Genomic DNA, 65,670 nt, shown 5'->3' on the forward strand with positions numbered 1-65,670 from the left:
TCAGTTATTTATTCGGATTACCTGATAGATATCAGAAACCATTCAAGACGTCAGATCCTGTCTTTTTCATTGTTACATATGGAAGCGATAATTACTAGTTTCAACTGTAATATTATCTATAGTTGATGCCGGTTTACGGCTGTAGTCTTGTTCTAATCTTCATATGTTAATGCACAGAAAATTCTAAGATTTTCCCTTTTGACTAGAATTTCTTGGTGTATTCATAATATCATTCTCCCCCACACTTCCATTTTCTGATAACATTTTTTTGACCTTCCCAAGTAAAATGTCCTCAAAAGACCTGTACACCAAAACAAAAACAAAAAGAAAATCAAGAATATTATTATTAGCTAATAGTAAAGTGTTTAGCTTGTAATTTAAGAGGTCAGGATTTCAACTTCTGACTCCATATTCTTCTAAAAATCTCCCTAGTAGAATCTTTTTATGATAAAACGAAATCATGATTACCGTTGATATGCAAAGAATAAAGAAATTAGATTCAACCCCAAATTAGATTCGATATTGAATTTTAAACCAGCCTCCAGCTAGCTGTAGTGCGAGGAATTAATAATGACAAGTACAAGGAACAAGTGAAAAAACTAAGTGCTGCATAACTTTGCACTGGTTTTCCTCATAACTTAAAGGGATAAGGGTGATTTCTCATAACCCTTTTTTCTGTTTTTTGGTGGATTAACATCAGAAGGTTCTAAATATTTTTCCGGTTTAATAAAATCAACAAAAGAGAAACGAAATGGCATAGATCCATATGACACAGGGCTGCATAACTTCGTACTGGTTTTTCTGATAGATACTCCAGCCTACTAGCAGTTTGGGGAAAAAAGAAAAACCATTTTCAACTTGTCAGTTTAAATAATGAGGTTAGACTACAAGGTGGGAGGTAATCTTTTTCCTGGAAAATTTTCTAGTTTTGATGAGAATAATCCTTGATAAGGTTTTGAAATGAATTTAGTAATTGCAAGAGAACTGATATGTATTAAAAAAAACCCTAATTGTCTCTTGAACAGAAAGTACACAAATGAAACAGAGTACAATTTGGAGGCAAGAAAAATTCCAAAAATTGTACGTATTGTGATATATAGGACTTGGGGGGAAGTCACATATGCAGGTATCAGGGTTGAGCACATTTGGGCTTCTGTATACTCTTGTACCTTCTGTTTATTATGCATATGGCAAGAATGACAGCATGAGAAGCCTGAATATTTAGAATTTTGCAATTCGAAAGGTATCTGCGAATATTAAGCCGAATTTATATATATTTTTAGTCAAACTTTACTGATTAATGTCTGACACCTTTTAGTTAGTATTTTAATGTTTATAAAGTTGAGAAATTTAGAATTTAAAAAAATTAAGAGTTAGAACTATATAAGTATATATATATATATATATATATATTAATCATAAAAATTATATTTCAAAAGAATATAGGCGGTGAATAAACATATTGATAGGGCATGCTTGATAGACCAATGTTATGATCTTAGTTGGCAAGGTATGAAACTTGAATTGAAAATATAGAATTTTAATTAAAAAATTACATTTAAAAAAAAAAAAAAAAGTCTCAAATTCGAGGCTTTAACCGGGAAAAAAAGTTTCAAATTGGAGACTTTAACCGGCATTAAATGGTACAGCATTAAATGTATGAATACCAAACCAGAGCATGGCGGTTGATAATTGAGATTTCATATTTTTCAAGGTATGGATTTTGAAAATATTAAATTCCACCTCAATGCCTGACTTTTAAAAATGTGATTCTCCTAAGGTTCATAACAGCATTTTAAGGTGTGGTTCTCCAAGCTTTTAAAGTGTGATTCTCCTGAATTCCATCATAACCAACTGCCAATATGCCATTAAATTTAGGCCGATGAAAAAGGAAAGAAAAAAAAACTTCTTTTTATCTATTTTCCCATTACAGTTCATCAAATAAAAACACAAATACATGCTATGTAATCAATCATTCTGTGATAAGAAATACCCGAAACTAGAGCTGATGACAGCGCAAGAGCTGGAGATATTACCATAAAATAGGATTAATTTTTTTTTGAAAAGAAAAGGCCCTTTCTTTTTTCAAAATCATCAATGATATAGTGTGACAAGGTGCAATGCAGTTTTTAACAATGGCATTTAAGAGGGGAAAAAAGTTGACATCGTGAAATCTTACAAGGAAAAGGGACTGGCAGGAAGAAGAAACACATGTTCATCACAAACTCAAATGTCCTAAGATCCCCAAGGATATAAAGATAACTAATTCGAACTTATTTTTATCATCAGTTCGATTCCCTGTTCTTGTTTCAGCGCTTATGCTTCAGCTGATTTGGTGTAGAAGCGGATACCAACAGCCAAACCTAAGATTAGCAGTGGAACTACGAATTGGAGGAGCTTGATAATGAACTCAGGTGTCTTGTCTTGGTTGTAGTGAGGCTGCTTAGGAGGAGTATATGCCTTCTTCGTAGGAATAGTTGATGTATCAATCTCGCCGACATAGAATTCATCCATCATTGCTCTTGCACTGCTACTGTGTCCAACATCCTCAAAATCATCGGTTGCATCCTTCCCTGTAAACCATACAAGCATCAATGATATTTGCAAACATCTATCTATGATTCTATAAAAAATTGGCATGTACAAGCATATATCTTCATACCTGTGGCGGACAATAAAACCTCATCACCACCAGGATGGTCTTCCAAGAATTTTGTCACATCATATACCTGGTCCCCGAAATTATTTATTAGAATTCAAGGGCACTAAAATGCAAGACACAGCATGGTGGATATCATATTGAATTTGCTTAGTGAAAAACAGAGAACCCTACAGGTCATGGCTCTATACATACATAGCCCAAAAAGCATTTCCTCAATCATAAGCACAAACCAACTAGCATAGTGAAAATACAGTCTCATTTAACTCTTCATTTTATCCTGAAGTACCCATGTTGCCAAGACACTTGGACATGAGTTTGCCACATTAAAGATTAAAATTAGTGGGAAAAATCTTTGAATTATAGGAAAGTAAGCAAGCTCCACAGACCAACCATACCTAAGATTCATCCTTGCTAATCAACTTTTACTAACTTTTCAAAGATTACTGTTCGATGTATTAAAAGAACAAAAGAATCAAAAGACCCTATCTAGCAGCATCTTCAAGGAAAATATTGCACAAGTTACAAACATATCCTCAGAGATAACCAAGTACAGAGGAGAAGTCACTCCTTAAAAACAAGTTGTAAATCTCATAGAAGGCACTTGATGTTGGCAACTTTAGTTTTCCAGCAACCTAAAGTTACTGAAACGAAGGGTAGTATCTCAATTGTTTTCTTTCCTGGAATTTATATTATACTAATAGCGGTCCCAAAACCCAGCTTCATGAATCTGGAATAAAGTAAGTGCCTAATAGATGTGATCTAGAGATAATAACTAACTTTTCAACAAGAATCATTCATATGCAGAAAAAAAACCAACAAAAAGAGAACCATCTGCTAATCACAAGTCAATTCAACCACATAAAAGTCATATTATCTATGTTGACCATATTACCATAGTGTTAAGCATTTCAGATCTCTACTGTCAGAGTCAAATCAATACGTGTTTTAATCCACCAAAAAAGAAAAAAAAGAACATGTTATAGAACCAATTTAGCAATTGATTGATAGGTCTGCATTTGTTAAGATATGCAGCGTGTCATCATGATCAAAAGAAAGTAATCTACTGATGCTGCTCTGGCCATTAAAATGAAGATTCTGAGAGTCATTCCTCATGCAATCTCTATCTCCAAAAATCAAGGGCGTCTTATGTATACTTATAAAATCCAATTCAGAGACGTTGTAGTGTGTATGATAATGCAAATAAGGGAGTGGTGTCTATTAAAAACTATATCATTCGCGAACAATCAGAGTCCTAAATTTCTACATGCAAGGTAGATGTGCATTTTAAAGGCTTATAAAGAGATCTATAAACTAACACAAGACCAAACCAATTAGAAAACAATATAAACAAGAAATCAAAAGCCAATCTGAGAAAACCAGAAAATCAAACTTAGTTAACCAAATAGCATTAACTCAATTAAAAGTGTCATCTTGTTGTCCTAAGAACTAAATCTTGCATCCAAAATTATTCACAGATCCAGCTAGCAGAAATGCATCCATCAGCAAAGAAAATGGGGCATGACCAAAACGGATCGTAAGACTGAATATCTATTAGTAATATAAGAATCCATACCTTTCCCTCAATAACAAGCCAGCAGTCTTTAGGACTGTTGTGTTCAGAGACATCAGCCAAAGTATAAACCTTTCCTTGACCACCCATTTCTTGTTTTGGTTTGTGAAAGAAAATAAGAAAAGGAAGAGCTTTTTCAGCTTTCGGAATGGAAACTAAACTGTGGGCTCTGCACACAAGAAACCGGTTGAGTGGATTTGAACACAACAACAACAACAACAACAACAATAAGAAAGAGAGAAAGAGGTGAAGTGGGTTGGTGGCAGTAAGAGTCAATTAAGCTTTTTCTTTAAAACTGGCTATGGGGGTTGGTAGGGGGTGAGATGACTCTATCACCAACCAAACTGGAATTTTGGTTTTTTGCGTTTTTGGTCCTTCTGTTTTACGTTATTTTTTATTTATTCTTTTAACGGTTAATTCCTATTCACTCCATGAGATGTAATCTGATTTACAAATTGATTCTTATACTTTTTAATTATATTAAAATCTTTTCAAATTTATATAAAATTAACTAATATCTCTTTCTCCTTCTAAATTCAATATACTCAAAATAAATTAATTAATAATTTAAAATTATAATTTCATCCTAAAATTAAATTAATCTTAAATTTTTTTATACAAATAAGATAAAATCTTAATTTCACCAGAAATTATTATTTTCAATATCTAATAAAAATAATAAATAATTAATACATTTCCTTACTTATTTTAATATTTTATTTTTAGCACAATTTATAATTTAAAAAAAAAGAAGATATATTATATATGTAGAGAGATAATCTGGCTAGTGTCATGAAGAACTATAAAGAAATGAGTAACAATTTAAAATGGATTAATGTTATAACTCTTTAATCTAATAAAATTTGTATGTGTATATATATGTATTTTGTGGAAGAGGTTCGATATTGACAGTTTCCGGTAGAGCTAGAAATTGGATGTTAGGGTTGAACGTTGGATGGTGGGACCAATATAATTAAATGTGGTGGGTGAGAAATAAACGTGCCAGTAACACTGCTATTTTGAATTCCTACATAATCGGAAAGATTTGCATTTATAGCCTGCAACCGAATTCTTCAAAATTTAAATAATGTTGCATGCGATACATTTGTTTTAATTTAGATATTTTCAACAATTAAAAAATATATCATCTTAATTATATCATAATATATACAAAAATATAAAGAATAGAGACATAGCCTTACTAATTATTTAATTATTTAAATTAATTAAAATTGATAAATAATATTTAATAATCCATTAGTTATTTATCCAATTTAGAATTCTAACTCATCTAGAATTTTTCAATGTTGGTTATAAAATAAAATTCAAAAAGAGAACAAATTTGTACCATGCAAATTTACTAGAAAACCTTATATATGAACAAATTTAAATTTCTTTAAAAAAAAAAAAAAAAAAAAAAATTGTTACAAAAAGATGTGGCGTTGGAAAGAGAAATGTGAGAGGCAAACAATTCAAAATAAAGAATTAAGAATATCTACACCTTTTAGTAAATTAGGAGTATTTTGTAGAGTAAAATAGAAATCTAGCTATTTAAATAAAATTATATAATTAATTTCAACCGTAATTTTTTCTATAAATATGAAATCTAATTATCAAGAATAATTATAAAATATAAACAAATACTATAAATTATTTTATACCTAATTTTAATTTAGAAAGACCTGTACCTTAAAATAAAAAAATAATATTAACTTAATAGATAAGAAAATATTAATATAATATTAGATTTAAATAAATTATTTTATTATTAATCACTAAAGAGTTAATATGAAATTATTAACATATTATAATTTAATTATCAATCCTATAATATAACAAACTAAAATTATATTTGGCTAGAAAAACTTGTAAATGAGATAAAAATATATTTTTTATTTGTTGATTTCACTTACGTTATATGCAAAAATGTAAATGAGATATTTATTATATATATATATAATTAGATATCATATTATTTAATTATATTGTAAACTCTTTCGATTCATTTTATTAAAGTCATAGATAAATATAAATACTTTTCTTTTAGTTAAAATGAGATTAAACAATTAATTATAATAAATATATATTTTAAAAAATAATGGTTAATAACTATGACAACAATAATAATAATAATAAATTTTAAAGACATTTTTAAAATTATTACTAATAAAATCTATTGGCAATTATTATTAAAAATTATTTATTGTGAACTTTTTTAACTAATCTTCAATTTCTGTATCAAAATTCTAATTAGTTTTAAAAATAATTTATTATTTACTGAATATTTATTGTTTAAAAATATTTATATAATTTTCAATCTTTTAGTTTAAATTTTATATAAATTTAATAGAATTTACTAATAAAATATTTCCTTAAAAATAAGAATATATATTTTCTGGAGTAGAATTTCAATTATATATGAAAATTATGATATGTATTATCTTTAATTGGATCATGAATTGAAATAAAATATAATATCTACTGGAATTAGACTAATAAAAGAATGCATTAATGAACGCAATTATTAATATTCACGTGCACGAACGTTTATAAAAAGTTATTCATTTTTTATTTAATTTTATAATAATAAATAACGAAATAAAACATTTGAAGAAAAAAATCACAATTAAGATTTATTTATTTAGTAGTGCCATAAGCAATGCATGTTATCTAAAATAATAAATTACTAACTCATCATTGAGCTTTAACATCAATTTTGAAGTAATCAATATAGTTTAAACATATTATAAATTTTTTTAATAATTTAGATAATTTATTTACATTTTAAATATTCTTAAAAAGTAAATTGATAAGTTTTCATTTAATTATACTTATCATAAACAGTGATAACAACTTAAATATAATTTAGATATCTATATCTAAATATAATATTAGAACTAAGAAATCTAATTTTATAATTTCATAGAACTAAGAAATTTTAATTTAATTTTATATTTTAGATATCATAAAAAGTGTTTGCCATATTCTACTTTACTAAAATAAAGTATTATTATTATTATTATATTATTATTATTTAATTATATTAAAATACTTTTACAATATATGTGAGTCTTAATTTTTCTTTAACAGTATATTACATTTATTTAATGATAGCTATATAAATAATCAGTTTAAATCTTATAAATCATAAAAAAAATTATAAAAATATATATACTTTTTATTTTTTAAGTGGTAACGAATCATATAATTAATATTAATTTACTAAATGAAAATAATTACATGTATATAAATAAATTTTTTATGACTAATAATTTTCATAGGACTAATAATTTCTTTTTTAAGAAAAATATTGATGATTTCATGTCTATTTTCTTTAGTCCTTATTGTCAATAAAAAAATTAAAAATAATTCGATAAAAGATGAAACAAATTATAGTTTGTTTAACTTTTAGGCTGTAGTATAATTAGTACCTACTTTGGTAAATACTGAGTCAGTGTCATATGAATTTTATAATTATTATCCTCCAATAATATATTATAGATAACCATTAAATAAGTTCTTACAGTGTTTTTAGCTCTGATATTAATTAAAGTTGTATTTGAACTTGGATTTCTTTACTTACAATTGAAAAGTCGAAGACTCTTTTTAAGTCTATTTGAATAAATCTCTTAGCTTGAGTAGCTACTTTTAATTATAAATATTTTTATTAATTTATAAAAATTTATTTATCAAAATGAGAAAGAAGATGAATTTAATTATAATAAATAAATAATTTAATATTTTATTTATTAGGATAATTCAAATAACTATTAAAAATTATTAGTACTAAGATTTGAATCAATTAACTAATTAATTGCACGTATATTTATAACTGACATAAAAATTTTAAAATAAGTTACCAACTTGCAAATTAACATCCTTTATGAAAAATCAATTTTTTTAAATATTAAATAAAAAAAATAAAAGAATAGGAAATAACTTATAATAAAATTCAAAATATATTAATACTTCTACAATATTATTATCTAAAATAAATATTATGGATAATTGACATATTCTATTATAATTTTATGTTATGGTAGAAAATATACGAATTTTATAATAATAATAATAACAACTAATTTTATAAGAATATAAATCAAATAAAAATATTAAAAAATAGAAAAAAAGATTAAAAGAAAAAGTGATAAGTCAAGGTTTAACATATATTAGTGCTAGATTAAAGTTTTAATAAAAGAAATATTTAATAAAAAAATTCAAATAGAATTAGTCCTATTACATTATCCTTATTAGTAATGTTAGTTTCAATACTAACATACTATTTTATTGAATTAATATATTTTTATAATATATGTAAATCTTCAGTTCTATTTAATAATATATTAAATTTATTTATTACTAGCTATAAAATTATTTAGTATAAATTTTATAAGTTATACAATATTTTATTTGTAAATCAATTTATTATGATAAAAGAATTTTATTCTTATTTTAACATAAAATGTTTATAATACTAAATTTAAATATACATATTATTTTATTTGTAAGTAATAACGAGTAGTAGTCATTCTCTTACACTTATTATAAAAGAAAAAACACATTCAGTATAGAGAAATTGACTTGAACCGATCTTTTATTTACAACAGAAAAATACTTTTGCCACTTAAGCAAGGCATCAAATATACTGATCAATAATAAAAAATAAATAAATATATATATTAAACTTTAATGAGATGGCCACTCTAAATATTTTTGAATTTAGGAAAACATAAAATTATATTTGTAATGATCTCATATCAATATATGAATTAATTTCAATAGACTCAAACTCGACTATATATTTCACTAAACTGACAAGTCGAATGTATAATAATTAATTGGAGAAGTTCATAGTCCTAAGGTCATTTTCATAAATTACTATTTTAATTTTTATTACTCAAGCTAATTGAGCTGAAATCAACATTTTTTATATTTATTTTTAAAATTGTTTATTTATTTTATCAAAATGATTAAAATAAACTCAAGTAATTAAACATCGTGCTCAATTGCTTAAGTATGAGCATGACATTAATTATATCACTAATAGAGATAACTGAGAGTGAGAATTTTAAAATTAGTATTTCCGAGACTACTTTTTAATTTTTTTTAATATTTTTATAATTTAAAATTATTTTGGTAAAATATATAATTTTTTTTTTAAAACAAAATAATTTAATGTATTAAATAAAAATTTAAAACCTGCCTTTTTAAATGCTTAACTAACACTAATTCATTGTCAAAAAAGAAACACTAATTCAGACAGGCTTGTAATAGGCAGCAGATATGCACTTTTCAAGCCTTGAACTTCTTCTATTAAGAGGCCTGCACTAGGTTGGATCAAGCTCAGAGCCCATATTATTTATAGAATGGGCCATAGTCATTGGACAAAGCCCACATTATTTCAGTAATCACTCACTCTTATAACCCTAACTGAAAACCCTAGCAAGCAACCCTGCTTTTATATTGCCTCAAAGCAGCTTAGGAGAGAGAGAGAGAGAGAGAGAGAGAGAGAGAGCAAAAATGGTGTCGGGATCAGGAATATGCGCGAAGAAGGTAGTGGTGGACGCGAGGCACCACATGCTAGGGCGGCTAGCATCAATCGTGGCAAAGGAGCTGCTGAATGGGCAAAAAGTAGTGGTGGTGCGATGCGAAGAAATATGCATGTCAGGAGGACTTGTAAGGCAGAAAATGAAGTACATGAGATTCCTTCGCAAGCGAATGAACACTAAACCTTCTCACGGTCCCATTCACTTTCGTGCCCCTGCCAAGATCTTCTGGCGCACTGTCCGCGGGTCTCTCTCTTAACTTACTCGTCTTGTTTGGAATAGTTCATTCTCAAGACTTGAATCGAATTCGTAGATTTCATTTCTTTCAAATTGAATTGAATTTATTGAGTAAATCGAATTCAAACTTGTTGCAATTCTTAGACTGATGATTTTGGTTTTGGTATATTTGGGGCAGAATGATTCCACACAAGACAAAGCGTGGGGAAGCGGCACTTGCCCGATTGAAGGTTTATGAGGGTATCCCACCACCATATGACAAGATCAAAAGGATGGTCATCCCTGACGCTCTTAAGTGAGTGTTCTTTTAGGTTTTTTTTTTTTAAATTAATTGTGTTCGGATTTGTACTGTTCCATTTTCCTCTGATGATATTTACTATCATTTTCTTTTCAATTATATTCAGGGTGTTGAGACTTCAGAGTGGACACAAGTACTGCCTGTTAGGTCGTCTATCATCTGAGGTTGGGTGGAACCACTATGACACCATCAGGGTTAGTGCTTTTTCACATATTGTTCACTTACATTTCCAATATACATATGCTCATATTTTTCTTAATTTAAGTTGTATTTCAACTTTGCTATGTGTTGGAATTTGGATTTGGTGTAATATCATCGACTCTGCTCGAACTATTTTGTTCTTTACTGTTGAATTATGAAAATTGTCAAGTTTATTCTATACTGTATTTCATGATTGGTGTTAATCATAAATTAACGATAGTTAGACTCAAGTAACGGCTTCAAAGCTCAGGTTTATGAAATTTGAGGCAGACAGTTGTCATTTTGCAAAGGAAAATTTTAAAAGCTTACAATATATTAGTACTAAAATGAAACTTTTTCCGAAAAATGAGAGGGGCAATTTCCCCTTCTCTATATTGTGGCTTCGCCACTGGTGTTAGTCTTCTAAATTTCTAGTGCCTTTCAGGTTATTAGGTCGATGTTTTTATCAAACTGTTGCTTTGCTTTTTTTTTTTTTTTTTTTTTTTTTTTTTTTATGTTCGAAGGGGGGTTAATTTCTTGCTGTTCTGATTTTATTATGGCTGCACTCCTTTTTACAATATTGTTAAACATCATTATAGATGTAATGAGCCTTTGCATTTTCAAAAATAGAAAAAGAAAAAAAGAAAATCTATTAATGGCTGGTTATTACCTATCCACTGTATCTTCATTGTGTTGTGTGTGATTACTTGATTTAGTACCCTTGAGTTTCATTGGGAAAGCCCTGAATCATATAATACGCAATGGTTGTAAAATTGCCCACAGGAGCTGGAGAAGAAGAGAAAGGAAAGGGCTCAGGTTATGTATGAGAGGAAGAAGCAGTTGAACAAACTCAGGGTCAAGGCCCAGAAGTCTGCAGAGGAGAAGCTTGGTTCCCAACTAGATATACTAGCTCCTGTTACATACTGACGAGTTAGTAGCTTACAATTTTGTTGAGGATTTGTATCTTGATGGATATTTTCAAGGCTTTATTTTAGTTGAAAAATTAGAATTTGAATCTCCGGTAAAACTCTTGGGGTTGTCTAGTGTTTACTTATTTTGGTTTTTAAGGGGGTTTATATATCAGACTTGTGGTTCATCAGTGTCATTCTTTTTAAGGTGTTACAGGTTTGAACATAAAGTCATCAACTTAATTGGTTTCGTGTTTGTTACAGCATAATCTTTTATGGATTTCATTTGGGAACAAAGTTCCAAGTGTGATTAACTTGGCTAACTTGTTTTCTCATCCTGATATAATTTACGACTTAAAATATGTCCAATTCTAACCCAATATCTAATTATGACTATATGTTGGCTATAAAAGAATTAATTGGACATACGTACAACACGATTAAAATTGGGACTTGTGCTAAGAAGAAAGACAATTTACAAGTAAATTCAGGTTCAAACTTCGCTAATCTAAAAAAAAAAAAAGAAAGCAGGAAAGAAAACTGGGCACTGTAAATTCAATTCTATGATATTTCAGTAAATGATTGAAATTGTACAAAAATAATCTAAAACGTTTACTAAAATATTAAAGGATTGTAATTCTTGTTTATAAAACTTAAGAATTTTAATTCTAACGGGAGACTGTTTTTAATTTTTTTAATATTGAATTTCTTAAAATTTAAGTTTTTTTTTTTTTTTTTATCTTAAATAGTTTAAAGAATAATTTTTTATTAAATTCTGATAATTTATTGTTCCAACGTTATTTTTCTATAAAACTAACAGATCCTAAGTTTCATTAATCATGTAAAAAGGAATATGTTAGGATGACAAGCTTATGAATTTATTTTTTTTAAAGGGTAATATATATTATTCTTCTAAAAAGGGTGTTTGTATTGTTTAATAGCATTTATGTTTATAATGTGTGTGCTATGAATAATCAATTATATCGATTTTATTTTGAATTTTTTAAAATAGAAACAATAACGATGTAATGCCCAAACAAAACCTAAGTAAGATATACAAAGAATGTAGGAGCATTAAGAAAATACTAAAGCAAAACTAGAAGAGATTAATTCTCACTAAGATTAATGTTACTTGAGAAAACTAAAAGAATGGACAAACTTATTTCCAACATAACCATAAAAACATGTAAATCTAAGGACAAATTTAGGCCTTGGAAGACTTGATGAGCGCTTGCGCATCAGAAGTTGATGGAAGTGCTGGAATTGCTCCTTTCTGAGTTGTACAAATTGCCCCACATGCATTTGCAAATGTCAATGCTTCTTTCAATTTCCCTTCATTCTGCAATTTCCATGTTTGTAATTCACAAAATTAGTATCACTAAGATCACTATAATTCCTAAGTACATTTCGAAAAAAGAGCCATTACCGTACCTCAAAAATTGAAGCATCTTTGGCAACAGAAACCAGAAGTGCACCAACAAAAGCATCACCTGCACCAGTTGTGTCTACTGTTTTCACTGAATACCCAGAAACCTTTCCTTTAAAACTCTGCACATAGATTGTTCAACAATTTGAGTGTCATTCGTAAGCACTTAATTTTTTTTTTTCATAAATATATAAAAGGCTATTGTGGTATATAAATGAGAAAAAGAATTACCTTAGTGAAGTATCTGCAACCCTTTTCTCCATCAGTGACAATAAGCAACTTGAGGCGATCATGGTACAGTGAAAGAACAACTTCTTCTTTTGTAGGATCTCCTTGTGTCAGGAAGGCTACTTCATCATCACTTACCTTTATGAAATCAGCTTCATTCCATATACTCTTAATTCCATCTCTAGCAGCCTCATGAGAGGGCCAAAGTGGCAATCTTACATTTGGATCATAAGAAAGCAAAATCCCAGCTGCCTTTGCAGCTTTCATTGCTGCCATGTGAGCAGATCTGCATGGCTCTGATATCAAACTTATTGATCCGTAATGGAATATCTTTGCCTGCTTAATCAAACCCATGTTCAATTCTGATTCCTTCAGCAGCATATCAGCACTAGGATTCCTGTAGAACATGAATTCTCTTTCTCCATTCTTTTTCAGTGTCACAAAAGCCAATGCCGTTCTTGCTTCCTGATCAAAGGATACTCCTTCGCAATTCACACCATTCTTCTTCAAGATGTTCACAAGCATGTGTCCGAACTCATCCTCACCAACCTGTCACATATATAATAATAATTAAATTATGATGACAGCATGAAATTTATCCAATAGAACCAGTAATTAAATTATATGATTCGTTCTATGACCCTAATTCAAAAAGATTAATATCAATAATAAATTGAAAATCAATAAATTGTAATTTATGAAGTGATGTTAATTACCTTGCCAATGAAGGCAGAATTACCACCAAGCTTGGTGATAGCACAAGCAACATTAGCAGGAGCACCGCCAGGTGCCTTGATGAAGGCACCAGATTCTGCCAAGGAAACACCAGCAACATCTGGGACAAAATCTATTAACATCTCCCCAAAAGAAACAATCAATGGTGCTGGGTTTGCTGTTGAGATCGTCATCTCCTCTTCTCTACTGTTTTTCTTGATCTTGAATATGTATATGTATAAAACTTCTTCCTTCTTTCTGTTTGTATGTGATAAAGAAAACCCTTATCACAAGTACTCTATATATAGAGATGTTCGAATGATAAATCTACCAAAATCTTTGATCTTTTTGTTAAACCATATCCATTTCGGATATGGTTAACTGTATTTAATACTATTCCTGAAAAAACTCTAATAAGTTTGGATCATGTAAATTATTAGTCTGTTAGATTCTGATGATTTAGATTAGAAAACCTTTTCGGACTATGATTCTGCAGTTTCCATGTATAATATGTATTCTTTTGCTAAGTCCATATATTTATCGGTCAAAATTTGTTACCTCTTCTGTTTTACAAGGACAAGTTGTTATTTTATCATTCACTGCTTCAGCAAAAAATCCACTGTAATATTTCCTTTAATAATAAGTTAACAAATTAATAAATAAATTAAGTCCAATATGTAATAGAACTTAGGATAAATATATAAAATTACTTTATCGTTTCATCATTTTACAATTTTCAAAATATAATTTTTTTTTCAGATAAAAAAAAACACGTGGTTACAGCGTGATAAAAAAAGATATTTCACCATTAAAAAGTCTCGATTTGTAAGGATTTAGCCATTATTATTATATTTCTCGTATTTGATAATATAGCTTTAGAGCTTAATAACTCAAACCATCATTTTTTGACCGTTAAATCGATATCATCGTACTAATGACTTTTTAAATCGTAATTTAACAATCAAATATTGGAATTATGAGTTGTTAAGCTCCAAACTCAAGTTATCAAACATGAACAATATGATAATGATGGACGATCGACGTAAATGTGACTAAATCCTTTTAAATCGTGACTTTTTAATGATAATATAACTATTTTTACCACGATTTGTAACCACATACCTTTTTTTGTCTAAAAAAAACTACATACTAAAAATTGTAAAATGATGAAACCACATAATACTTTTATGTACTTATTCTTAGAACTCATCTCTAAATTTAAATCTTTTACTATATATATTTAATTTCTTTACCTATAAACATTTAATCTTTACTAATTGTTCTGATACTTTTATTTTATTAAAATTTAGTCAATAAGAAAAACCCAACCATATCTTTCAATTTGCAGCCCGTCACTCAAAATCCTGCCAAATCAAATTTTCTCCTTAAATCTTTTTCTAATTTTACCAATAAATACGACTAAATAAGATTTCATGAATATTTAAAAAAAAAAAAAACAAGACTTCATAAAATAGTATCCGGTATTACATAGGATAATATCTCAATAAACCAAAGTATTTATACTAAATCTAATATCACACTCATTGATTGAATAATTACAATTTTTCTAAAATTATTATATAATATAATTTTAGCACTAAATATTAATAGTTTATTTTATATATGTCTTATTATTGTACCGTTAGGCAGAAATGATACTAACACAAATTATTGAGAGTTTTGTAGATTATTAAAGATTCAAAATATTTCACTTTCCACTGTTCTCTAGAAGAAGTCGACTATTCAAAATACTAATACTACATAAACACTAAATTAATCTGTATATAATTCAAGAAAACGTGTTACTAATTCAACAATTTAGCTATAGCTTGAGAGATCACTGTCTGAACAATGTTTATACCAACTGAAGTCATATTATCACAAAACGGGCTCATATCTGAAACTCTGTAGCCAAAAAGCCATTGTTTCTAAGTAATAAGACTCAAACTCAGGCGTCAGAAAGTTGTTACATATTTTCACATGATCCATACGGGGAGGAACTTCACACACAAAAACCTGAACAAAGAACAACCTTTTACCTCATCTGCCCAACTTCAGCAAGATTTTCAAGCAGATGCAGTCTACCATGTTTTTCAAGAACTCGCAATAGGCGCATCTCAAGCAATTACTTGCCAATAGAGATCCCAAGATTCCCCAGAATCCTAGAGCAAATCCAACCCCCAGGCCAACATAAAGTGATGACCTCTCATTCCATTCTTCGCCTTCTCGAATGCTGTTTCCGGTGCCATCAGTGTTGATATTTAGGGATTTGTGTCTCTCCCATATTGTTAAGTTATTAATTTTTAAGGAGTATTTCTCCCACATTGCTAAGTTAACAATCTTGAGGTACCTTGCAAGCCTATATAATAGAGGCCTCACCTTGTTATTCAATCATCCCAAAAATAAGAGAAAAATATTAGAGAGTTAAGCAATTATTTTTCTCCTATTATAAAGAGAGAATTTTAATGTTTTCTCTTTTATAAATAGAGAGTTTGTAACTCCTATTATTTTCTTATAGTAAAATTCTTCTATCATTGCCCGTGGTTTTTACCCTAATTTGTTTAGAAATTTTTCACGTAAATCTGTGTGTTCTATTGTGTATTTTGTCTTACTTTATCTTTATTTTCTCAAATTATTAGCTGTGATTTTGTTCTATCAGGTTCATATTTTTCTACAATTGGTATCAGAGCCTGGTTGGTAAGAAATTCTTTAAAATTCTGTGATTGCAGCTCAGTCTGATCTTTCACATCAGAAGAGGGTTTTTTTTGAGGTTTCTTTGGTGCAAAAGAGCTTGTGTGGAGTAGTAAGAATACTTACAATTTAGGGAAGGTTTTGTCTAAGGAGATTGGTATTTAAAAGGTCCGCTTGTGACCCTCCAGTCTTTCTTGGAAACTTACCTAGTGAGTTGTGTTCATTACTGCGGTTCATTTTACAAGCTAAAAGGCATCGTTTATGATAGAAGCAATGACGACAAAATTTGAGATTGAAAAGTTCAACGGGAGTAATTTCTCACTGTGGAAATTAAAGATAAAGGCTGTATTGAGAAAAGATAATTGTCTTGCGGCTATCAGTGAACTACCGACAACACTCACAGATGATAATAAGTGGAACGAGATGGATGGGAATGCTATTGCAAACCTTCATTTGGCACTTGCAGATGGGATCTTGTCCAGTATAGAAGAAAAGAAAACGGCAAAAAAGATTTGGGACCACCTCACTAGACTGTACGAAGCCACACAACAAAATTTTTCTTAAGAGGAAACTTTACACATTAAGAATGTCAGAATCTACTTCAGTGACAGAGCACCTTAATGTCTTGAATACTCTATTTTCTTAACTCATATCTCTGGGCTATAAAATAGAGTCACAAGAACGTGCAGAAAGATTATAGTATAGGCAGCAATGTCGCATACTGTCTTCTAACTGAGAAAGGGGAGCCATCAACTCTCCAAGAAGCAATGGCGATTCGGATGCATCTCGTTGGATGGCGTGAATGCAAGAAGAGATGGAAGCTCTACATAAGAACAAGACTTGGGAGCTTGTGCCACTACCACAAGAAAGAAAGGCCATTGGCAACAAATGGGTCTTTAAGATCAAAAGAAATAGTGATGATCAAGTGGAGCGGTTTCGTGCAAGAATGGTGGTGAAAGGATATGCTTAGAAGGAGGGGATTGACTTCAATGAAATATTTTCCCCTGTGGTTCGAGTAGTCTTGGCGATGTGTGCTACATTTGACTTATATCTAAAGCAGCTAGATGTGAAAACAACTTTTCTTCATGGAGATCTTAAGGAAGAAATTTATATGCTCCAGCCAGAAGGTTTTGAAGAAAAAGGAAAGCGGAACTTGGTTTGTAGGTTGAACAAATCTTTATAGGGTTTAAAGCAGGCGCCGAGGTGTTGGTATAAGAGATTTGATTCCTTCATCATGAGCCTTGGATACAACAGACTTAATGCAGACCCTTGTGCATATTTCAAGAGGTTTGGTAAAAGTGATTTATTATCTTACTGTTGTATGTAGATGACATATTGGTAGCAGGCCCCAACAAAGATCATATTGAAGAACTAAAGACACAGTTGGCTAGAAAATTTGAAATGAAGGACTTGGGACCAGCAAACAAGATTCTAGGGATGCAAATTCACCGAGACAGAAACAATAAGAAGATTTGGCTTTCTCAGAAAAATTATTTGAAGAAGGTCTTGCGACGCTTTAATATGGAAGATTGTAAGTCAATTTCTACCCCACTTCTTGTTAGTTTCAAATTATCCTCCAGTATGAGTCCTAGCAGTGAAGAAGAAAGGATGAAAATGTCTCGAGTACCGTATGCATTAGTAGTAGGGAGTTTAATGTTCATACACGACCAGACATTACACATGCAGTGGAAGTAGTAAGTCGGTACATGGCGAATCCTGGCAGAGAGCATTGGAATGCTGTAAAGAGGATTCTAAGATATGTTAAGGGAACTTCAGATGTTGCATTGTGTTATGGAGGATCAGACTTTATTATCAGAGGATATGTTGACTCAGATTATGCAGGTGATCTTGATAAAAGTAAATCTACTACAGGGTATGTGTTCACACTTCTTGTGGCTGCGGTCGGTTGTGGCGACATCAACAACAGGCGAGAATATGTAGCGCTACACAAGTTAGTAAGGAAGCAGTATGGTTGAAAATGATGATGGAGGAACTCGAGCACGAACAAGAGCATATTCCTCTGTTCTGTGACAGTCAGAGTGTCTTGCATCTCGCAAGGAATCCAGCTTTTCATTCAAAGTCAAAGCACATACGAGTCCAGTATCACTTCGTTCGTGAAAAAGTGGAAGAAGGCACTATGGATATGCAAAAACTTCATACTAAAGATAACCTAGCAGATTTTTTGACGAAGGCAGTTAACACTGATAAATTTATTTGGTGTCAATCCTCTAGTGGCCTGATAAAAGTATAAGCAGCATGGAAAGGCAAGGAAGAAAGGACGGTGTGAAGATCTGACTGATGCTCAATCAAATCTTCAAGTGGGAGATTGTTAATATTTAGGGATTTGTGTCTCTCCCACATTGTTAAGTTATTAATTTTTAAGGAGTATTTCTCCCACATTGCTAAGTTAACAATCTTGAGGTACCTTCCAAGCCTATATAATAGAGGCCTCACCTTGTTATTCAATCATCCCAAAAATAAGAGAAAAATATTAGAGAGTTAAGCAATTATTTTTCTCTTATTATAAAGAGAGAATTTTAATATTTTCTCTTTTATAAATAGAGAGTTTGTAACTCCTATTATTTTCTTATAGTAAAATTTTTCTATACTTGCCCGTGGTTTTTACCCTAATTTGTTTAGGGGTTTTCCACGTAAATCTGTATGTTCTATTGTGTAGTTCATATTTTTCTAAAATCAACCCCTGATGGATGCTGTGTTTTTCCATCATCTGAGCAGTCACTCAATGGAGGTCCACAAAGCCTTTGATTACCCATATATGCAGAGGCATCGAAGCTTTGAAGTTGGGTGCTTAATAGAATTTTCCCTGTCAATTGGTTCTTTGACAAGTTCAAATATCCGAGGAAAGACAAATCAGCCAAGCTTGTCGGAATTCTACCGGAAAGTTTATTGCAAGACAAATCAAGAGATTCCAATAATTTCAAGAGCCCAATTCTGCTGGGAATGGCTCCAGTCAAATTGTTCATTGACAAATTCAGTGATATTACTCCTAATAAACGTGTCACTTCTTCAGGAATTTCTCCATTCAGATTGTTGTTTGAAAAATCAATGATCTTCAGCAGCCCTAATGTTTTTCCATATTCTTGCTCAAGTCCTTTCCACACAACAGATGCGTAATCAACATAGTATGCAGAATCATTGGGAAGCCGAAGTGATTTACTTCCATTCCAGTAACTATATGATAGATCAAATCTATAGGATATGGTGTTACTTGAACTTTGAATTTGGGTCATAGTGGTGAGGTTATTAATGCAAGATGGAATAGTTCCAGATAAGCTGTTGAACGAAATATCTAATACCTGAATAGCTTTAAGATGACATATTGTTGAAGGAATGTTTCCATAAAACTCATTTAATTGCAGACGAAGCACAATTAAGTTTCTCAGACTTTCTCCTATCCATGTTGATACCTTTCCTGTCAACTTATTCCCTCCAAGATCTAGAAGCGTCAGCCTAAAGCAATTCTTCAAGGATGAAGGCAGTTTCCTGTAAAATTGTTGTTCCTCAAACGCATTGATTCAATTTGGTGAAGTGAGCCAATTGAGCTTGGGATTATCCCAGATAAACTATTGTTCTCCAAATTAAGAATGACCAACAATCTGAATTGACCCCAACAATTAGGAAGGCCTCCTGATAGCAAATTTTCAGAAAGGTCAAGATAGCTCAAAGCACTATCAGTTATAGTGCATAAGACAGACACAGTCCCTGTAAACGTATTTTTGGACAGATTGAGTACTGTCGTGTTGTAAAAAAATGGCGGTATAGGGCCATGGAACAAGTTGGAGCTCAAATCTATTGCAGGAAAAGAATGTAATTCTAATGATAGCTTTGGCACTTCGCCATAGATTTGGTTAAAGGAGGATTCAAGTACCGCAATTTGGAAGGAAAAATCCAAAACCAGGTAGGTATGTTATCTAAAATCTCTGAATTTGAGATATCAAGGTGAGAGAAGTTTTTTTGGTTTTGGAGCCAGGTAGGAAACTGCAGGCCTAACTTACAAGAGCTTAATTTGATAACATCCAGCTTAAATGTGGGAACCCAAACAAAATTGACATTCAGAGATAGTGAATTGTGAGACAAATCTAGTTTCTGCAGCTGGGATAGGTTAGACAGGTGTGCTTCTATGACAACTCCATTCAACCTATTTGAAGAAACATCCAAAATTTGGAGCTTTCGTAGCTTGTCTATGCTGTCAGTTAAACTTCCAGTTAACTCATTGTTGCCCACAACTAACTCCGTGAGCGATGACATCTTCGAAAGATCAGGCAGTGACCCGACTAATCGGTTATTTCCTACATTCAAAATACGAAGTTGAGAAAAGTGCATAAAGGTTTTAGGAAAAGACTCATCCAAATGATTATGATCAAGATATAATTCTCTCAAGGACGGAAACTCATTGATATCAGGAATTGACCCTTCAAGCTGATTTTCGCTTAATCCCAGTATCTGTAATGATTTCTTGGCACAGCCAGTGAGGTTTTGCAGCAAATCCGAAAGTAATCCAGAGACACCAAACACCCACAAAGTTCTTAAGTTGCAAAGATTTCCGAAAGATGCCGGTATCCCACCTTGGATTTTATTCGAAAGGAGGGTAAGACGTACAAGTGATGCCATGTCTCCAAAAGAATCTGAAATGGGACCTCTTAATTGCTGATCATCAAAGATTTGAAGATCAACTATGGCAGTGCTAATGTTGAATAACCATGAGTTTATGGAGGTATTGAAGGTGTTAAAAATGAGTTGACGAGCGGCAAGAGACTTGGAAGAATCAACATGGGAAAGAGATGAAGGATAAATCTCAGGAAATTGGCAATTACTTAATTGCAAGGTGGACAAAGAAGGGTGCATTTTTATTGATTTGAGCCAATCTACACCTTCCCCAAAGCTCATCTGACTTAAGTACTCTTAAAGAAGAAAGGCGATCAAGCCATCCAATGCTATCTAATCTCATCTCATAGTTCAAGCTGAGATCAAGATACTGGAGCATAGAGAGATTCCCAAGCTGGTAAGGAAATGTTTCAATAGCATTGTTCGACAGGTCGAGATATATTAACGTACTAAGGGAACCCATAAATTCTGGTATGTCACTGAACCAATTATTACTGAGATCCAAGTGACTCAAATATGGTAATTCAAGCAAGGAAGAGCTTAACTCACCACCAATTCCTGTCCAAACAAAATTCCCATCACCTCCTAGAGCATAAATGCCATCTCTGCCTATCATTATGGGCCTGAGGTCAAGCATGACCACGTGACCGGTATGCTTGTCGCACCTGACCCTGCTCCATCTACAACAATCTTCTTCTTCATTTGTCCATGAAGAAAGCAGGTTTGCTCTATCAATTAGGCCTTTCTTGAAGTGGAGCAGAGCTTGTCTCTCGCTCTCTATGCACCTTATAACAGTTGCACTTCCTGATCCATTATTGCTGAATTTGGTCATAACTACACTGCAAAGCACGCATGATATCAGTAATAGCTGAAGTTGAAGGGATCGATATCTTGTAGAAAAATATGAACCTGATAGAGCAAAATCACAGCTAATAATTTGAGAAAATAAAGATAAAGAAAGACAAAATACACAATAGAACACACAGATATACGTGGAAAACCCCTAAACAAATTAGGGTAAAAAACCACGGGCAATGATAGAAGAATTTTACTATAAGAAAAAATAATAGGAGTTACAAACTCTCTATTTATAAAGGAGAAAACATTAAAATTCTCTCTTTATAATAGGAGAAAAATAATTGCTTAACTCTCTAATATTTTTCTCTTATTTTGGGATACTTTAATAACAAGGTGAGGCCTCTATTATATAGGTTTGGAAAGTACCTCCACATTGTTAACTTAGCAATGTGGGAGAAAATGCTCCTCAAATATCAACAATCTCCCATTTGAAGATTTGATTGAGGATCAATCAGATCTTCACACCGTTCTTTCTTCCTTGCCTTTCCATGCTGCTTATACTTTTATCAGGTCACTAGAGGATTGACACCAAATAAATTTGTCAGTGTTAACTGCCTTCGTCAAAAAATCTGCTAGATTGTCTTTAGTATGAATTTTCTGCATATCCACAGTGCCCTCTTCCACTTTTTCACGAACGAAGTGATACTGGACTCGTATGTGCTTTGACTTTGAATGAAAAGTCGGATTCCTTGCGGATGCAAGGCACTCGACCGCTGCAGTAGGAATATGCTCTTGTTCGTGCCCGAGTTCCTCCATCATCATTTTCAACCATACCGCTTCCTTACTAGCTTGTGTACTGCTACATATTCTGCTTGTTGATGTCGCCACAACCGATCGCAGCTTTGATACCAACTCACACTCCGCCAAGAAGTGTGAACACATACCTAGTAGATTTGCTTTTATCAAGATCACCTGCATAATCCGAGTCAACATATCATCCGATAATAAAGTCCGATCCTCCATAACATAATGCAACATCCGAGGTTCCCTTAACATATCTTAGAATCCTCTTTATGACATTCCAATGCTCTACCAGGGATTCGCCATGTACCGACTTACTACTCCCAATCGCATGTGCAATGTCCGGTCGTGTACAAATCATCGCGAACATTAAACTCCCCACTCATCGATGCATACGGTACTCGAGACATTTCCATCCTTCCTTCTTCAACGCTAGGACTCATACTGGAGGATAATTTGAAACTAACAGGAAGTGGGGTAGAAATTGACTTACAATCTTGCATATTGAAGCGTCATAAAGACCTTCTTCAAATAATTTTCCGAGAAAGCCAAATCTTCCTATTGTTTCGCCCTCGGTGAATTTGCATCCCTAGAATCTTGTTTGCTAGTCCCAAGTCCTTCATTTCAAATTCCCTAGCCAATCGCATGCCTTTAGTTCTTCAATATGATCTTTGTTGGGGCCTGCTACCAACATGTCATCTACATACAATGCAGATAATAAAATCACTTTTACCAAACCTCTTGAAATATGCACAAGGGTCTGCATTAAGTCTGTTGTATCCAAGGCTCATGATGAAGGAATCAAATCTCTTATATCAACACCTCGGCGCCTGCTTTAAACCGTATAGAGATTTGTTCAACCTACAAACCAAGTTCCGCTTTCCTTTTTCTTCAAAACCTTCTGGCTGGAGCATATAAATTTCTTCCTTAAGATCTCCATGGAGAAAAGCTGTTTTCACATCTAGCTGCTCTAGATGTAAGTTAAATGTAGCACACATCGCCAAGACTACTCGAACAGTTGTTAATCGAACCACAGGGGAAAATATTTCGTTGAAGTCAATCCCCTCCTTCTGAGCATATCCTTTCACCACCATTCTTGCACGAAACCGCTCCACTTGATCATCACTATTTCTTTTGATCTTAAAGACCCATTTGTTGCCAATGGCCTTTCTTCCTTGTGGTAGTGGCACAAGCTCCCAAGTCTTGTTCTTATGTAGAGCTTCCATCTCTTCTTGCATTGCTGCCATCCACTGAGATGCATCTGAACTGCTCATTGCTTCTTGGAGAGTTGATGGCTCTCCTTCCTCAGTTAGAAGAGCGATGTCGGCATTGCGCCTATATCATAATCTTTATGCCAGTTGGTGTAAATTTTATACGTTTTCCCTTTCCAAGTTCGACTCTTCAACTTGGTACCGGCTCTTCAAACTCGACCGGTTCTTCCTCTTCGTGCTCTGGTGCTACTTCAGAAGAATCTTCTTCTGTAGACTTTCTTTCCACCTGTATAGTTGTAGTCTCTGAATTTTCTTTTGAAGTGCTATCATCTTCTCCCTTCAATTTATCTTCTAGGAAGATTACATCCCTGCCGATTATAACCTTGTGGGCGTTGGGATCCCACAGCGATACCCTTCACACCATCGAAGATATCCCAAGAACAAACACTTCGGATTTTGGATCCGACTTTGTAGTTTCTTGGATATTATACATCACATACAGGACTTCCAAATATATGGAGGTTTGAATAATCAACTGGCTTCCCACCCACATCTCCATCGGTGTCTTTTGATCAATTCTTTGTAGATGGAGACCGGTTAATCACATAACAGGCGGTGTTAACTGCCTCAGCCCAGAATGCCTTATTTAGGCCTGCAGCTCCCAACAATGCTCTAGTTCTTTCTAACAGAGTTTTGTTCATCCGCTCTGCCACTCCATTTTGTTGAGGAGTGTATGCCGTAGTGAACTGTCTCTTGATGCCTTCTTGCTTGCAAAAGCTATTAAATTCATGACCTGTGTATTCTCCTCCATTATCTGTCCTTAAACACTTGATCTTATTGCACGAATCAAGTTCAACCCGCTTTGTAAGTTTTGAAAATTACAAATACATCTCCCTTGCTCTTGATTGGATACACCCAACATCTCCTTGAGTAATCATCGATGAAGGACACAAAGTACTTAGCTCCTCCTAGTGATGAAACCGGTGCTTGCCATACATCAGAGTGAACTAATTCTAGAACATCCTTGCTTCTAGAATTGGATGTATTGAACTGTAGTCGATGCTGCTTGCTTGTTATGCAATGCTCACAAAAGGGTAATGACACCTTTGTGAGACCGGGGAAGTAGATTTTCTCAAGTGAGAATCTTCATGCCTTGTTCAGACATATGTCCAAGCTTCTGATGCCACACTATTGCAGATCTCTCGCTTGAACTACTTGAAGCAACAGATGCTTCTGCTTCATGCACAGTCTCTCCCAAAAACATATACAAATTAGCAGCAATTTTTTCTCCTTTCATAATTACAAGCGCTCCTCGGCTAATCTTCATGATTCCTTTCTGAACTTTGATAATGCAATTAAGATCATCCAAATTTGTCCCGGAGATAACAAATTCTTCTTCGGACCTTCCACATGTCGCACTCCTTGAATAGTGCGGTACATCATGCATCTTCAACTGATAGTTCCAATGCCTATAATCTTTAAGGCATTATCTTCACAACTATACACAGATCCTCCTAAGATAGGTTCATAATGATGGAACCACTCTCTTGAGAGGTCATGTGATAAGTTGCTCCTGAGTCAAGAAGCCATACATCGGCCAAATCTCTTCCTTTCGATTGATATTGCTGCTTCACGTATAATACATTTCCATCATCCAAGTGCATGCCACATTCCCTTGAGGATTGGAATTCTTTAAACTCCAACAATCCTTCTTGGTGACCTTTCTTACCACAATTGTAGCATTTATAATTCTTCTTACTCTTTGATTTTGATCTACCATGATTGTGACTCCCACTTGGACCACGTTCTATTGATCTCCCTCTCATCACCATCAAGGCTTCCACTTATTGTGAACTTGCCTGCTTGTCTTCCTTGTTTTTTCGCCGATTTTCTTCTTCAAGAATAGCTACCGCTATATCATCAAAGACTAGAATTTCGATAACAGCATTATTTGTCAAACTGATGATGAGTTGATCATACGAATCAGGTAGACTTTGGAGTAGAAGTTCTGCACGTTCTTGTGACTCTATTTTATAGCCCAACGATGTGAGTTGAGAAAATAGAGTATTTAAGACATTAAGATGCTCACATCAAGTAGATTCCCGACATTCTTAAGGTGTAAAGTTTCCTCTTAAGGAAAATTTTGTTGTGTAATGACTTGGCCTCGTCACGGTGAGGTGGTCCCAAATCTCCTTTGCCGTTTTCTTTTCTTCTATGCTGGACAAGATCCCATCTGCAAGTGCTAGATGAAGGTTTGCAATAGCATTCCCATCCATCTCGTTCCACTTATTATCATCTGTGAGTGTTGTTGGTCGTTCACTGATAGCCGCAAGACAATTGTCTTTTCTCAATACAGCCTTTATCTTTAATTTCCACAGTGAGAAATTACTCCCGTTGAACTTTTCAATCTCAAATTTTGCCGCCATTGCTTCTATCACAAACGGTGCGTTTTAGCTTGTAAAATGAACCGCAGTAATGAACACAACTCACTAGGTAAGTTCCCGGAAAGACTGGAGGTCCTGGCGGACCTCTTAAATACCAATCTCCTTAGATGAACCTTCCCTAGATTGTAAGTATTCTTACTACTCCACACAAGCTCTTTTGCACCAAAGAAAACCTCAAACTCCCTGTGAAAGATCGGTGCAATCACGAATTTTAAGGAATTTCTTACCAACCAGGAGCTCTGATACCAATTGTAGAAAAATATGAACCTGATAGAGCAAAATCACAGCTAATAATTTGAAAAAATAAAGATAAAGAAAGACAAAATACACAATAGAACACACAGATATACGTGGAAAACCCCTAAACAAATTAGGGTAAAAAACCACGGGCAATGATAGAAGAATTTTACTATAAGAAAAAATAATAGGAGTTACAAACTCTCTATTTATAAAGGAGAAAACATTAAAATTCTCTCTTTATAATAGGAGAAAAATAATTGCTTAACTCTCTAATATTTTTCTCTTATTTTGGGATACTTTAATAACAAGGTGAGGCCTCTATTATATAGGTTTGGAAAGTACCTCCACATTGTTAACTTAGCAATGTGGGAGAAAATGCTCCTCAAATATCAACATATCTACCACCAGACATGAAGATACTCATGATCAAAAGTAACAGTGAGAACTAATGGGAAATTAGAGAAAGTGGAATGCTGTATTTTTATATATTCCTGAGAGAAATTGGTGTAGGATTAAGTATGACTTCAGTTGTCAAACTTGAAAGTAAATGGAAAGGAGTCTAATCCTTCTTTTCATTTTTTTGACATTGTAAATAATCAGTTCAAAGAATTATCAGATTTTTTTGACTTCTACTTGGCTTTTTGTTTCCACTTTCCAAGTCCTTTCTATTTTTTGTTTCTTGTTTGACAGAGACTTTCCAAGTCCTTCCCGTCAGTCATTCTGATAGATCTATTAAAATAAAACTCCGATCTAGACCCGGAAGCCTCCACACTACTATTAACTCTTTATTAATATATATATTTCAGTAATTTCGAAGAAGTTGCATAATTTTAAAAAATAATTTCAGAAATATTTAATAATTAACAATTAAAATTTAATTTGTAATTTTTATTTTTGCCAAACTTGACATCAATGGACCATCCTTCTCCTTAAGCTCCTTTTTAGGTTTAGCTAGTAGCTCACAATCTTGTTGGTTTCTTAATGAATTTCCTAATTTTGAAGGTTATTTAGCATAACTTCAGTCTGTGTTTGTAGCTATATATTTATAGTGTGTTTACTTGTTTCGGTTTTGAAGCAATGCTCGTCTCATAATTTAACAAATCAGAGAGTTTGCCATAGAAAATCTCAGAACTAAAAAAGAAAAAAAGAAAATGGTTGGACATCTCTCCATCTTCATCATAGGCAAAAACTCCAATGGTTGTTTTGTGGATGCAAAGCAGCGTGTGGAAAAGTCTAAATGACTGAAAAAGTTTCCACACTATAAATTATTAGTCAATGTTTACCCAACCATGGGACCCTGATTTCAAATTGTGTATTAGAATTCATTATTAAATATTTTGGTAGACTATATTTATAATCTATAATCTATATACAATAATGGACCATAGAAAATAAGGATTAAAATTCAGAATATTTTTATGCATCCAATCCAATGATCGATCCTAATATTTTCTGTCACAAAAAAATGATGATCCTAATATTTAAATTAATTAATGACCGATCCTAATATTTCTTTTAATCAATTAATATTAATAGCTAAATTATTGGTTATGTAATATTATTTATTAAATATTTTTATCCTAGTAATTTGATAAGTGGAAATTAAATTTTAAATATATATTTTAAAAATAAAAAGCGTGGTTTTTTAAGAAAATAATAAATTATTAGTATATTTAAAGTCTATTTTTTTTTATTGTTGTAACTTTATTCAATTAAATTGTGTTAAGTATTATATTTAAAATCATTCATATAAACCTTATAAACCATTTAAGACATATCAACAACACTTTTATTTTTTGAAAAGTTAAACATGTTTGATTTTTAATTTATGAGAAGTAATTTAATTTTCCGAAAAATAGAGTATTGTATACCAAATAAGAACTAACTATTTTAGTTTGCCATGATTAGTAAAAGGAAATTTGTAATAAGAAAGTTCTATTATATAATCAAGACAGCCAACCAAACAACTAAGTCAACTAAGTGTAACATAACACAGTAAAACTAATCTAATATCACACTTTATGGAGTGGAATTTGAGGACCAAATCACTCACAGTTGCAAATGCTTGTGCACAATTAAGTCTGTGGCTCCTCATTCATGTACACATTTCCACAAGATAAATGCAGGGCACTTCTTAGTACACAGAATCAACAGAACAAAGGGCAACTTAATACCTCATCTGCCCAACTTCAGCATGATTTTCAAGTACAGACAGTCTACTGTGTTTTCCAAGAACTGGAAGTAAGGGCTTCTCCAACACTTACTTAACAATAAAGGGCCCAAGATTCCCCAGAACCCTAGCGCAAATCCAACCCCCATTCCAGCAAGAAGTGACGGCTTGTCAATCCACTCTTCGCCTTCTTTAACACTATTGCCAATGCCGGCAGGCCCTGATGAATGTTGCATTGTTCCATCACCTGGGCAGTCACTCAGTGGAGGCCCGCAAAGCCCTGGATTTCCCAAATATGCAGAGGCATCAAAGCTTTGAAGTTGAGTGCTTGATGGAATTCTCCCTGTCAATTGATTCTTTGACAAGTCCAACTTACTGAGGAAAGATAAACCGGCTAAGCTTGTGGGAATTTTACCTGAAAGTTTATTGTGGGACAAATCAAGAGATTCCAACAATTTCAAGTGGCTGATTCTTCCAGGGATAGCACCGGTCAGATTGTTTCTTGATAAGTTGAGGGAAATCATTCCTAACAGACTTGTCATTTCTTCAGGAATTTCTCCAGTTAGATTATTGTTTGAAAGATCTATGATCTTTAACAATTTTAGTGTTTTTCCGTACTCTTGCTCAACTCCCCTCCATACTACCAATGCATTGTCAATATAATCAGCAGAGTATTTTGTACCCCAATCACCACTTCCCTTCCAATAACTATAGCCATTGAAAAATTGATGGATTAAAGCTGAAGTCGAATTTTGATTCTGAGCTAAAGCAGTGAGATTGTGGAGACAAGATGGAATAGATCCTGAGAAATGATTGAATGAAAGATCTAATATCTGAAGATAGCGGAGATAACAAACTGTTGAAGATACATTTCCATAGAACTCATTTGACCGAAGACGAAGAACAATTAATTTGGTTAAGCTTTCTCCTATCCAAGCTGATACCTTTCCTGTTAACTTATTCCCTCCAAGATCTAGCAGCTCTAGTTGAGAGCAATTTCTCAAAGATGAAGGCATTTCTCCTGTAAAGCTGTTGTTCCTCAAGTGCAATGTCTGAATATTGTAAAGGAAGCCCATTGAACTTGGAATACTCCCAGATAAATCATTGTTCTCGAAATTAAGAATGACCAACTGTTTGAACTGCGCCCAACAATCAGGAAGGCCTCCTGATAAGCTGTTATCAGAAAGGTCAAGATAGGTCATACCACTATCCATTACTGTGCATAAGAAAGACAGGGATCCTGTAAATGCATTTTTGGAGAGATTTAGCACTGATGTGTTAGAAAGGAATGATGGTATAGTACCATAGAACAAGTTGGAACTTAGATCAACTGAAGGCAAGGTATAGAACTCTGCTGATTGATTTGGAACCTTGCCGTATAAATGGTTAAATGAGAGATTCAAATACCGTATTTTGGAGCTGAAATTCCAAAACCAGCTAGGGACAACGTCTGAAATCTCAGAATTGGAGATATCAAGGTGAGAGAAATTTCTTTGGCTTTGAAGCCAGCCAGGGAAATGCGGACCTATTCTGCAAGAGCTGAGTTTGATCATATCTAATTGAAAAGACGGAGTCCAATCGGCACTGAAATTCAAAGCTAAAGAATTATAAGACAAGTCTAGCTGCTGCAGCCTGGAGAGATTAGACAAATGGACTTCTGAGACAACTCCATTTAACTTATTTGAAGAAGCATCCAGGATTCTGAGTCCAAATAGCTCTCCTAAACTCTCACTGACATTGCCACTGAGCTCATTGTTGGCCAGATGCAACTCAGTCAAGGATGAGAATTTAGAAAAACTAGGCAATGGCCCAACTAATCTGTTTCCTTCAAGGTTCAAGTTAAGAAGCTTGGAGAATTGTTTAAAGATTGGAGGAAAAGATCCATCCAAATGATTTCGATCGAGATGTAATTCTCTTAGCGATTCAAATTCAGTGATATCAGGAATTGACCCTCTAAGTTGGTTATTACTTAAGCTTAGAATCTCTAACGATTTCTTGGCACACCTCAGATTTCCTACAAAATCAGGAAATGGCTCACTTAGATGATTGCCAGACAAGTCTAATGTTTTCAAGCGACAAAGATTCCCAAAGGATATAGGCATGGGACCTTCAAGTTGATTGTAGGAGAGGACAAGATGTACAAGTGATCTCATGTCTCCAAAAAAATATGGAATTGGACCTTTCAACTGATCGTCTTGGAGTTCAAGATGAACAATGACAGTACTAACATTGACTAACCATGAGTTAATTGAAGTATTGAAACTGCTAAAGAACAGACGAAGGTTCGCAAGGGATTTGGAAGAATCAACACTGGAAAGTGATGAAGGATCAGTTTCGTCAAATTGACATCTATGCAATATCAAGGTTGATAAAGAAGGGTGCATTTTAATCGATTTAAGCCAATCCACAACTTTACCAAAGTAAACAAAACTTATATGCAGGAATCTTAAGGAAGAAAGGCGATCAAGCCATTCAACGTTGTCTGCAGTCATATCAGAATTCCAGCTGAGATCAAGGTATTGTAGCATAGAGAGGTTCCCAAGCTGGTATGGAAATGTACCACTGAACATATTGAATGACAGGTTGAGGTATGTTAAGTTACTAAGTGAACCAAAAAAATCTGGTATTTTTTGAAAAATATTTTGACTGAGGTCCAAGTGACTCAGATACGGTAATTCAAGCAAGGAAGAACTTAGCTCACCACTCAATAAATTTTCAGAAGAAGAAAAATCATCACCTTCATCCTTAATTATAGGCCGGAGATCAAGCATGATAACGTGACCAGTTTGATGGTCGCAGGTGACCCTGTTCCACCTGCAGCAGTCTTCTTCTTCTCCGGATACCCACGAAGAGAGTAGGGCTGGATCATTGAGGCTTTTCTTGAATTTAAGGAGAGCTGCTCTCTCGCTGTCGATGCACTCTGCACTCAAAGTTGCATTTGCAGATCCCAGAAAGCAAGAGAATCTGATGATAGCTAACATGCATGCAGTCCATACCAATTTTAGGTAAAGTTGAAGGGAGATCGTGCTTCCTTTCATGATCAGAACAATGAAGCAGCAAGCTAGAAGAAATAAGAGAGAGATTATTGCAAGTTTTTAATGTGCTTGGAATGAAATTTAATTAGCAGATGCAGGAAATATATTTGTTATGTAGAACAGCCAGCCACATTTTTCCATTTGCTTGGAGTTGACTGCTTGGCTTTTATCTTTTTCTTGGACTAATCAATGTTTTTTTGATCAACAGACTGATCTAGTGTTTACTGCCTGTAAATGGGTCAACGGACATGCAATTTGAAGTCTTCAAGCATCCAACTTTAATATCTGATAATGATAATAATAGGTGCTGTTTTTTCTTTTTCATATTTTATTTTTATTTTATTTCTAAAACAATAATATTTAACTTCAATCACGTTAATCAAGTAAAATTTCCTAAAACATAAAATTACCATGAGCTCCCTTTCAGATAATCAAATATTTTAAGGATCAACCTATTTCTACAATATTTTAAGTTTGTTTTAGATTTTTTTAACTCTTTTTTACATAGAAATTTATTAATTCAATTCAATTTCCATTTTTATTACTAATAATTTGATTAATTTAGTTGGGTTTTAATGAAGAATAAATTGATAATCTCCTAGAAAAGCACTGAATATTCAAAGATATGATTGATAACTATAAGATATCTGAGAGAGACTCGAGCTTTAATGGTAATCCCCAAAGGCAAAGCTAAAAAGACATGATCAAAGGACTTTAAGATTCAAACGTTCCAAGGCAAGTGAGGAAAAGAGAAGTGATGATTGGATTGGATTTTTCATCCCAAATTCACAAAATAGTTCCACTACAGAAAAACGAATGCAATAGAAAACATCCTAAATAAATATACTCTTTGTCCACAATACTGACAACGTCGAGAATGTTATCTAGATTTGGAGTGTGCTCTTGGGCATCTTCAACACCTGAATGAGCAGCCTCTGGCGGTGGATCCCTCTTTTGAGCTTCATGCTCAGCAAGCACGATGTCAGAAAGATCGTCTAAGTTGATGTTGTTAATAGCAGAAAGATTAGCACCGGGGTTCTGACAGGATGTGGCTTCAACCACCGCCTGCTGGTGGCAGGAAAGTATAGCAGAGAATGGCCACTGAAGCTCTCTTTCTTTGGAGGTAAACTTCTCCTCCACTTTCAATTTAGCAGACCAAGATTCCCTAGACTAATCCGAAACTCGAACTGCTTCTTTCCTCTTTCTCTTGCTCTGATTCTGGACCCTCTCTTTTGAGCTTCATGCTTAATAAGAACAAGGGCAGAAAGATCATCCGGGTTGATGGCATTAATAGCGAAAAGATTCGATATTGGGGCTCAGAGGAAACAGCTTCAACCACTGCTTGCTAGTAGCAGAAAAGCATAGCAGAGCATAGCATTGAAGCTCTCTTGCTTCGAAGGTAAAGTTCTCCTCCATCTTCTGCTTGGCAGACTAAAATCCCTGAGACTAAACTGAAACTTGAACCGTGTCTTTCCTTTGCTCTTGGCATTTGTCTTCTTATGGCGGCGAATTTTTTTCCACAGCACAGGGGCCACTCTTAAGCTTCTCTCTCTATTTTCTCTAAACTCTCTCCGCAGTTCTTAATCTTTCTCTCATCTTCTTCTATTTATTTTCATATTTGTTTCTCGTGTTCACTCTCATCTACAAATCCTCTGTTAAAATCGCAATCATGAATCAGGATCGTAACAGAATTAATCGAGAGGAGGTATAGTATGAATAATCAAGAAATAGAAAAATGGAAATAAACATGATTTGAGAAGGAACAGTGGCTTGAGTGGAGCTTCCTTTTAATTCAGCCAACAAAAAAATCTATCGTTGCAGATGTGTCAATTTGGGCACCAATAGACCAAGTCAAGTGCGTTGATTAAGCCTAGCTCATGAGCATCTCGATCCATTTGCAACCTTATCCGACATTTCAATAGTCAAATGTATTCTATTAAATCAAGATTTCTATCAGAACTTTTGGTTCTCAAAATGCCATCATCCTTAACACTTGGCAGGCCTTGTCAAGGAGTTTAATCATCTTAATATGAAGAAAGCAAACCAAAGGCCAACAGAGACCATTACCTTAATCTAGATCATTATCCTAAAAGATTATTAGTGATAGAAGAAGAATTAATATAAACACAATAGATTCTAAATTATCCTTCTAAGATAGATATAAATAAATGTAAGTATGCTTGATATGAATCGGATGTTATTAAAAGAATTAATATAAAATAGACCACAGCTCTTAAAGTGTAAAATGCTAAATAAAAAAATATTAATTCGACTTACTTCTTAAAGTTATTATATTCTCGAACCTTTAAATTAGACAAAGGGGATGCATAAATTATATTGAGTAAGGATTATTCTTTTTAAAAAAAAATTAACATGCAAATGTATATGTGATTTAAGGTACGAAATGCCTTAAACACTTGTTTCCATTTGAAAATTTTTATAAAATTGATTTTTTTTTTTAAAAAACACTAATTTATAATTTTTTATATTTTTTGAGTATTTCTCTATTTGAGTTGGTGATCATACTCATAACCCAGTTTTACAATCCGATTTTTCAGTGATATTTAAGGCTCCTGGTTGAATTCAATTTTTCGAAGTGAAAGATTCAGAATCTTAGTACTCGATCCTTCTATTAAATATTTTTCGGTTTTGTGATTGTTTGTAGGTAAACAACACTATGAGATAGGCAATATCTCTCAAACCCTAATTAACAGACTTGTAAATTATCCAAGTCAAAGGGGCATCGTCTTTACTCTTGAACCCAGTTTCACTAGTCTACATGGACCAAGTTTTAGAATAAATTTGCTAGTGGAAGAAGTTGGAATGCAAAAGGGAGTTCAGTTTATCTGAAGTAAACAAATAATCTACTAATTAACCATTGGTTAAATATTAAGACAGGTTGCTAACCTTATAAGATTTTCCCAACAACTTCCTCCCTTTAAATTCTACTAATGGGTGACAACATCAATTTGGAAATGGAGGGAGCCTTCTATCTTATTTTACCAGGTTTCATATTCTATTTTTCTTTTATTTCTATCGTTGCATGAAAGAGTCCAACTTCATAATGGTACAGTGGTTATTAAGAAAATAAATCATACTTTATAATAAAATAAAATCATTACCATTGGAATAATTATACCAAACTCTTCATTCTTACAGCCTACACAATCCCTTTCACACCAAAAAGAAAAAGAGGAAAGGGAAGTGTCATAATTCATGCATGAGAAATACGAGAGAATGGATGCAAAGTTTGCCAAATTATCGATCTTCATTATGAACTGAATAAATGAAAGGTACCTTTCCTTTGAGGGAAAGATATATAATGTGGTCCGAGTATGATTTTGAAAGCAAAGCTAAGGAAAATTATGCATTACCATAATACCAATTTGAACTAAACAACTCAACTTATATTGGCTTAATACAATTTATGCATGAGAAAAATAAAACTTCTTATTATTAACTCAGTACAATCATGCATTTGTTAATTTATTGTTTAGCTAATCAATTAGGTCGATTTTTTAAGTGATTAATGTTTACCCTATAGTAAAATTATTGTTTCAAGAATTAAATTTTGGTCAAATGGATCCTTGTGAAATAGTAAGACAAAGAAAATCATGCTAAAGAACTTTGAAGAAAAAAAGTAAACAAATAAATAAAGATTCTGACTTATAATATAATTGCTCTTTGATCGACATTAAGCATAATTTTCTATATTTCATTTTTAAACCAACTTAATCAATAGTTTTTCTTACTCTTTGATTTAGGTAGAAAATTGTTTGAAAATTTTGAGAACTTTTATTAGTAGAAAATTACACCGTCTGACAGTTAGCTATTATGATAACATCGTTTCACTGGCAACGACGAGTTAAAACGACAGATTGTCATCCAATACGCATTTGGGTCAGCATTGTGATGTTTGTCAACTGGATCACATCCCTTCCCATAAGGAAGAAACCTGTTCCAAGACTTTGTCACAAAAGCTATTCGCAAACCCACTTTTATCTTTTTTTAAACTTCTAACGACCTGGTCATACATATGGAGATGTGTTTTCCTTTTCTTTTCTTTTCCTTTTTTTTTTTCTTTTCTTGAGCTGCTTTTTAACTACCAACTACATTAGGAGCATTAGCACTAAATTGGCTATGTGTGTGATAAGGAAATAAAAAAAGAATAATCATCCAAAAAGAAATACAACAATAATAACAATATGCTCACACTATAATCATCACCCTTTAATCAATTTGCCGCCTCACCAATGAATTACTTCTCATTTCTACTATTCTTGATCATTTTTTTTCCCTTTTCATAGACCTTCCTGAAAGGCGGTAAAAAGGAAACAGGAAAACCAAATACATTTTTGTTTCTTGGACTAAATATAGGCGTGTTCTTTTCTTTTGGAGAGACACTATTGTGGGTTCTGTTGAAGGGTCTAGTTCTATGGCCCTAAACCGCATCTGGGTTGGCTTCATCTTCTTGTCTTGTCTATGGATACTTGGTTTCTGCAAAGACAAAGATGGTATATTTGTTTTTTATGAATGTTTAATATGCATAATGTTTTTGCATCAACAAGTTGATTTAATGTTTGTGTCTAAAATTTCAGGTTTCTTGAGTTTATCTTGCGGTGGAACGACAAATTTTACTGATTCATCGAACATTTCTTGGGTTTCTGATAGTGCATATATAAGCATAGGCAACACGACCACCATTAATTACATTGAGGGTACTTCTTCATTTACTGTTCCGGTCCGGTTTTTCCAAGACTTGAAAGGTCGAAAGTGCTATAAGCTTCCATTGACGAATGTGTCATCTGTAGTACTAGTTAGAGCTCAATTTGTGTATAAGAACTATGACAGGCTTGGAAAACCCCCTGCTTTCTCTGTTTCTCTTGGCACAGCTGTTACTAGCACTGTAAATCTTACAATCAATGATCCATGGACGGAAGAATTTGTGTGGCCTGTTAATAAGGACACGGTTTCTTTCTGTTTACATGCAATTCCTGATGGCGGATCGCCTGTTATTTCATCTCTTGAAATTCGTCCACTTCCTCAAGGAGCTTATCAGAGTGGAATAGGAGATTTTCCTAACAAGCCACTTAGAAAGTCTTTTCGTATCAATAGTGGCTATACAAATGGTTCCTTGAGGTATGAACTGCTTTATTGTATTATTTTTCCCCTTTATTTTGGGGTGTTTCGGATGCCTTTAAATGGAATTGGCTGCGAGGAGTCAATCCCCTGATATCCTGCACTAGTCCAATCTCATGTTCTGTTATTGGAATTTTGTGTTAGAGCAGGTACCCCTTGGATCCATATGATAGAATATGGGATGCTGATGAGAATTATACACCGTTTCATGTATCAAGCGGATTCAATAAGCTGCTAAGATTCAATTTGTCAAGTCTTAGTGAGAATCCTCCTGTTTATGTTCTTCAGACAGCGAGAGTTCTGGCACGAAGGGATGCCTTAACCTACAACCTTGATCTTGACACAACAGGGGACTACTGCATTGTCCTTTACTTTGCTGGGATTCTTCCTGTCTCTCCCTCTTTTGATGTCTTGATAAATGGAGATATCGTTCAATCTAATTATACTGTGAAAATGTCAGAAGCTAGTGCTTTGTACTTAACTCGAAAAGAAATCAAAAGCTTGAATATTACACTGAAAAGTATCAGTTTCTATCCACAAATCAATGCAATTGAGGTTTATGAGATTGTTGAAATTCCATTGGAAGCTTCCTCAACAACAGGTGCCAGTTCATTTAGTTTCATAATTTATTAACTCGAACAGGTTCAGTTTTGCTGATCATGGTTGCAAATTTTACTTTCCTGCAGTGTCAGCCCTTCAGGTTATTCAGCAGTCGACTGGACTGGACCTGGAATGGGAAGATGACCCATGTTCTCCAACACCATGGGACCATATTGGATGTGAAGGAAGCCTTGTCACATCATTGTCTGTTTTTGTTAATTCATTTCACTTTCTAAATTTTCTTATTTGTTTATATATTTGTTTTGCTTTTGAGATCTATTAATATGTTCATGTCTTCTTTTCTTGTTTAGGGAGCTTTCAGATGTCAATTTAAGATCAATTAATCCAACTTTTGGTGATCTGTTGGACCTTAAAACACTGTAAAGTCTGATCTTCGTCACTGCTTTCAATGTATATTTTTCCTAACACTCCATTTCTCATACCATGGCAATTTCTGTGTCAGGGATTTGCATAACACTTCACTTGCTGGAGAGATACAGAACTTGGGAAGCCTTCAACATCTTGAGAAGCTGTAATGCATTAAAATAGTATTAAAAAGAATCCAAAATTTGTTTCTGAAGAAGTAAGATATTTCTTAGTTCTTACTGATCTGAAATTCTTCAGGAACCTGAGCTTTAATCAGCTAACGTCCTTTGGAACAGAATTGGACAACTTGGTTAGCCTTCAGAGTCTGTAAGTTGTATTGGATTCTACATGCCTCTAGTTACAACTATAATTCTTAGAATATTTCACTTTCTCATCCTGCTACACGCAAAACCTGATACTAATGTTGCATTTGAACTTTTCAACATGGAGGGACCTGCATAACAATAGCTTACAAGGAACAGTTCCTGATGGTTTAGGAGAGCTGGAGGACCTTCATCTCCTGTAAGGAAGCTTAAAAAAACCAATTCTAACTAAAAAAAATATTCCGTTTATAACTCTGTTATAATACATGTGCTTTAACTGGATGAGAGCTCTTCATTTTCACTCTTCAGTAACCTGGAAAATAATAAATTACAAGGCAGCCTACCAGAGTCTTTGAATAGAGAAAGTCTGGAAGTCAGGTGTGGAATTGATATTTTCTTGATTTTTTTAGTTTGTACTATAGAATGCTGATGAAACAAGCTTTTTGCAGGACATCAGGAAATCCATGTCTTTCCTTCTCAACAATGTCATGCAATGATGTTTCATCTAATCCTTCAATTGAGACTCCTCAAGTTACAATCCTCGCCAAGAATAAGCCTAACAAGATTAATCATATGGCAATTATATTCGGTGCTGCTGGAGGAACCATACTTGCTCTTCTTGTCATTTCTCTGACAGTATTCCTGTACATAAAGAAACCAAGTACTGAAGTCACATACACAGACAGTAAGTAAAGATTTTGTTGTTAACTCTGGAGAATTACTGATTAATCATACTTATTTGGAGGCTTCTTTGATGCTCAGGGACCGCAGCAGATATGAGAAACTGGAATGCAGCAAGAATCTTTTCCTACAAAGAAATCAAAGCAGCTACGAACAACTTCAAGCAGGTAATTGGGCGCGGTAGTTTTGGATCTGTTTATCTTGGAAAGCTTTCAGATGGCAAACTTGTAGCTGTGAAAGTTCGGTTTGATAAGAGTCAACTCGGGGCTGATTCTTTTATTAATGAGGTTTATCTTTTGAACTTCTAAACCATTTTATTCTTTATACCTGCAACTTGGAAGGATGAACAGAATCCAATAAAGTTGAAGTGAAACCCAGAGTTGCCTTATAAACATATGCCTTGGATTTTCAGGTTCATCTGTTGTCACAAATTCGTCACCAGAATCTCGTGGGTTTAGAAGGATTTTGTTATGAATCAAAGCAGCAAATACTAGTCTACGAGTATTTACCCGGTGGATCTCTGGCTGACCACCTCTATGGTATGTCATTATGAATCAATAAAAATACATTGTACTCGTATTTCATCTAAATTAAGCTATTTTGAGTTCTTCGTTTCTTGTGCCTGACAATTTTCCGCTGTATCCCCTTTCAAGGTCCCAACAGTCAGAAAGTTTGTCTAAGTTGGGTTCGCAGACTGAAAATCTCTGTTGATGCTGCTAAAGGTATTTGTATAGCTGTAATCCTAGATGTTTAAATTTTATAACTTAAAGATGCTTATTGTAACAAGAATTCTTAAGGTCTTTGTCTGTAGCAGCAAATTTTCTTGTAATTCCTGTGCCATTATTATTAAGAAATCAACGCATGACTCGAATTTCATTGCCATTGAAGGATTGGACTATCTGCACAATGGAAGTGAACCACGAATCATACACCGTGATGTGAAATGCAGCAATATTTTGATGGACAAAGACATGAATGCCAAAGTATGTGACTTCGGCCTTTCTAAGCAAGTAATGCAGGCAGATGCAAGTCATGTCACCACTGTTGTCAAAGGCACTGCTGGCTATCTTGATCCTGAGTAAGTTTTCAATGGCCTTACTGTTGAAGTTCATAATTTGAAGTACAAAATTTACTTATCAACTCCTAAAGATAAATTTGAGCTAGGATGGGAAAATTGGAGGGAAAGCCAAATTGCCATTTAGATAATATGATGTAATGTTATATTCAGGTACTATTCTACTCAACAGCTTACAGAAAAGAGTGATGTCTATAGCTTTGGTGTAGTTCTTCTGGAACTCATTTGTGGGCGAGAACCATTACGCCACTCAGGAACTCCAGATTCTTTCAATTTAGTGTTATGGGTAAAAAAAGCTCTTTCCTTTACTACTACATTAATATGGCTTTATCTATTTGTTCCCTATGATATTTCACTAGAGTATAAATTGTTGTGCTGCTATGAATGATGATCAACTGCAGGCCAAGCCCTACTTGCAGGCAGGTGCATTTGAGATAGTGGATGATAACATAAAAGGAACTTTTGATGTGGAAAGCATGAGAAAGGCAGCCGCAGTTGCTGCTAGGTCAGTAGAGAGGGATGCTTCACAGAGGCCTAAAATTGCAGAGGTGTTGGCAGAGCTGAAAGAAGCCTACAATATTCAGCTCTCGTATCTCGCAGCTTGTGATATGTAAATCTCTTTCTCGTAAACACAATCCAAAATACTTCTACTCCTTGTTAACATTCGTGCCGAAAGAGTTCTTCTCAGATAGTTTGGTGTATCACATAGTAAATTGAAGAAAGCACTGTACGGATGATATCCAGTAAGTTATGTAGCAGAAGAGCATATCAGAGAGTCGAAGATTTGCATATACATGTATCTATTTAGTCAATGGGAAAAAATAGAAGCAAGAAGTGGGAAGTTCTGTTTTATGAGAAACACTTACCAAAGTGGAGTTCTGTTCAGAAACCATCTACGTCGACCTCCCAACTCACAAGCAACAAACATTGTGGTGGGTTGCACCATTCCAATTTTGATTCTCGTCTTCTTTGCTTCTTCAAGTTCTCAATATGAAGATTTCTAGCTTTATTACTTGAGGAACAGAAAGAGCCAGATAATTGGTGATGTGTAATTAATCCAGTGGATGATGCTAAACGGGTTGTTGGCAGCAGAATTTGCTGCTAGTACCTTGGTGGAAAGGTACTTATGGGTAACAGGAGGAACGTCTATACAGTCATCTGACTGAATGCAACTGTTAGGAAATATCCAACGTAATGTTATTGATTAGAAAATAAGGCCAAGAAAGGAAAGAAAACAAAAAAAGAAAAGGGAAATCGCCTAATAATTGCATTAAAAATAACCTTCACACCACGCAGGTAAACCAAGCTAGTTCATAATCTGTCACACAAACGCATAATACTGATGCTTCTGACATCAATTTGATGACCCCACACCCATATGTTCAAATGCACCTTTATCACATGCAATCCAACTTAAGCCATTATTATTATCGTCATTCTTCAATATGAAGTATCTGCTTGCATTGATTAACAGATACTGACACTTTCCTCTTTCTAGAAGACACGCATCAAATAAAATAATAAATCTAGACCATCCTTTACAAAGGAAAATACAAAATATGACTGTATCTAATATACAGAGCAGAAGTGTAAAAAAGAGAAATCCTGAGATGGTTTTCAACAGGCATAGCAAAACCCTTCAGGAATTCATGAAGCTCTAATATTGCTGCTCAATGAATTTGGGACGATTTAATCGACCAACAAAATTGAGTACTAAGTAGAGTAGCGGCCTTGCAGATAAAGGAATAATGCTGTCAAAGCAGCCACAGCATATGGAAATACAGTCCAAATGCCCTGTATAATTACAAAAATTAGATACTGGTATTTATAAAATTAGAGTAAGATGCAGGTGAAATTTTGTTTACCACTACTGTGGCGACGGTGGCAAGGGCAACCATGGGGCGTTCCCTCAACAGAAATCCAATTCCCAGCTGCGTTCAAAATCAAAGAGAAGATAAAATTTTGGGACAGCAACTCAATAGACATTTGGGTAGCTAGATTCAAAACTCATCAAACCAGTGCTATCTGGTAGTCTGTAATAATTAAGGCTAGAAAATAAGTTCAGCCAAAGAGTCAAGCTGCCTGCACAAAATACATGTAAGACTATATGCTCTATGAAATTTAAGAACTTAGCATCATTTAATTATTAAATGTATTTATTCAGGCTTTCCTTGAGTTTTTACTATCTAAAAGTTCATTTATAATATTCCGATTTAGAAAAATTTACACATTTGAAGTCCTGAACTTTATGCCATTATGGCAAAGAGTATAGAAGTAGCCAATTGTAGCACAATCCATACCTATGAGTTGTAAGTTGAAATTAGTATGAAAAAATGTGGCCACATCTTAGTAGCCTTTAGGCCAAAATTGCAACAAAATTAAGTGATAAATTTCTATTTCAATACTTAGGTAAAAATTGTAGTTTGACAAAGTTTTGGAATTTCGAGGGTGATAATCCTATTTATTTGTGGTGTTTTTGTTAAAAGAAATCCTATCAGGTTTAATTTCCAATTCATAAACGCACAGCTGCTATGTATATAGTGCCCTAATTGAACAATAACACATTAGATACAATTATAAAATGATACATATATTAAAAATTATGAAAAAAAAATAATGGTTTGTGGTGGAATTGGACAAACCTGTAGTGGAAGGGTGATCAAGCCACCACAGCAAACTCCAGCAAAGAAAAACTCTGGAGATACACCCTGTATTCAGATAAGAGAACATAGTTATAAATTACAAGTATAAATATTTATAAATATGACGGATAAACCTTATGTAGAAGTAACAAAGTCTACTGTAGACAGGATAATGATAGTGTTGCAGATGAATCCTTAGACAGTACATGCATATTCATGAATCATTATATTCAATTGGTCAGAACATTCTTTTTCTTTCAATAGTTCATATTTCTAATTATTTTGTTGATTATTAATTTTCCTTGTTTTCTTTTGACAAATGGACTTAGGTAGAACTCATTCTCAAAAACCAGCTCATAGGAAGAGGTTGATCAATCCACATATATACATTATAACAGCCCAATAACTTATTGATGTGGGACAAATACAACTTCTAACACCCTCCGTTAGCGTGTCATACAAATGGGCCGGATCCAAACCTATCATCACAGATGAAAGGCTGGCTCTAATACCATGACAAATGGGCTTAGGTAGAACTCATTTCCAAAAGCTAGTTCATAGAAAGAGGTTGCCCAGTCTACATATATCTACTATAACAGCCAAATAACTTATTGATATGGGATAAATACAACTTCTAACATCTTTAATTAATAATCCCCACCCAAGTGGCAACTGAGCCCATGTCATTTTTGACAGACATGTTCTCCGCTGAGTGAATTTACTACTATGAAAAAAGTGGTCTAGCAACCAATAATCAGTTTCACAACGCTACAATGATAAGAGAATAAAGAAGTAGAACAACTGGAGGAAAAACCAGCAAAATGTCAAAACTGATGTTAAATCCTTCAGCTGCTCATGTTCAGGCCTTTATTAGTGATATACAGAATGAAAAATCTTTTACCTAAGACATACAAATTGTAAAGAAATAATGACCACTAACCAGTGTTCCAGCTAGGAAACCAGTAGGATTTCTTACTCCAAGCGAAAACCGCTCCACTGCAGATCAAAATACACAAAAGCATAAGGAAATTCAGTTAATGTTCTGATGACACAATCAAAACGCAAGTAGACTGGAATGCACATTTCTAGACATTTTGGCAGCATTGTAAAGCAGTTAACATGTTAGTCCATAAGTTTTTGTTTGACCACAAAATTATCAAAGGATCCACTGAAAAGTTTAAGCTGTAAAGTGAGCCTTAGTAATAGTTTTACATCTTTAAAACATCCCATCCACAAATGCCCATTGAACTTGAAGCATGAACAAGCATAGACTCACTTGAACAAGTATAGACTCGCTTTACTTTTGCTGATTAAACTCTATATCTTTCGATTGTAAAGCTGATCAAACTCGAGATTTCTATTATAGAGGCTCTAATACCATGCCAAAGAAACTTAAACTGTTAAGGACCCAAGAAATAGTTTTACATTTTTATCAAAAAGTTATTCACTACAAGTAACCAGAATCCACATTTCTGACACTCGTATTACAAAAACAGACATTAATTTCATAATCTGTCATCTGACTACAACATGTCACAATTCAGAATACATCCATATGCAACATGTAACTGGGCATTTATAACTCACCAAGGCCAGCAAGATTGCCATATTTTTGCACTACGCGTGTAATGCTCAACACCTTCTCTTCACCAATGCCTAACTATAGCCATCATCAAAGGTAGCCAACTCAAAAATCATATTCTCAAATTATAGAATAGTTTCAATTGAAATCATTAAACTTAAAAAACGCATCTCTAATTGGAAGTAATTGAACAGAACAAACCTTTGAACGAATGTCATCAGTTGCCCCACTTTCTCTGAAAAGCTTCCCCAGGTAGAATGGTATCATATCACTAATACAGACTCCCCTGAAGATTCATATTGCCGCAAAAGACTTTTAGAAAAACGATTATTACAGTATGTCAATATGCAAAATCCAGAGCAATAGTCTCATAAAAAATGGGAATAAGGAACAATTTATCAAAATTCATAAAAATCTGGATTTGTTTATATTTGAGCAGCTTTTAGGTACGATTAAAATTAATGTGATCATCCATTTGCAAAACTAATTGCTGACAATTACCGCGGCCTTGAGCCTTATGTTAGAAAAGGCTCAAGAACCTCCAATTATGTCTTTCCTTTGCGTGAATTAAAGGTGCAAACTTCTTCAAAAGCCATCTATTACTTTATCGGATACAGAATTGTGAACATAGAAAAAATCCGTTTACCATGACTGAAGCAAGTTATACCCACAGATTTTTAATTGTACAGAAAGTAGAGTTGCTACTAACCAGTATACCCACAGAACTGTGGACATAATGTATGGAGCACTTCTATAGAAAGATTCAACAAAACTTTGCCATGTTCCATCCACAGTCAGCATCCGTGATAAAGATATGCCAACCTATTTTGTATCCAAATGCTTGAATCAAACTTAGCAGACTATAAAAGAGAGCTGATGCTTAATGTAAAATCTAACTATTTAGAAAGAGCAAAAGTAAATAAACCCTTGGAGTTAGCAAAATATAAGTACCAGTGAAAAAGACAGACCCAAACGTTTAAAGCCTCTTCACTAATGAACAATCCACAACCAGCAGCCATGAGCAACCAAAAATATATCCACCTACCAAGGCAGCATTTTGTGACAAGCTTAACAATAGTACCATTTAACAGAAAATACACAAAAATGCAAGGTCATGTTTATGTACCTCTTTAATTTTTTTCTTTTTCTTTTAGCTGGCGTGACAATATATAAAAGATACTCAAAAGTAAATGCAATTTGTATCTAATCCGAAAATACCCAAAAGCAACCCATGAAAGAAGAATACTTGAGCTCAAAGTAAATGCTGTTTATTCTAAGAAATTGCATTTAGTACAAATATAAAAACAGTAACATTTACCCCGGTGCATACTCAGGAAGTATGATTCTGTATCCAAAAGCTTTGAAACTAAAACCAACAGGAGCAGAAGCCATAACAGAAGATGATGATGATGAAGAACCCTCGGCCACAAATTGAAGTCCAAGCGCACTAGGCTTTTTTAAACCTATTGATGTGATTGTGATAATTACAGCTATACACACACCAATTCCTAATAGAATCAAAAAAGAATTTCCTGATGAAGCAGGATTTGTATTATTGTCTTTCTCATTCCTAAATATCTCATTTAATGAATCAGGTTCATAATTTCCAGTATCTTCGCGTGCAAAGGTTCTGAACCTGTTTGAAATAAAACGTTGAAAATTCAAAAACTTTAGATATTAAACAAGAAAACAAGAAATTGAAGAAGCGGGAGATAGGAAATATACCTGCGAAGTGACGGTGCAAAGCATAGATGAAGTAAAAAAATTTCTTTGCAGAGTGGCAATGGCAGTGAAATGCGTCTGTGAAGAAGATTGAGAGAGGTAATGCGAGTTAATGGGCGCGTATTAAAGGACTTAGGTGGTGGCAATCTGGCGTGTGTTAAAATGGAGGCCATTTTTTTATTTTTTCTATGGAGCTCTGAGGAAGACGATATTAATATGGCAGTAACTTTCAAGTGAGGTGAACTTTTATATGTGAGGATGTTCTTGGGTCCATGTGGCCTCGTACGATTGGTTAGTGCCAGAATATAAGAGAAGGCAGTGGGATATTCCTTTTTATGGGCAATGCTAGCCACTCGCTTTTAGCTAATTGCTATTTTATTAGTTTATTTTATTCAATTTTTTAATTTAATAATTTGTTACTTATTTAATAAAATAAATATAAATAATTATATAAATATAAAAATTATTAATAATAAAAAATATTATTATGCACGTAATAAAATATTTTAAAATTTAGTATCAATAAATATTTTTATTTTATTTTTATGTATTAAAAAATAATTAAAAATTTAGATTGAAAAATTAAATAAAATAAACCAATAAAAGAGTAATTATTTAAACAAGTTTCTAAGAAAGAGTGTTCATAGCATTTCTCTTTTACTAATTTTCTGACGAATACAATTCTTGGTTACAATGTTAGCATAATTAAGTACATCAACTACATACATTCAAATGGTTTGATGGATAAACAGATAAATTTTTGCAATTGTTAATGGGTTCATGGTTAATTGATACATTATATTGATTGTGTTAAAATTGCTTAATTTGTAAATTTTGATTAAATGGTTAGATAAGTAAATTAAACTTCTTTTAGCTTAAATATGGATTTTTTTATGGCAAGACTTCATCTTTTTACTTGGAAAATTATTTTTTGAATTTACGATGATAGAGTTATGCTTTCGAAATAAAAAAGACCACAATGAAGGTGGTTTAAAAGAAATAAAAAAGGATCACAATGAAAGTGGTTTAAAAGTATCTTTAATTGACTTTTTATATATTTTAGACTCTTTATTTTAGACAGTCTTATTATAAAATAATATTTTAATATATTTTTTATTTTTTAAATATAAAGCTGAGCGGATGGAGAGTTAAATTTCATTCTCTATTCAATATTTAATAAATGTATTATAAATTTTGATATATTTAATTTAATTGATATCTATAATTTTTATTTTTTTATTGATAAAAATTAAAACTACTAATGTTTATAGAAATAAAATAAAATACGAAAAGATCTAATAGACTTACAATAAAATATCTTATCTTTTATATATAAATATTACTTAAAATAATATTTATAATAGAAATTATATTATTTAAAATAAATAAAAAATATAATTGGAATGCTCTAAATTAGGGTTATTGAACACCTGGATATGGATTTGGAGTGTTGGAACTTCAAAGGGCTCGCACCTAACAGCAATGGTTGGATGAGATGAAAAAATAGAAGGAACTTTTATATGAGTATAGGAAACCGGTGGCAAAACTTTTATATATATGTTTGAGTGGATTGAGTATAGAGATGAGATGTATTATAATATACAGATCAAAGTAAGGTATGAAATGGATATAAACTTAGAAGAGTTGTTGATGTAATAAGTGGAATTCCTGGCAAACAAAAGCTTGTATTACATAAAGGGCTATTGCTTATATGGACAACAAGTTTTTCACCCTGTATACTACTAATATATATATATATATATATATATATATATATATATATATATATATATATATATATATATATATATATATATATATATATATATTTTTAAAAAAAACTAAAAATTATTAATTAGTAAATAATTTTACAACTTAAAAAATGAAGTATGCTTATTTTATTTGTATGGCAGGATGGATTGTATGAAAGGAATATTCCTTTCTGGCCAATAATTCCCTTTTGGATAAATCTTGATGGCTAGATTCTAGCTACCCAGAGAGACCTTTTTTAGTCATTTTAGATGTATTATTAAGAATAGTGATTTTTTAATTTTATAAAGAGTAATACACTCTTTGCCTTATTTAATTCTGGTTTCAACTTCCAATGAAAGAAAAATAAAATTTTAGAAAATTATTCGTCAAGTTTAAATTTATATTAATTTCTTTAAATTTAATATAATATTTTCTCAATGTCCGCACAAAAAGAGAATTGAAAAAATAAGAATAAAAATATTGCTACCCATCCTACATCTAACGTTCCTATATATTATGTCCTGCACAAATAATACGTGGCACATTACATGTATTTCTCATTCTAAAAGAAAATTATCCCACACATATATATATTCTTAGATTTATTAAAAAATTTAGCTAAAAGTAAAAAAATAAAAAATTATGATCTTATTATATTTTTAATTTTATTTATGTTTAAATTTCATGTGCTGCTTATTTTTTAATGTCTCGCTCAAATATGTGGAATAGTTATCCGCCTAACTTCTTTTGCAATATTTTTTATTTGATTTGCAATAATATATTTTTTCAATTTCAAAAAAAAATTTGTAATCATTTAGTCACTCAAAATACAATATCGACTACTATTATGCATCCTATATATTGTACAAATAATAATTTTTAATAGTTATTTATTAATTTATAACTAATTAATTTTGTGAGACTACTGCTATAATTATATAATTATTATCTGTTATTACTTTTTAACATTTTTAGTAAATTAAATCAATTAATTGTGATATTTTTACCATGTCTACAACATTATAATTAAATAAATATTGCCACAAAATTGAAATATTATAATAAATTTGATATATTTAAAATATATGATTAGTTTTGTGATCGAACAATTTACTAAAATTATATATAGTTATAAAGAGTAAGTTTTTATATCTATTGTAATGATTTAACTATAATATTTACATTATGTGGTTAAGAAACTCTAGTTATATATGGTAATTATTGTTTCTTTTTTTGTTTTTGTTTGGATCAATGTAAATCAAGAAAAAAATGATCAAATTTGAAGACTTTAGTTCGAATCCCATCTACTACCCTTTTTTGATTAAATGTTATCTAAAATTATCTACCATATGAGAGTTTAAAATAAATTAAAATTAGACATTAGTCTATTGTTAAAGCAATTATTGACAAGACTTAAAAGACTATATGGTTCAACCTTTATTTATCATAAACACAATTTTTTTTTGCTTTATATGATTAGTGTTATATTTTTTAATTTATACTTTTCTAAGGATATTATTCTATATTAATTAATATAATTTATTTTTTGTTAATATAACTATCGACATAACTTCAAATCTATACATGAATCATTTTCTTATATTCTTAATTCTTTTAATTTCTGCCAAATACATTTTCTATGATAATTATTATTTTTACTATACTAGGGTTGATGTAATAATATATTTAACCATTTTTAATTGATTCAATTCTCACAAACAAATATTTGACCGTTTCCTAATTGAACTAATGAAAAGATACAATCATTTTTATTATTAAAATTTCCCTTACCATTTTTTACCATATGCTATAATTAATGTAATTTATGTCTAACCATTTTCAAGTGATTTAAATTTCATTACCAAATAATTCACCATATTGCTGTAATTATGGAAGAATAATAATTGGTGAAAATTATTTAATATTTTATTATAATTAATTGTGTTTATAAACTCATTAACAAACAATATTAATATTACCACTACTATAATTAATATTTTGATACATAATACATTCTTTAAATAAATATAGAATTACAAAATATTATAAAATAACAAAAATATAATTACATAAAACTGAAGTTACATTAATAGCAACATTCAAACTATCTTCACGAACAAATAAATTGATATGCATTACTTGTATAAAAGATTATTAAAATAACACTTAATAATAGAGGTTTAATTTTCTCTTTTAAATATAGAATATGAACATACTATATTATCATATATTATTAATCGGTAGCATTGAGCATAAATTTACATTAACGTGATACTATAGCAAAAGCTGCAAATATCTTTTTTTTTTTTTTCTTTCTAAAATGAGAAGTAAAAGTAATGTACCATATATTACTCATAGCATAATAATGTATCAATTTTATTTATAGGATTAATTGCTATGTATTATTTATATTTTTATTAGTTATATTCATATATATTTAAAAATATTATATTTAATTTGAAAAAATTAATATAAAATTTGAATCTCATATAATATTTCTGAATAAACTACTTAATCAAGCATTAAAAAATATTTAGCATTGTCCTTTACTTTTTTTTTTTTTGTTTCTTTTGTTAATATATAGATTTAATATAGCTCTTAATTGTAATTCAAAATTCAAAAAATTAAATGATGATAATGGCTTATTAACTTGTTTACTCTTTCATAAAACAGAGAAAGGCTCTCAACGTGTTTTATTTGACAATTCCAAGGTTTTGTTAATTGACGAATTATCTACTTTCTAATTTGGGGGGGCCAACTGTTTATAATATTACAATAGAACAAAACAACATCAATGACTTACTGATTACTGATTATAATTTCTTTTTTTAAAAATAAAATATTTGGACATTTTAAATTTTATATATTATCATTTACTATCTTAACTTTTAGTATATTATTTAATATGTATTTTAATTATTTTATAATATTTAATTATTATTAAAAAATAAAATTTAAATATCAGTAAAATTATATAAAAAACTAAAAATATTAAAAAATAATAAAAATAGAATTTAATTATCTATTAAATTAAATTAAAAATTACATATTAAAATATCTAAAGATATTAGGCATGCATTATGCCTATATTTTTTTTATTATAATGGATAAGTTTGTCAATTTTTTTTTTTTTGGTTGTAGTTGGCAGTTTGACGCTAAAATCTCTTGCGAAAATAAGTTTTAATTGCCAACAACAAATAGTATTAGGGACTAACTTTCAATTGAAAACCAAATCAATATTGTTGAGTATATTATATTATGCATGATGCATTATCATTTTTAATTTTATTTGCAATATTTTGCTAATAGCTTAAGAGAATGGTAGATGGATACTAATTTCTTTTAGGAATAAAATAAAAAAATAAAATTTAGACTGTGCTTAAAATAGAATAATTGAATTTATAATTATGTAATTTCTAATTTGCTCGGTCACTTTATTCTGTCATAAATAGAGAATATATATAATTTACATGTAACCATCTAAATTTTATATATAAAACTTACTTTATAGTTAAAATAAGTTATATTTATTATTTTATTTTAGTATAAAATATATAAATAAAGTAAAATCAGACTTGAGTTTCATCATTTATATTTAGATTTTAAATATTTCTTTGTTTTCGACAAGTTAAAAAATATAAGAATTATCTTTATAATTATTTCAGAGAATAAAGAATAAACAACATAACTTTATTAACAAAAAAATATTACACATTATTAAAGCGTACTAAAATAAAAACATTCTTAAATTCTGAAATAAATATCAATAAAAAGTGATGATTAAAATAAATTTTAGTCGATTTTACTTCCAAAATTGTGGTGTTATATTTATTATTTAATTTTTTCAAAACAATGCGTTTTTATTTTCTTAATAGCAAATATCTCCAATATAGTTATGTATTGAAAAAGTAAAATTTATTTAATATACCGAATTAAATTTAAATTTTTTTTTTTGAAATTACAATAAATCTTACTGAGATTTGCAGTTTTTACATCTATTTTGTTAATATTTGTTTAATTTTAAATTTATAATTCTACACTAAACATTAATTTTTTTCCTACGATTTACAATATAAGTAGGAGTTTTATTAGGGTACTATTATGATAATTTATTATTATAAATCTATTTTTTAATTATAATCAATTAATCAATACTACATTAAATATTTTATATATATCCTTTTACTAATGTAAATATAAATAAATCTATATATAGTATTTAGTTAATAGTAATTAAGTATTATATATAATTAATTAAAATCATTTTAATATATTATTAAAATTAACATAATATTAACTTTTTATGGTACATTAAAAAAATCAATTTATTTAAAATAGATTGAAGAATTTTTAATTAACGAAATTAAAAAAAGAAAAGAAAGAGAGAAGATGATTTTTTTTTTTTTCCAGTCATATTTCCTTTTGGATAAAAACAGGATGTTTTTGTTAACAAAAGAAAGGAAAATGTGCGTAAAAAAACTGAACAGTCAACATCAATAAAAACAGAAATGGTCCAATTCCAAATGGATATTCATTAATTCATTCAGATCATATCCTACTCTACTGCCGAATACGCTGCTGCGTTCTCTTCTCTATAGTAAAAACACTAATTTATTTCTTACAAAAAATCGGCTGCTTTTGTCTGATGTGAAGGAGGAAATTGCTTGGCTTGAAGTACCTTTCACTTTGCTTATGAAGCTTTTTAGTACATCACGTGTCCGCTCCTTAGAAAAAGAAAAAAAAAACTGCTTTTGTTTGTATATTAACTCACCAACGATTCTTGCTTGATCCTTTAGCTGTTCCCTTCGTTTCGTTGATCAGTCTGTAAATTGCAGGTTCTTTTTTCTGCCTTTCTAGCTCCGTTAACCACTAGGCTCTTCTTCTTCTTTCCCTTTTTCTTTGACTTGCTATTATCTTTCAACTTTCTTGCCTGTTGTTGATGCATTTCTTGTGGTGGGTTGGCGTCCAAATCATGATTTAAAGTTCATAATTCCGCATGTGGGTTTTCCGTTTTAAAGTTCTTGAAGTGAATTGTAATTATATTTTGATTGTTAGAATTCAATACTGAATCTCGCTTTTTGGATTGTTCCAAGGAGGATGGGATTTAGGGCTGTTCGTTCTTGGACTTTGGCTGGTCTTATAATGGCCTTTGTTGACCTTGCTATTGCTTATACCTTGCTATGTGGATCTGCTTTTGCATTTTTACCATCAAAATTGTTGAGTATATTTGGACTTTATTTTCCATGCCCCTGTAGTGGGTTTTTTGGGTACCAAAACAACGATCTGTGCTTTCACAGTCTGCTAATTGATTGGCCTAGAAGAAAGATCATTACTGTTCAGGAGTTGGCGAAGAATAGGTTCCCTTTTGACTTGATTTGGTTAGAACATCAATCCTGCAATTTGCATGTAGAAGGAATTGGCATTAGAAAATATGCAAATGGGAATTTTGAATTGGAGGGAGAACCATGCTCTAGTTCCAATTCAGGTCCAACATGGCAAAGTTCTGTTGATAAAGAAAGTGGGTGTAATTCTAAGGGGAAGGTTATTGTGAATCAGAAGCAGAAGTCCGGGATCCGGCGGCGAAGAAGAGTTGCTCTTGGATATGGAAATCTCTCTTCTGCTTTATCTTCTACCAGTGCTAGCACACATTTAGCTGGTATAGGAGTTCCTCACCCTCTTCATGATAGCAGTGGTGTGAGAAGCGAGTTCAGCGAGAACCTGGATCCTGGAAGCAGCATAGAAGACAGTTTCCTAGGTGAGTGAAATATGCAGCTTAAGAAATTGCCTCTTGTGGAAAATGTTCCCATTTATAGAATATGGCTTTTATTTATTTCTTCTTTGGTTATTTCTATATCATGCTGAATTGTTCTTGGTGATTTGAACAATGTCTAATTCTTTGAAACTTTGATGAGAAGGTTGAAATTTCTAGGGTTAAAACGTGATTTCTAAATTGGTGTTCTTTTGTAACTCAAATTCATTATTTTTACTTTATCAATTTTTGCACTAAAATGTAAAATGTTCAAATTTTGGTACTGCTGGCTTAGGTGATCAAAATGCTCCAAACAGTACTGATTTCATTGAAAGCATGAGGCATAGTTTTGATTTTGGTGGATCCTCTGTTGAAAAGTTTTCCAGTAATACTGAAGACAAGCTGTGTAGTGTTGGAAATGATGCAAATGTGATCCGAGTGTTGAAACAAGCACTTGAGGAAGAAAAAGCTGCCCATGCAGCTCTTTACCAGGAGTTGGAGAAAGAGAGGGCAGCTGCTGCAACTGCAGCTGATGAAGCCTTGGCAATGATATTGCGGTTGCAAGAGGATAAGGCGTCTATTGAAATGGAAGCGAGGCAGTATCACAGGTTGATAGAAGAAAAATTCGTTTACGATGAAGAGGAGATGAAAATTTTGAAAGAGATCCTTGTCAGGAGGGAGAAGGAGATCCATTTTCTAGAGAAGGAACTTGATGCTTATGAGCAGATGAACTTTTTGGGAAATGAGCAGGCTGGAGTTAATTCAATCTATGAGATAAATGACACAGAGGGGGAGTCTTCACTTTCTGTTGATTCAAATGTGAATCCACCACCAGTGCCGCAGCAGATTGAGAACAGAAAATTCGTCAGTGAGAAGAGAGTGGAAACTATTGGAAAACAGCCATCAAATTATGAGCATAACCATACTCTTGCTTTTGAGAAAGAAATGATAACCGAGGACTTAGCTTCTGACTTATCCACTTCACAGGAATTGGTACAGAAAACTGTTAGTGTAGCAGGGAAAGAAGAATCAGAAAGGGATATCTGCATGATATCACCAGCAATGAAGGCACCCCGAAATTGTGGTGCCATTGAAGGAAAACTGGAGAAAGATGGGGAACATCAGAACCAAGCTGGCTGCAACATTATGCTCGATTCAGAATCAACTGTTTATGATGTTCATGTTGTTGATGATACAGCAATTGTTCAGAGTAGTAAACTTTTGATCAACTGTCCAACAGTGAGCACAGCAGAAATTGAGCCTATTGTTCGTGGGAGCAGTTTTCATATGCATAGCAAGTCGCTAGTGTTGGGTAATTCACTGTGCAAAAATTTTAATATTGACTCGCAGAGGCATTCTCCATCTCCACTCGATGGTGAAAGGTTAAAAATTGATAGTGAAGTTGAATGGCTCAGAGAGAGGCTGCGAATAGTGCAAGAGGAAAAAGAAAAGTTGACTTTCTCCGCGGAACATGGGGAAAGGGTAAATGCCCAACTGAAACTTGTGGAGGATGTAGTGAGCCAGCTTCGAGAGATTCAGCAGCTGAGAGAGCCCTTGCGACATGCTTCATTACCACCAACATCTTCTAAGGTGTGTTACTGGAGTTCTTTAATGCTCTTTGTGGTTTTCTCTCCTCTCCTTTTCTGATATCCTGAAAACAGAGTGAGATGTTATATGACAAATATCCTGACATAATCAGTGGTTCAAGAGCTCACTCTCAGTAAGCTGGACCTTAACATAAAATTAAGTTATTAGGTGCAAACAGTAAACTAAATGCAAGTCCTGCATATATAGATGCTAAAGTGTTTAAAACAATGGTTACAGTTATCAGTTATGTAAAATTTAACACATTTTATATCATTGTTAGAAATCTTATAGCTTCTATTGCTACTGCCTGCATTGCATAAAACATTAACAAATCTGGCTTTTTCTCTCCCCTTATAGAAAAGGCAATTGAAGAATTTCATCGCAATGAAACACAGAACTGGGGATAACATGTTTTGCAAAGCCACAAAAGTAGCAAAAGGGAACCACAAAAACTGCTAGTATTTGTAACCAACTGAAAAAATACTGACAAAGAAACTGGTTTTCAAAGAGCTATAAAAGCTTATATTTTAGATGAATGATCAGAAAAACAAATGAATTAGGGATGTTCTAACAAATGGTAATCAAGACAAAGATTAAGTCTTTTTGTCTCTATATTCTGCTCTCTGGAGAGATAAGGTTAAACTACTTTAGCAATAGACTCTAGGAGAACGCCGGGGAGGATCCATAAGCCACATAGGCACTTTATTAATAGCTTAGTTGCTATTATAAAGACAGTAAGGTTGCTGCCACTGAGTGACAAATCTCTTTTTAAGCAATTCTTCTGTAATAAGATGCATCACGAGCACTACCAAAGCTTTATTTGAGAAGAGAAAAATCTCAGCAAGTTGTACGACAACTCGAGCATTAACTTTAGGAACTATGTATAATAAGAAGAACTAAGGAAGAGTATTATACCAAAAGTTCTTAACTAATTGACTATTTAGTAGTTTTTTTTTTCTTTTTTCTTCTTATGCTCATTGATTTCATGTATTTTCTGCCATGCACCTGAAACAATGAGCAGTATTAACAGATTTGATTTCATTCAATTTGTTGTGGTTCTTGTTGCAGTTGAATTTTTTTTTTTATTGTGTGAATGATGTTGTTTCACATTAGCAGTTTGAAAAGTACGTATCTTGCAATTGTGTTAATATATGTATAAATTGATTTACATGAGCTATCTTTATTTTTTTAACCTGGATGTTAATGGCAAAGCAAGAAAGCACAGAAGGTTAAAAAGTGCATTTGTGAGAAATTGAAAGTTTCTCTTGGAGGATTGAATGTTGGAAACTAGCTACATGTTAGGTCAGGTCACAATCCATTTTAAGCAGTGTGATACATGAGATGAAGAACGAGTTAAATAATAGTTGGTATACTGTATGCGCCTACAATTTAAGGAGTTCTATCAGATGCATTTGGGAGTTAGTGGTAGACCGCTCTGGTGCTGCATGATTAAATTTAATTGTTCGCGAAGCTGATTTCTTATTTCATTTCCCGGATATTTTAAACCCTGGAAATTGCTATGATGCCCTAGTTATAGAATTTTAGTTTTGGACTGCTAGAAATCTCAACTTTATAGCACAATATTATTTTTCAAGAACTTTCTGATCATAACCAAATACCCTCCAATTTTTAGGCAAGTTTGAAGAGAAGGCATCGGCGGAGTGCATCACAGGAAGACTTTGAAAGTGATTAAATCATGTAGCGGGTTCATCATAGCTGTTATATAGGTTTGCCTCCTGTATCCTAAGGTAGAAGCCAGAGAACTGTACATATGAATCTGTAAAGTCTGCTTCAGTCAACTGTTTGAATTATTAGTTAGTTTTGTTTGATATTTTGCAGCCTTGTAGAGCATAAAAGAATTTTGGTTCTGTAAGTTTTTAAAAAATAATGAAAGCTGCTTTACTTTCTGCCTGCCTTGCATGGTTGAAAAGATATCTGGCTTTTGCTCTAGTTTTACTGATAGTAATTGATGCATATATGCTTAAAAATACACTTATATTTACTGATAAACTCATGCTCTTCTTCTCCTTCTACTTGAAGTTGAAAAATGAGCCTTCTAGAAACTTCGAGAATTGGTGCTTTATCTTTGTAGCCCCGGAACTTGGTTAGATCAGACAAAGTCTTAGGAACTTTACAATAAATCAATGGAATTGGACAGTCTAGCACTTCTGGTTAATATATGCCGTCACATTTCATGATTGTTTTTCTAGATGACAATGAAATTAGAAAACAAATAATCATTTTAAGTTGTCTTGCATTAATAAAGCGAAATTTAAATTCAAATTAGAGGAGATAGGAAAGAATAAAATTAAAAGTAACCAAAGATGATCAGACATTCACAACGAATATATAATATAATGTAAATAAAACAATGTTAATGATAATAAATAATAAATTTTTGTTATAAGTTGTAACCAAAACTCTTTTCATAATCCTCAGTTGTACTACTTATTACAATCCACGTGATTGAAAATTGCTATGATAATTCTGCTGCAGTACCCTTTTGCCTTTTGGAATTTTCTCCTTCCCAAACCCCATTTTCTCCATCTCAAAAACACTTAAGGGATCCTTTTCACACTCTTTTAAATCCACCATTCATATCACAGAAATATATACATTTATTACGTGTATGCTTTTTGTTACCCTTCTAATCAGACAATTGACTAATTATATAAACTTCTGACTAAAATGTGAATTAAATTATGTTTCAAATACTAATATTTTCTTTTTTTTGGCTATTTCACTTTATTTTCTCTGTAGCTTAATAGAATTTGAATATAAAATTATCCTTCATTATCTACTTATTTAATCTCAAAATATATATAAAGCTAATAAAAAATAAATTAATCTAAATATATGTCTCTATTTAATGTTAGAATTGTTCATATTTCTTAACGAGTATGTAATTAGTGTATATAAAAATTATTTCAAAAATTAATACTTAAAGGACTAGAGGAAATGACTGTTATTACCCACGTGGCCCGATTCATGTAGACAGTTACGTGATTACAGCAAACTCACTCTTTCTTCCTCTTTATGTTAAGGAGTAGGAAAAGTTTCAGTTGGTTTGTTGTTGCAATCGCTTAGCGTAAACATCAAGAGCACCTTTTATAAACAATTGTTCTCCGTTAGGAGACGGCGATTAGAAGAAAACATTAAAACAAACAAGTAGGCGAAAGGCAAAGTTAAGCAGGTAGCTAGTCACAAACAACTACCTGAAGCGCCAAACAGAAACAGCCGGCGTTGACGTTACGGGTAAAATTTTAAACGGAATTTTTTTTGGAAAAGCGGCCGTTTCAAGGATCGTCGGTTTTAGGCTTTTTGGCTTCCCTTCCCTCTTTTCTTTATAATAAATTTTTAAATAATACAAAAGAAAACGCGAATGATAACGACATGCCTTTCGTTCTCGTTACCTGAAAGCAACCGCAGCTGTTGCGTTCTTCTTCTTCAGTTCCCGTTCCCGTTCCCGTTCCCGTATCTTCTTCTTCTGTAGTGCCAATATTCTATTCTCATTCCTTTCTACAAAATAATTTGTTTAAGAAAGAAAAAGAACAAATAAAAAGGCATTAATATTATAACAATAAATACAGAAGCATAACAATAACAAAAGCATAAAAGCATTCGCTCTTCGTAATCTGAAAGCAATTCCTATTTCATTTCCTCTACCACCATCATCACCACCACCACCGGCAACACCAATCCATTACCACTCGTGGTGTGAGTATTGTGTGCGCATATCTATCATATATGGAAACCACAATTTCTCGTCGATTCTTATAAATCGAGGTATATGTAATATTCTTTCTTTTAAAAAGAAAAAAAAAATTTGCTTGATCTGATTGCTTATTCCAATTCGTGTATTTATATGATATTTCATCGTTTTCTGCAACAATCAGTTTTAATTAGAGAATCTAATAAGATCGCTTGAGATCTGCAAGGTATTTATGCTTTTTTTTTTTTACTGTTCTATAAAATTATTAAGATTCTATTTCCTTGTTTGATCCAGATTTAATCTAAATTGCGGTATGGTTCAACAATAAACAAGAATGCCAGGTAAACAAACATAAAATAAAAATTGTATCGTAACTTTATGCAAAACCGAAAATGTGATTGAACGTGCTATGCATTCTTTTTGTAATGGCAGGTGAGGTGATTTGGACTCAAGAAAGTGAGAGAGCAGCGAGAGGTATGGATCTAGAAAATTCAGAAGACGACAGAAGGAGAAGGAAATCGAGATCTCTAAAGAAAAAGGCAATGAGTGCATCCACAAGGCTTACACATAGCCTTAGGAAACGAGGAAGGCGTGTGGCGGATTGCAGATTTGCTGCAATTTCGATTCATGATGTTCGTGACGCCAAGGAGGAAGCTGCTGTTAATGCCTTCCGTCAGGCATTAATTCTAAAAGACATGCTTCCACCTCGCCACGATGATTACCATACTCTTCTGAGGTTATTCAATTTGTTTGCTTCTGCTTAGCTGATATACGATCACGTAATGTACATAATTCTATTTTTTTTTGTTTGAGAGTATTGTACCAAAATAAGCAGAATTCGATCTCTATAATTGCAGGTTTCTAAGGGCCCGAAAGTTTGACCTCGATAAAACACTTTTGATGTGGTCAGAGATGATCAACTGGAGGAAAGACAATGGAGTAGATTCAATTATCCAGGTAAAATCACAATTGTAGTGCCATTTTCTTGATTTTGGATGCTATGAACTATGTCGAAATAATTATCATAGTGTGATAACTTTTGATGCATGAGATCAAAACTGACCTTAGGCAAATGGTGTTCTGATTCCTGGTTTAATTTCTTTCAGTTGCTTACTCAGTTTACAACTTTGTAACTGATGGTGTAACGTGTTGTTGCTTGCTTAGGATTTTGTATATGATGAGTATGAAGAAGTCCAGCGTTATTATCCTCATGGTTACCATGGTGTAGATAAAGAGGGTCGACCTGTTTATATTGAAAGGCTTGGCAAAATTGAACCTAGCAAGCTAATGAGTGTAACCACAGTGGATCGGTTTTTAAAATATCATGTTCAGGGATTTGAGAAGACCTTTACTGAGAAATTTCCTGCGTGTTCTATTGCAGCCAAGAGGCACATAGATTCTACGATTACAATATTGGATGTGCATGGCCTGGTAATTTCAGAGTCTCCTGCCATAGTAATAATTGCAATCCCATAAAGGAGAAATTTTAACTATGCTGGTGTTCCTTGAAATATTATCTGGTTATGCAGAATTGGATGAGTTTCGGAAAGGTTGCACATGATCTAGTTATGCGTATGCAGAAAATTGACGGTGACAACTATCCTGAGGTGGTTTAATTATACAAATCAATTAAATAAAAGGGTTTTCTGATATTGATTTGCTGCTCACTTTTGATATTTGCTCTTTCTTAACAGACATTACATCAGATGTTCATTGTTAATGCTGGTAGTGGATTCAAACTGCTATGGAACACAGCAAAAGGTTTTCTAGACCCAAAGACTACTGCAAAGATAAATGTATGAGACCTTTGGTATTTGTTTTCTTTGACTACCAGAAAAAGTTATGATCTGATACTAAGTCATTCTGGTCTGGCTTAACAGGTTTTAGGCAATAAATTCCAAAATAAGTTGTTGGAAATTATAGACTCAAGGTTGGAATCTTTTTTCTTCTGTTGGTGTGATATCAAATATTTAACTACATCTGTAACGTTTTCTAGCCCGTGTTATAAGCTTGTTTTGGCATTTTCTTGCACATACAGCCAATTGCCAGAATTTCTTGGTGGATCCTGTTCGTGCCTGCATGAAGGTGGTTGTCTTAGATCTGACAAGGGGCCCTGGAATAATCCAGAAATAATGAAAGTATGATCCTAGTCAGTGTCGAGCAAAATTGAGCCGATTCAGTTGGCAGCATTGATTAGTAAATGTTGATGTTTAAACATCAAAAGCTTTACATTTTGCACTAATATAGCTTATATTGGGATGTTCTGGAAACTTAAAGTATTGACATTCCTTGCAGCTTGTACATGCTGGAGAAGCAATGTACTTGAGGAAAATGAAGAGTTCTGATGATGATGATGATTTAGATATCAAGTTATCTGCCTCTAAGGTGAGTTGTTGGACAGTTGTTCACATAATCACTTCAACCTTCACCTACAATATTTTATAAATGGATAGAAGATACTTCCTTATGCAGGTTTCAAGAAGTGAAATATTTCCTGCTGATTCAGGCTTGGATACAAATCCAAACACCTCAGGCTTCGTACAACAAATGCCATTTTCAGAGAAAGTACGTTTACTAGAGTTTGGTCTTTGGGGTTCTGGATTTGTGGTGTTGTACTCAATTGATTCCTACAATCTCTTTTATCAATTATCATATTCTGCTGTTGATATGTTATCCCCTGAACTACATAGATTAATCATAAACTTAGGTAGTTTATCAGGAAATGGTTTTCTTTTGAATTTTCTAAAAGAGATCCATGTTTGAAATCCAACTGAGGTTATCTGTTTGCATCAAATTTATAAATGATAGAATTCAATTGAATTTTGTTTATTGAACTTACATTATGATATTATCTAGATTCCTTTACCATGCAATCCAATCTGCTCCTCCCTCATGCAACTGAGAGGGAGGCCCCTTTTGGTTTTGAAGGTAGACCCTAGCAATTCTTGCAAAACCAGTTAAGCTATTTTCGAGTTTAAATTGTAAAACTTTCACTTTTCTTCCTTACCTATTCAAGCTGTACAAGCAAAAGGATTCTAGCACTAGAATTTGGTGAGTAGAAGTCAAACAAATGAGGTGCCTCATTTTGATTCAAGCAGCAAAAGGCAATGAATAAATGGGTGAAAAAATTATGTAAGACACACTCCAGGAAAATAAAATAGAAAGGATTTTAGATTTGAATGATGATCAATGTCCATGTTCAACATATCTCTTGAAATGTGCTTTTGAAATTTTACTCCTTGGAAAAACTTTTATTCACTCATTCATGTAAGTACCATTGATATGGAAGGTGCAAGGTGAGTCATAGGAAGTGCTTCTATAAAACTTTAACAATTTATAGAGTTCGAAAAGATTTTGTTGTTTGTATTAAATTCGTGAATTTGTTGCAAATTTGAAGGAACTTAAAACTTTAGGAACTTTAAATTTCATGTTGTTATTAGAGAGTTGATAATTAGATGATGATGCCTTTTACGTTCTAACTGGTATTGGTTCATTTTCACGTCCATTTGAGTTAGGATGGAAATATTTTCTTTTCTTAGTCTGAATTTGTTTGAAAAATATGGTTCGCTTTATAGTCAAATGTTGTGATGTGATACACCTTTAGATGCTTGATGATATGTTTACGTACATCGCCTTTTGGTTCACTACTGAGCTAATACTTGCAATGGTCTTATCTATGCCAGGGAAGAATGGGTGATTCATCTTCTAGCCGCAGCCTGGTTGAGCACATTCCTTCAACGGTTGAAGATTCTAGTTCAACAAGTAAGTGATCTGACAGAGCCATAAATGACAAGTGTTTCTTCCTGTTCTACTCTTATTCGAATTCATGCATTCGATGGAAATTGAAAGTACTGTTGATTGTATGGCCTCAGACCTGGTTTGCATCTAGGTTGTAATATTGGTTATAGTTCCACATTGTCATATGTAGGACAGCTTGTTCCCTGTCATCCAGTTTATGCTTGTTTGTGCTTGAACTTCTAAGATGTTCTTCAGGGTAGTTTTGGTTGTATGCAGCTCAGAAATGGCTATATGGCTAAATGATGCCATATACTTAATTAAATTGACTTCACTGATGGTGCACAAAACACAGAGTTTTCAAGTATTGCATCAACCATCTTTATGACGTATTGAAAGTCATATATCAGTTTTATATAATAGCTGCAACACTTCTAAACTAACAGAAGATGCTGACTTAGTACTATGTGAAGTTTTTTAAAACTCGGATAGGTCATCCCGCAACAGATGCTTATTTTATTCGTGGAAGTGCTTTCCCATTATTTCATGGTTATATTATCATAATGAATTTTGAAAGATGTATCTGTCCTTATCTTTTCCTGTCCTGGTGAAAAGTTAATTATTTAGTTTATAGCCGTAATTATGCCTTCTATGAGCAAGCCTTTTGACATTCATATCCTATACTTCTTACAGATGATTCAACCAATGATGTCAGTACCAGAGTGCTGCAGAAGAATTTCGTTCCACAGATGATGAATTTTGTAATTCACTTCATGCTCAAATTGCTAGCGTGGATATATCTTCTCCTCCCAGGGATGGGGAGATTCCTCGCAGCACAACATTCAGAGAGACAGTTGCCAAACCAACTGAGCCCAGTGTTAGCAGATTCAAGTTCTCAAGGGCAATGCGTTAGAGAGGAAGTAAAAGAGGAATCTCTCCAGCCTTGCTGGCAGAGGCTGCAACATTTAGAAACAATGGTAAATGAGCTGGTTAACAAACCTACCAAAATTCCTCCTGAGAAAGAGGACATGCTTCTTGAATCATTGAGTCGAATTAAATGTATTGAACACGATCTACAGAAGACAAAAAAAGTAAGATATCTTTACTTTCCTCAAAACATGGGTAGTTCTAAAGTGCATAGCATCAATATATATCATTTTTATTTTCTTGATTTTTCATTATCGGTTGTTGAAACTTATTTTTTCTTTTGTAGGCACTGCTTGCAACTGCATCAAAACAGGTGGAGCTTGCCAAGTCACTGGAAAATCTTAAAGAGACTGCCTTAGCTGTAAGTTTGTAAAGTGAAATTCATTAGTACTCATTCAACATAAGACATCATTCCATTGTAACTTAGTGGAAAATCCATGTGCTGAATAAGAATGGAGTATTATTACTATGTTAATGGAAGTCGTTAATGATAATTCCTGAGTTATATACATATGTAGATGCGGCATGTATTATAGGTTTCAGTACTTAGGTGTTCTGCAGCCAAGCATTAATGAAAGTGGGAAAAATAAGCATATGTTGGTCACTGATTTTAGAAATCACACACTATGATTTATCATATGTTAGCACAATTATATCAACTTCCTTCATTATCCTTGTATCATACCGAATGAACTTCATGAGTCTGCTTGTTTACTTCACCGTACGAGATGCATGTGCTGGTTGTTTAAAAGACTGCCTATTGCAGGGGGTGAATTCTTGTTGGCCAAGAAACTGCAGGTATTTTCCTCCGGAAAGATGAGATGGATGGATCTCTTTGAAGAAGAAGTTTTCTGATGTTATTGCAAAACGCCCTTGTGATTCTGCAGAATTCAGTTGCTACTAATCGCAAACTAGCGACATCTGACTCAAAAGGATTAGCTTTGTAGGTATTACCTTCAGATGATGCAGGGCCATGCATTCTATCTTTTGCAATCTGAGATACATGATCTTATTTCTTTTTTCATTCTACTCAGATTGCTGGTCTTCAGAGGAAAAGAATGCCCCATTCTATCAGCTTGCCGAGGATTGAGAAATGTTTGAGACGAGCATTGCGGTGAGCATGTACCATAGATTTCGTGTTTTTGTACATATAATGATCCTTTTGTTTTTGTTTCTTTTTCCTTATAATCGTATTCTCAGACTGACAAATATGTATAACTACATCCATCTCTAAACGAAATGTTCATTTCAGAAAGAGCTTTTACAAGTTTTTTTTTTCTCTTTTTTCTTTTTGAAGTGAGGCAATTTTGGTGCACAGCTTTTCTTGCTAACATTAATTTGCGCAAGAGCTATTGATACCCATTATAAGGTGTTTTGTGAATTTATTTTTCCAAATGGATGTATTGTTACTTGTTGCTCGACTCGAAAGTACTGTTACTAGTCATACTTTCTGTCATGTTTCAAAACGATGCGTAGTGCACTGTAGGTGTTGGCCTTGATACAAAATTTACACTCCATCTCACTGATAGTTTGAAAGCGCGACTCCAATTCAATATTTGTTTCATGAGCGCATCATTGGGAAGAAATGATAACAGTAAATTGATATCAGAGTCCTATTTAAATATTTTATTTTGTAAGGAAAAGAAAAACTAAATTAGAATTATATTTATATCATTCAAATAAAATATTGCCAATATTTATAAATCAGATATTGCATTCGGTTGTTAGTTATGATGGACACTGAACCTGCCCTTTAATATCCTTTGCTATATTGCCCTAAAAATGCATGTACGAATCAAGTAGAAGCAAAGAGTTTGCGTGTACTAATATAAAGCCTTGACTTCAGGCGGTTGGTACCAGTTCTTGTAACATATTGGCCACCGTGGAGCCAAGCAATCCGCAATTCAAGCAATAAGACACGGATCCCAAATCATTGAACTTACATCGTAAGGGTTGACTGCTCATGCTTTTAAGAGCTTTCGTTTGCACAAGAATATAATATATATATATTAGGTGAAGACATTCCATCATGTCAATATATGTAAATATATAAATGAATTATGTAATTAATGATTTCATATTATTTAAAATAATTAAATATTTTAGAATATTTAAACTAATATTAATTGTTTTAAATAATGTGATATCAATAATTAATTTAATTTATTCTTATTAAATGTGTTTATAAATGACACGTTAATCAGAATCTATCTAGGAATCCTTTCTATTTATACTCTCAAATTATTCTCATATTTAGTTTAATTTGAATCCGAAATTACTGTGAATTCAATCT

At 32.7% G+C, this 65,670-nt stretch overlaps 9 protein-coding genes across 13 annotated transcripts; 4 read left to right on the top strand and 5 right to left on the bottom strand.

Annotated features, from left to right (window-relative positions):
* Positions 1-2,121: 2,121 nt before the first annotated feature.
* Positions 2,122-4,556, bottom strand: LOC8264956 (cytochrome b5). Its single transcript, XM_002521050.4, has 3 exons — positions 4,236-4,556; positions 2,663-2,729; positions 2,122-2,573 (listed from the first exon to the last, which is right to left on the bottom strand). The coding sequence occupies exons 1-3, from the start codon at positions 4,320-4,322 to the stop codon at positions 2,317-2,319; spliced, it is 411 nt and encodes a 136-aa protein (XP_002521096.1). The 5' UTR covers positions 4,323-4,556; the 3' UTR covers positions 2,122-2,316.
* Positions 4,557-9,669: 5,113 nt separating this feature from the next.
* On the top strand, positions 9,670-11,664 carry LOC8264955 (60S ribosomal protein L13a-4). The gene is made up of 4 exons (XM_002521049.4): positions 9,670-10,024; positions 10,194-10,310; positions 10,420-10,507; positions 11,277-11,664. The coding sequence occupies exons 1-4, from the start codon at positions 9,753-9,755 to the stop codon at positions 11,418-11,420; spliced, it is 621 nt and encodes a 206-aa protein (XP_002521095.2). The 5' UTR covers positions 9,670-9,752; the 3' UTR covers positions 11,421-11,664.
* A 708-nt stretch (positions 11,665-12,372) lies between these two features.
* Positions 12,373-14,044, bottom strand: LOC8264954 (probable fructokinase-5). The gene is made up of 4 exons (XM_002521048.3): positions 13,772-14,044; positions 13,059-13,604; positions 12,833-12,949; positions 12,373-12,740 (listed from the first exon to the last, which is right to left on the bottom strand). Exons 1-4 carry the CDS (start codon positions 13,961-13,963, stop codon positions 12,606-12,608), a joined length of 990 nt encoding a protein of 329 aa, XP_002521094.1. The 5' UTR covers positions 13,964-14,044; the 3' UTR covers positions 12,373-12,605.
* A 5,094-nt stretch (positions 14,045-19,138) lies between these two features.
* LOC8264953 (receptor-like protein EIX1) lies at positions 19,139-22,826 on the bottom strand. Its single transcript, XM_048376944.1, is given in 5 exon segments — positions 19,139-19,959; positions 19,962-20,270; positions 20,477-21,165; positions 21,353-21,925; positions 22,474-22,826. Coding segments are annotated over 5 exon segments (2,745 nt in total).
* A 5,672-nt stretch (positions 22,827-28,498) lies between these two features.
* On the bottom strand, positions 28,499-32,323 carry LOC8264952 (receptor-like protein EIX2). Its single transcript, XM_002521046.4, has one exon. It carries the CDS (start codon positions 31,786-31,788, stop codon positions 28,756-28,758), a length of 3,033 nt encoding a protein of 1,010 aa, XP_002521092.4. The 5' UTR covers positions 31,789-32,323; the 3' UTR covers positions 28,499-28,755.
* A 3,331-nt stretch (positions 32,324-35,654) lies between these two features.
* LOC8264950 (probable LRR receptor-like serine/threonine-protein kinase At5g48740) lies at positions 35,655-40,981 on the top strand. The gene is made up of 16 exons (XM_002521044.4): positions 35,655-36,299; positions 36,384-36,924; positions 37,074-37,525; positions 37,611-37,728; positions 37,836-37,904; positions 37,988-38,056; positions 38,149-38,217; positions 38,341-38,412; positions 38,523-38,591; positions 38,663-38,898; positions 38,976-39,181; positions 39,307-39,433; positions 39,548-39,616; positions 39,783-39,972; positions 40,123-40,255; positions 40,371-40,981. Exons 1-16 carry the CDS (start codon positions 36,221-36,223, stop codon positions 40,581-40,583), a joined length of 2,712 nt encoding a protein of 903 aa, XP_002521090.2. The 5' UTR covers positions 35,655-36,220; the 3' UTR covers positions 40,584-40,981.
* LOC8264949 lies at positions 40,073-46,140 on the bottom strand. 2 transcript variants are annotated; one of them, XM_015720447.3, is made up of 12 exons: positions 45,919-46,139; positions 45,512-45,829; positions 45,162-45,234; positions 44,903-45,015; positions 44,395-44,479; positions 44,199-44,271; positions 43,552-43,607; positions 42,612-42,677; positions 41,835-41,900; positions 41,251-41,763; positions 40,836-41,141; positions 40,073-40,694 (listed from the first exon to the last, which is right to left on the bottom strand). In XM_015720447.3, the coding sequence occupies exons 1-10, from the start codon at positions 46,086-46,088 to the stop codon at positions 41,683-41,685; spliced, it is 1,101 nt and encodes a 366-aa protein (XP_015575933.3). In that variant the 5' UTR covers positions 46,089-46,139; the 3' UTR covers positions 40,073-40,694; positions 40,836-41,141; positions 41,251-41,682. The 2 variants fall into 2 exon arrangements, with proteins under 2 accessions (XP_015575933.3, XP_048233170.1); XM_048377213.1 differs by lacking the exon at positions 41,251-41,763 and having other exon boundaries at positions 45,919-46,140.
* Positions 46,141-52,254: 6,114 nt separating this feature from the next.
* Positions 52,255-56,910, top strand: LOC8264948 (probable myosin-binding protein 5). Its single transcript, XM_015720446.2, has 3 exons — positions 52,255-53,422; positions 53,712-55,006; positions 56,637-56,910. The coding sequence occupies exons 1-3, from the start codon at positions 52,765-52,767 to the stop codon at positions 56,694-56,696; spliced, it is 2,013 nt and encodes a 670-aa protein (XP_015575932.2). The 5' UTR covers positions 52,255-52,764; the 3' UTR covers positions 56,697-56,910.
* Positions 56,911-58,012: 1,102 nt separating this feature from the next.
* Positions 58,013-64,758, top strand: LOC8264947 (phosphatidylinositol/phosphatidylcholine transfer protein SFH9). 4 transcript variants are annotated; one of them, XM_015720469.3, is made up of 16 exons: positions 58,013-58,258; positions 59,010-59,056; positions 59,148-59,451; positions 59,573-59,672; positions 59,880-60,146; positions 60,245-60,322; positions 60,410-60,511; positions 60,596-60,645; positions 60,754-60,853; positions 61,011-61,100; positions 61,188-61,280; positions 62,399-62,477; positions 63,144-63,541; positions 63,664-63,738; positions 64,144-64,324; positions 64,412-64,758. In XM_015720469.3, exons 2-15 carry the CDS (start codon positions 59,050-59,052, stop codon positions 64,195-64,197), a joined length of 1,797 nt encoding a protein of 598 aa, XP_015575955.1. In that variant the 5' UTR covers positions 58,013-58,258; positions 59,010-59,049; the 3' UTR covers positions 64,198-64,324; positions 64,412-64,758. The 4 variants fall into 4 exon arrangements, with proteins under 4 accessions (XP_015575955.1, XP_015575953.1, XP_015575954.1 ...); XM_015720467.3 differs by lacking the exon at positions 58,013-58,258 and adding an exon at positions 58,506-58,789; XM_015720468.3 differs by lacking the exon at positions 58,013-58,258 and adding an exon at positions 58,506-58,789 and having other exon boundaries at positions 64,144-64,320.
* The last annotated feature ends 912 nt before the right edge of the window (positions 64,759-65,670 follow it).

This window comes from Ricinus communis, chromosome 7 (assembly GCF_019578655.1).
Source record: "Ricinus communis isolate WT05 ecotype wild-type chromosome 7, ASM1957865v1, whole genome shotgun sequence".
NCBI lineage: Eukaryota > Viridiplantae > Streptophyta > Magnoliopsida > Malpighiales > Euphorbiaceae > Ricinus > Ricinus communis.

Excerpts from the sequence above, each read along its gene's own strand:
- LOC8264949 (XM_015720447.3), bottom strand. The coding sequence starts at position 46,088 with ATGGCCTCCATTTTAACACACGCCAGATTGCCACCACCTAAGTCCTTT. Across the intron at positions 44,480-44,902 it reads ACAGTTCTGTGGGTATACTG|GGGAGTCTGTATTAGTGATA; the intron begins GTTAGTAGCAAC and ends ATGAATCTTCAG. Across the intron at positions 44,272-44,394 it reads CTGATGACATTCGTTCAAAG|TTAGGCATTGGTGAAGAGAA; the intron begins GTTTGTTCTGTT and ends TGATGGCTATAG.
- LOC8264952 (XM_002521046.4), bottom strand. The coding sequence starts at position 31,788 with ATGAAAGGAAGCACGATCTCCCTTCAACTTTACCTAAAATTGGTATGG.
- LOC8264954 (XM_002521048.3), bottom strand. The coding sequence starts at position 13,963 with ATGACGATCTCAACAGCAAACCCAGCACCATTGATTGTTTCTTTTGGG. Across the intron at positions 13,605-13,771 it reads ATTCTGCCTTCATTGGCAAG|GTTGGTGAGGATGAGTTCGG; the intron begins GTAATTAACATC and ends TATATGTGACAG. Across the intron at positions 12,741-12,832 it reads AAGATGCTTCAATTTTTGAG|AATGAAGGGAAATTGAAAGA; the intron begins GTACGGTAATGG and ends TGGAAATTGCAG.
- LOC8264947 (XM_015720469.3), top strand. Across the intron at positions 59,452-59,572 it reads GATTACCATACTCTTCTGAG|GTTTCTAAGGGCCCGAAAGT; the intron begins GTTATTCAATTT and ends CTATAATTGCAG. Across the intron at positions 60,323-60,409 it reads ACGGTGACAACTATCCTGAG|ACATTACATCAGATGTTCAT; the intron begins GTGGTTTAATTA and ends CTTTCTTAACAG.
- LOC8264956 (XM_002521050.4), bottom strand. The coding sequence starts at position 4,322 with ATGGGTGGTCAAGGAAAGGTTTATACTTTGGCTGATGTCTCTGAACAC. Across the intron at positions 2,730-4,235 it reads GGCTTGTTATTGAGGGAAAG|GTATATGATGTGACAAAATT; the intron begins GTATGGATTCTT and ends TTCGGGGACCAG. Across the intron at positions 2,574-2,662 it reads GGTTTTATTGTCCGCCACAG|GGAAGGATGCAACCGATGAT; the intron begins GTATGAAGATAT and ends TATGGTTTACAG.
- LOC8264955 (XM_002521049.4), top strand. The coding sequence starts at position 9,753 with ATGGTGTCGGGATCAGGAATATGCGCGAAGAAGGTAGTGGTGGACGCG. Across the intron at positions 10,311-10,419 it reads GTCATCCCTGACGCTCTTAA|GGTGTTGAGACTTCAGAGTG; the intron begins GTGAGTGTTCTT and ends AATTATATTCAG. Across the intron at positions 10,508-11,276 it reads ACCACTATGACACCATCAGG|GAGCTGGAGAAGAAGAGAAA; the intron begins GTTAGTGCTTTT and ends AATTGCCCACAG.
- LOC8264948 (XM_015720446.2), top strand. The coding sequence starts at position 52,765 with ATGGGATTTAGGGCTGTTCGTTCTTGGACTTTGGCTGGTCTTATAATG. Across the intron at positions 53,423-53,711 it reads CATAGAAGACAGTTTCCTAG|GTGATCAAAATGCTCCAAAC; the intron begins GTGAGTGAAATA and ends CTGCTGGCTTAG. Across the intron at positions 55,007-56,636 it reads TACCACCAACATCTTCTAAG|GCAAGTTTGAAGAGAAGGCA; the intron begins GTGTGTTACTGG and ends TCCAATTTTTAG.
- LOC8264950 (XM_002521044.4), top strand. The coding sequence starts at position 36,221 with ATGGCCCTAAACCGCATCTGGGTTGGCTTCATCTTCTTGTCTTGTCTA. Across the intron at positions 37,905-37,987 it reads CTGTTGGACCTTAAAACACT|GGATTTGCATAACACTTCAC; the intron begins GTAAAGTCTGAT and ends TTTCTGTGTCAG. Across the intron at positions 38,218-38,340 it reads TTGGTTAGCCTTCAGAGTCT|GGACCTGCATAACAATAGCT; the intron begins GTAAGTTGTATT and ends TTCAACATGGAG.